The sequence below is a fragment of the Chamaea fasciata genome, unplaced genomic scaffold, assembly GCF_029207755.1.
Source record: "Chamaea fasciata isolate MVZ Bird 193981 ecotype frontalis unplaced genomic scaffold, bChaFas1.0.hap1 SCAF_5, whole genome shotgun sequence".
NCBI lineage: Eukaryota > Metazoa > Chordata > Aves > Passeriformes > Sylviidae > Chamaea > Chamaea fasciata.
Genome location: NW_027094090.1, coordinates 47,952,309 through 48,024,242, shown reverse-complemented (window position 1 = coordinate 48,024,242; position 71,934 = coordinate 47,952,309). Strand labels below are relative to the sequence as shown.

The 71,934-nt window shown below is 45.1% G+C and overlaps 1 protein-coding gene across 1 annotated transcript; it reads right to left on the bottom strand.

Moving 5' to 3' along the window:
• Window positions 1-56,705: 56,705 nt before the first annotated feature.
• Window positions 56,706-71,462, bottom strand: EMP1 (epithelial membrane protein 1). Its single transcript, XM_066183532.1, has 5 exons — window positions 71,305-71,462; window positions 60,089-60,206; window positions 59,255-59,357; window positions 59,010-59,150; window positions 56,706-58,405 (listed from the first exon to the last, which is right to left on the bottom strand). The coding sequence occupies exons 2-5, from the start codon at window positions 60,164-60,166 to the stop codon at window positions 58,242-58,244; spliced, it is 486 nt and encodes a 161-aa protein (XP_066039629.1). The 5' UTR covers window positions 60,167-60,206; window positions 71,305-71,462; the 3' UTR covers window positions 56,706-58,241.
• Between the last annotated feature and the right edge of the window lie 472 nt (window positions 71,463-71,934).

The following is a 71,934-nucleotide window of genomic DNA, read 5'->3' as shown; positions in this document are numbered from 1 at the left end:
ATAATTATCCAAGCTGAAGATAGGAGAAGGATTCATGAGATAGAAACCAAAGATGATGTATCTTTTAGCAAATCGATAGATTTCTGAAGAGTTGAGTAGCACAGTGGGAGCTTTTGAAGGATTGACAGAGAGGATTAACAACAGGAATCTATCCAGCACGAGGCACAGCCACTTGCATTGACTCAGTCTCCTGGCTGCTGCTAAAAGTCAGAACAAGATGAGATAAAAAGACATTCCAAAGCTGTATCGCTGTGGAAGGTCATACATGGTGCCTGAAAATCTGCACTCCACAGACTGCACTGTAGACCAGGTTTTTACTGTTTTCTGACCTCAGTGAACCATGGCTGCCTCAGGGGAAAGGGGAATGTAAGCAGCATAAAGAGGAAGCACTCCCAGGGAAATTGTGAAACAACAGTCATGAGGAAGAAGCAGCTGTCCTGTGCTGCTGAACAGGGGATCATACTGCATTAACTCATTTTCTGCTTTTGGATCACCTGGATGAGCTCACTTTGCCAATATGAAGCAATCTGGGACTTCCTTCCTAGATCCTCCCACCTCTTCTCTCTGGTTATGTCACATTTTAGTGATTTCTCTTTGTGATCTGTAGCATCTTGTCTCAGTCTAATGGCCTAGTGGGAGATGCTAAAAAATCTTTTCTTTCTCCATAAACTGGAGAGAAGTGGCAACACTTTGATCCTCAGTCTTGGATCTCCACCAAGCCTTGGTAGCAGAGGGACTGATCCCAGCAGGCTCAGTGCCATACCTGGCAGCTCTAGCAGTGATGCTCAGGCTCCACTGAGGTGTCTGCTGCGACACTCTCTGCTTTTGCAAATAGGCTAAAAACACTACCCCTAGACTGAGACTGGTTTTTAGATTTTCTCTCAGCATCCCTTTGGTGGCTGTAGCATCAGCATCCCTGTGTGTTAGGCAATTCCCCACTGGAGGGGCGCTAAGTCCTCAGGAGACAGCACTTAATGGTCTGCTCCACTGTCAACACTTGCTTGCTTCAACTCTTGCCAGAGCTTATCAGTGCCCTGAAACCATAACTGCTCTTACTCCTTCCCCCCAACACTGGCTTGCATGCTGGGAATGTCTCTGCTCCATCTAGCAGCCTTTTCCGTGCTCCCAGTCTCCTTGTCAGGCTGGGCACATAGGGTTCTGCTCCTCAGGTAGTTTTGTTCCTTGCCCACCTGAGTGCTGATGCTATGATGCTAAAATAATTCTGCAAGGAAATGAGAGCACTGATTGGGATTTAAATAAAATTTACATAAAACTCTGCCTTGAGTACTAATTAACTAGGTGTTAAAAGCCCCTGAAAAAGCAGAAAGGGGGAGAAGCTATTAGGAATCAAAGAAAATTCCAATCTAAACATCCTCTGTCACAACTTAAGGGTCTCTCCTCTTGCCCTATTGCTTGTTACTTGGGAGAAAAACTGACCCCCCACCTGGCTACAACGTCCTTTCAGAGAGTTGAAGAGTATGATGTCTTCCCTGACCTTACTTTTCTTCAGGCTAAACATCCTCAGTTTTTCTTACCTGAAACATCCTCAGTTTTTCTTACCTGAAACTCACTGGCAGCCACAGCTGAGGCTGTGGTCACCAACACTGTGAGTAGCCCAGATGAGCAAGGTGGGGAGGGAGCAGTGTTAGTTGCAGTGCTGTGCTCCCTTTGGCTTGTCTTTTGCTGGAGCAGTGTCCCTGGAGCTCTAGGCTTTATGGCTCTTAGAACCGTACCTGTGGCCCAAAACGGAATTGCAGCCTTCAGCCGTGCCAGACGAGCCCAGCACCATGGCTGACTCAGATGAGGAAGGTAGGGAGAGAGAAATGCTGGGCTAGGGCTGTGCTCCCCTTGGCATGCTCTTTGCAGCACCAGTGTTCCTACTGCTGTGATGGGGCAGTGCTTCCAGCCTCATTTGGTGATGTCTCCAGGCCTCCTCCTTGTGTGGGCTGTGCTCACAGAAGAGGCCTTCTGCTCATTGTCTTGTCCACTGACCAGGCAAGTGCAACATCAGGAGGGAGAGGGGCTAGAACTTCTTGGAGCCCTTTGAGGCAACTTTTCCCATCTATTATAATTATTGTAATGGGTAAGATCTGCCACATGTCATGACTGACTGGTTAATTAAGCAATGAGATGTACCAGCCTGGGTCATACCAACAATTAAATTGTTCTTCATACTATCTAATTTAATCTATCTAGGATTTTACAGAATGCTCACGGCCATGGAGAGGCTGAGGGAAGGGAGGCCTTTAAATTTTACTGCAGTTTATAGTGCTGCCAGAACCCCTTGGCCACCATTAGAAAATGGGTCATGTAAATGGACAACCAGGAATGCTCAGTTGCTTAAGCCATTTGAAATGAGATTGAACCAGCTTGTGTCAGAGAGAACATTTGATTTTTCCTAGACACAGATTGAACTTCTCATGCCCCAGCCAGTCCTCAGAAAATTTCAGTGGGCTGGGTTATGGGCTTCCTCACTCAGTAGGTCCTTACTACTCAAAAAAGTCCTGCTGTGTCAGATTGGTTTCTCTGCTTTCACAATCTTTCAGTTTGGAGGACCATGGAACAGTTTTGATCTTAATGGGTGTCCTCATGGAGGCTGCCTGCCAGGTTGGGTGTACAGTTCATCTGGTTCCTCGCCTCTCTGGGAGATATTTCTTTCTCTTCTTGCACCCACCTGAGTGGCAAATCACCTTTCACTTGTAGAGAGATAGGTTTTCTTGGTCTATTGGCAGCTAAGAAGCCCTATCTTCCTGTGAAAATTGAGGGTTTGTTCCAAACTGGACATCCTGCCTCCAATAGAATTACAAGTATTTAAATCATCTCCAGAACAGAATTTTCTCTTATTGTCTAGTGGTACTCTCAAGGAGTGCAACAGGCTGCTGTGCAAATTTGGAATTAATACTTCATGTGAGGCAAAAACCTCTCCCTGTTCAGCTCTGATAGCCAATCTCTTTCAGCTTTTTTCTTTTCATTTTTCAGAGAGGTTTGAAGCTTACAAAATCCACAGAGAATCCCCTTGTTGTGCCATTAATTTTTCTCCACAGCTGATCATTAAGTATACATGGGAGCTGCAATATGCCTCACTCTTTCCTGACCTTGGCATACACTACATACCTTGAGATGACAACAAATCCCCATAAGGGAGTCCCTTTTCATCCTTTCCACCACCCAAAACCAATCATACAGACTCTGCAAACATTTTGCTCAAATTCTCTTTCCCAGTATTTCTACCTGTACATATCTGTGCCCCCTAATATTTTGAAACTTCCAGTGTCCCTGGCACAGAGGTGTGCAATTCTGACTTGTTATTGTGTCTGTAACAGAGGGACATCTGTCCTAATCAATGCATGGATAAGGATCTTTCGAGTAAAATTAAGTGGGCAGCCACCACATGGTGGGCACATAGTGGATCACCTGAGCTTGGGTCACTGCAGTTCTGGAAGAGGAGTGAACAGAGACCCTCATGGGTTTTTTTTCAGTGCTATAGAGGTTAATTGTGATTCCTCTGACAAATTCCAGGTGACATTACATGCTGCTTATTTAACCTTTTCTTTGCAGTAGCACTTGGCTATTGCTGTGTTGTTTGTGATTTTTACTAGAATGGTAATGGTCAAAGGCCTGGGGAACAAAGTCTAACAATCCAGATTGGAGTCCTACAGTGCTGGGTGCTGTCCAAAGATGGGAAAAACCAGCTGGGGACTGATTTCCTTGTTTCTTTCCTTGTCCCAATTCTTAGCCCGTTTCAACATACTTAAATTGCAAGTTCAAGCTGAGCAAGTGCAGAGTTAGCATAGCAGCCTACAAATAGTTTTGAAAAATATCATTCTTCCTGGAATCTCAGATGCTTTCAGCTTCCATTTTCAGGATATGTATTCTGCCTTCCAAGTCAAGTGTAAAAGCAGAGCTGCTCTGTTCTGAGTGGATATTGAAGAGCCCATGGTGTCTGTTGTTCCAGAAAAAGTTTGTCCCTTTCTAAAGTCCAGAATCTCTTTGTCTTACAATGCACAACACCCTAACAGTCTCTGTAGTGCTGCTGCCATTCTACTGATCATTGCTTCAGGGTTGAAGACACCATTTGCAACATGAATTTGGGATTAATTTGTGTGGATATGAAGTTATGCCAGAAAAGTAACATCTCTCCACAACTGGGTGACATGTTCTGTAACCAAGGTGGGATCTGTAACCAAGGTGGGGTGACTGAAAGAAGCTTTGTCTGCATGCAATATTCTGATTTTAAAGTGTTGAAATCATGTCTAGCCTTCTGGATCTTTGGCAAGGTATCCAGTCAAGATCCAGGGATCATTTTATCTCTAGTCTTACCTTCACGACTAAAATGTTTGAACCCTGCTCAGTAGTATATTATGTTAGAAGCTTGATAAGAATATCTGTAACTGAATAGGTGCATTTCTGAAGAGAGGATATAGCTTTGAAATATGAGTACCTAAGTATATATTCTATTGTCTCATCAAATGGGAGTGAACTCAGTCTCTGTTTCTGTTATATTTATCTTGTGTCAGGCTTATATTCAATGTTTCTGCAGTTGTCAGGACTTAGGCTTTAGTCCTCCTGTCTTCTGAATTTTCTTCCTTTTCCATCTTTCTGTACATCTCTGGAGACAGTCATGGCTCAACATAGGATGCAGATCACAAAGTTGCAGAACTTCAGGTACCTTTGATGTGCTCTGCTTACATGCTCAAGATATTTGCTGAGCTTATTCATTTTCTGTCAGATGTCTGAACCCTTTTTAGGCCTTCTCTGAGGAAGCAAGGATGCTGCCTCCTAGGATCACCTGGGAATTTTATTTTAAAAAAAATTACAATTTAATGCAGAAATCCACAACAATGACAGCACTTACGCTCTGTCTAACTTCTTCTAATGCCACACTACAAAAGTGGCATAATATGGGTGGTAAGTTTGTAACAGTTTTGGTGAAACATCCTGCAGACCCTAAACTGAGCAATGCTTTTGTGACTGACCATGACGACCAGGCAGTAACCTCAGTGTCACAGCTGCTCTGATTTATTCCTATACAGAGCAGGACACCTGCCCAAAGCTCCTCATTGACAGAGGTTAGGATAGTCAGAATAAGATCAGTTCTGCACTGCCATACTTCCCAGGACATCTTAGCTGTAAATGTAGTTATTTCAACCTTTTTATTCATATCCTCTGTTTCCTAATGTTACCCCTTCTCCTTATCTAGAGAAAATCCATATATTTCCTCTCAGTGATGGTGAACAGAGAGAGTAGGTGGAATGATAAAAGCTCACTGCCTACAAAAGAGCTGTATTGTATTTGATCCATTTCAGCCATCTCCTATCATTCTAGTGATTACAAGGGAGCTAACTTGTTCTCAACTCTATAAAAAGCCTCAAAACTGCTTTAAGTTCCTGTGTGCTGCTGGTTTTGACTTATTTTTGTTTGTGAATCTAAGCTCTTTTTTCATGTGTGTTCCCCTACATGTCTTCCAGGGTAAACGTTATTTTGAGTAAGATGCTTTAAATTTTTTTAGGGATTGCTACTGCAAAGAAAGAAAGAAATAAATCACTCTCTCATACTTGTGATAAATTCAGTATCCAGAAAGTAATTATTTTAAAACTGAAAACAGCCACTATGCTTTGGGGGTAATCCTGTAGATTCTGGCTGGAAGAAACTCAGGGGGTCATTTAGATATTGCCCAGGCAGAGTCAGTGACCTAACTTACTTCACCTCACTGTCTTACAGACACTGTAGCCTTAACTGTACTGCCATCTGAAAAAAACCAGAAATAATAATAATAAACTAAACATAAATACATCAATATTATATGCAATTTTAAAGTATTGCCACAAACACTGACTTCTTTCTCTCCTAAAACACAAGCAATATCATCTGAAAGTGGTAAATTGTCATGTTCTCATTTCATAGCATATGTTTCTAAAAATCTCTTACATACAACCACCACCAGTTTCAGTCCAGATCTGGTTCTATATTTAAAATTGTTGGAAAGTGCTGGGGGTGGAGCACAGAGAGCTCTGTGTTCAGGGAGAGGAGCTGTGTGCAGCACATGGCAGCTCTGGGAAGGTGGTGCTGACATCAATGTGAGACTCTACTTAAGCACTCAAATCCAATACAAGTAAATTTGTCCTAAATATCCTGGTCTGTTAGGCACCTGTCCTAAGGAGTGGAGGAATAAAATCATCTTTCCTGAAATCAGTGGTCTCACCTCCGCACTGCTAGGGCTACCAGCTATTGAATAGGGTCCAGGGATGGAAAGAAGCTGTGGTGATCTCATTCCTGTTCTCAGCCTCTACTGTGTGTGGGGTAAGTCCTTGGGAGAAGATTTACAGCAGTATGTAGGTGCCTGCCAAGGTCATACTGATATCTTCAGAAACTCCCAGGCACCCAAGTATGTCAGTAAATATGCACCTTGTTTAGTACCTCAGAGCACGATCCTGAATTTATCTGTAATGAGAAGCTACTGGATGCCTGCTGGGACACCACTCTGGGGAACGGAGTTCTGATTAAGCCCAGGGGACCTGAGTGGCAAATGACAAAAATGACGCAGTTCTGGGAAAATGAACTCACCAGAAACCTTTCCCAGCCTCAGTAGTAAGATGTCTCACTCAGCCAGGGCTCAGCCCAGCTGTCCAAACAGAAAAAAAATCAACCTGTCAGATTTTTTTTTACTTGCTCAAATATGGATTTACCCTTTCCCCCCTTCCCCCATCCCCCTCTTCCTAATTACTCTGGCCTACAGTCCAGATTTGACGCTGGCCAGCCAAGGGACAGGTTTTCTACACATCCACATATCTCTTGGTAACTGAAGTCATGCTGATGAACTCTGTAGCAGGTTACTGTGCAGTCAGAACATACGTCTTACGGACACAAGAATCACCAATGAGTGAAGTAGCTTTACTTCAGCAAAATATGCCAAACATTTAAAATAGCTGTCTTCTATGATAGGATCTTCCAGGCATAGTGATGGAAGGTGTGTGGGCTGTGACTATGCCTCACCCAGAGATACTGTAGAGATCCAACAGAAACATTGGGAGTTGAATGCATTGGCATGAACAGCAGCAGAGGACATTGCAGAAGAACAGGAATGACAGCTGGTCATCACACCTAATGTAGAAGATCATCAAGATCACATCACATCTTTCAGCTTCTCAAAACACTCAGACTGGGAATGATGCAGAAGACAAACTGAAGCCATTAACAGGTAAGATAAAGGACAAGCCTCGAACAATTAAAGATAGCCAGGTAAGGCAACTAAAGAGAATCTTTCCTAATAATTCTGAAAGGTGGAATCACGTGAGGAGACAAGAGATTACAATCACTGTGAATCCTTAAAGTGAACAAAAGACAGATCCAAACCCAGCATGGCCACCTGTCTGAGACGAACTCTAGAGATGTGGGGGCACATTATATCATGTCCCCTGCCCCCCATCTTTGGAAGGAGTCCTAGCTGGAGCACACTGGCACACACCTGTTGGTGCCTGAGAAGATGTGGACATGACAGAATGAGTGTGAATAAAATCAGGAGTTTAGAATAAAATCATCTCCCCTGATATGGTCTCTCATTCAACTGCATTAGTTGAGATCTATGCAACAGCAGAGCAGTTCCCAGCAAAGGAGCCACTGTGAGCTAAACTCTAAAAAGATGTTCTGCAAGAGAAATATGGAATATACACACTCAGCTTTGTGAAGGTAGGTGTGTGTGCTCCAAAGCCTGTGGTTAAATTAATTCTTAAAGCTCCTCAATTTGACACTGCTTTCCTCTCCATAAAGAATGTAACTGAAGGAGGGATAATTTTCTCTCCTCCTCTGCTTCTTTCTTTCTCTACCACCTGTTCCCACATATGATGTCTTCTGCCATCAAAGACTACACATACTATGTTGAATGAACAAGTACTATGCAGGGCTATAGTCCTGAGGCAAAGGTGTGCAGGGAATATTAAGAAGGCAGGCTATGAATGGAGAGAAACCCTACAGATTATATAAATCCTTCTTTCTCTTCATTTCCCTGTAAACTCTGGCTCTAACTCATGTGTGAGCTGCAAGACATCTGTCAGACTGAGCACTGCTTACTGAATATATTTAGTGAGGAAGGAAGGGTTGGGCTAGTGCAGTAACGACAAGCAGAGCCTTCATCTCAGTTGACAGGTGGCTTGTGGCTACTGGCTAGACCCAGAAGCACATCTTTCCACGGACAGTGGAAGCGACTGCAATTTCATGCTTCCTTCTGTCCTTAAGCACCTCAGGGTGCCTGGGTAACAACAGTATCTGAAATCTCTATGCACCTTCCTCCCCACCTGATTTTCACAGGGAGAGTGGGCACACCACTTGAATGTGAAATGGCTTCTATATTCCTCCTGCTCAGCAACAGACCTGTTGGCTTCAAGCACAAATCCTGCTGTGTGAGGCTACTGTGACAGCTACAGCTGATCTGTAAGCTGCACAGATAAACTGGCCATAAGAGACACCAACTCGACCAGCCTAAGCTCGGTAGAGAATAGTAGTAAACAAGTCCCTGGGTATGATAATGATAGCTCAGATTCAAATTCAAACAGGGGACCCTGGCCAATCCCATTGAATCATGAATGCATAAATATCATTGGCCAGTGAGCTGGGCAGAGCTAAGAACCCAACCAATCACATATGTAAGTGCGGGAAATTTGAAGCCCCTATAAAAGGGGGTGCCCAACAATAAATGTTGGTTGTTGCTGCATGAACCTTGGTGTGTTCTGTCGTTTGCCTGTCTCCAACATCAGCGACAATTGGTGACCCCGATGCGATATAACAAGCTGCCCTGGGTATTGAGGGGAGACAGAGGGCAGCAGAGATTGCTGGCTGCAGCCTGTAGGGCTGCAGAGAGCGGCGGGGAAAGCCATGGGACAGCAGAAATTGGTGTGGTAGCCCCGGCGGAGCAGGGGGTATAGCTGCAGGCTGCAGAGAGTGCTGTGGAGGCGGAGACTGCCGCATGAGTCCGGACCCCTCTGTGTATAGAAGACATCACTGGGAGAACTGGGAGCTTGGGCTTTGGTAGAGGAAGACCCCATTACCAAGGTATGGACTCTTTTTTTAAAGAAAAGAGGAATAAAATGTGATCAGTGGGCTTTGCTAGCCTTGCTGGCACGGTGCAAGAGCCACGGATTGCGTGTGACTGAAGGAGCCATCCTGGATTTAAAAACATGGGAGCGGGCTGGCCGATTCATACTTGCAGCAGCCTTCATAGGTGATGAGACTACCACTAATGTGATAAAGCCCTGGAGGCTCATTGTGAACCTGCTAAAACAGTTAAAGATTGAGTGGGACACAAGGACAGCAGAGGGGACATGTGGTGAGAACAGGGCACCGGGCAAGGTGGCAGGAAGCGTGGATGCTGTACCAGGCACGCGAGGGAGGAGGATGGGCGAAGCAGCTGTGTCATGCTGCGAAACCATGCGGAGTCACGCTGCTGACCTGTGCCAGGACGATTCGCCTGCTGAACATTCAGAAGCCTCACAAGACCATGCCGCCACCCCGCGCCAGGACCCCTCACCTGAAAAAAGGCCTGTGGCTGTGTGGAGCTGCAAAGCCATCCCATACTGGGACACCTCACCCAATGAATGTCCAACAGCCGTGCGAGACTACGCCACTGCCCTGTGCTGGGACGACTTGCCAGCGGAATGTCCTGCAGCTGTGCGGAACTGTGCTGCTGGCCTGTGTCGGGACCCATCACTGGCAGAGCATGCCACAGCCAAGCCAAGCCACTGCGATGTCACACCAAGCGGCAGAGAAACGCCATGCTGCTGCGCTGTGCTGAACAAGCACCCTGCAGCTCCACTGTGCCCTGCTGTGCTGGCCAAGACCCCTGAAGTGGTGCCTGGCTGCAGCCAAGCTGTGCCTGGCCACTGTGAAGCGGCACCTGGCTGCTATGAAACAGTGTCTGCCACTGAGCCGTGCTGTACTGCTGTGACAGGTAGGCATTCTGTAACCGTGGCAGACTGCACTGGCCCTACTGCCATGCTGCAGCGGCACGTGGCTCTCACAGAAGTGGAGTGCCCTGTAGTTGCATTGAGTACACCTGAACAGCCATTCGAACCATGCACACCAGAGCCACACGTGTCCTTCACCACCACACATGCTCTTGGACCGCCTCCTCCTGGAGCTGAGTGGCCTGGCTCCAAGACTGCGCCTATGACTCAGCCAGTGTTGGGTGTGCCCACTCATTGCTGTGACTCATGGGAGGACCCTGGAAATGCGTCATCATGGGTACGCAGATGCCATATGAACATCATGCCTGGGAAGTAGCAGTGGATCGGAGGATCCTAGAGCTGCTGCCACTGCCACACATGTGTCTCTGCTACCAGGGCAGGAGCTGCCCCTGGAATATATACCAGCTTGTCTTGGTTTAGATAGACAGGTATCTGCCAGGGAAGATTGGACTCTCCCTTGGAATGTAAGCCCCCCCCTTCCCATTTCCAAATTATTATAAATTTGCAATTAAAAGGCTGTCAGGCAAAGATTTTGGGAATAGGTATAGCAGTACTTTACTAGGAATATTAAAAATACAAATGTTGAAGTACAAAAAAATAAGCAAACAAACAAGAAATCCTAGGAAACCCTGACAGAGTCAGAAATACAATCTGACACACTGTTGGTCAGGGTGTTGGAAACAGTCCAAAAGTAAGCCCTCCTGGAATGACAGATGTGGTCCTGTTGGAAGCAGAGATGGTCCCGTAGAGAAAAAAAGAAGGGTCGAGAGATGGGTCCAGTCTTCTTTTGGGAGTCCCGTGGGAACACTGGATGTATGGTGACACTTGTGGCTCCTTTTTATCTAGGTGGAAACCGTTTGGCTCCTCCTCCCTGGGTAGAGCATCTCACAATGGGATGATGTAATGTGTCATGTCATTGGTGAGCTTTAATGGCCCATTAACAAAAGATATCCCTATGGGGGTAGTGGAAGACTGAACAGAGATAAGAAACAATGACCCACCCAGTTTTAACAGCTGGCTTGTTATCAGAGAAGGCAGTCCCCCGCTCCCTTCTGGAGTTCCAACAGATAAAGAGAAAAACCCATTTCCCCAACTGGGTTTCAACAGATGGAATAGAATAAACTTTTTTTTTTTTTTTTTTTTTTTTTTTTTTTTTTTTTTTTTTTTTTTTGGTTTGGTTTGGTTTGGTTTGGTTTGGTTTGGTTTTTTTGGTTACAAAACCTGAGACACAGCTAGGGACTCAAAAGACACCAACACAGAGAGCCAGAGCCATTGTCCCTCTATGGAACCCCAAGATAACACAGCCGTTGCTGTGCTTCTGACAGCCATGCCCAATCTGGTGAGTGTCTGGCAACAGGTAAAGTGGGAAGCTGTCACAAGTGGTGATTTTGAAGGAGGAGAAAAAATTGATGTGCTCATGTGGGGAGGTTGGGAGCCTGAGGCTGGGACAATTGAAGTATACCTAGTACTAAGAGGCAATGAAATTGCACCTGATAAATACACACCTTTCCAGTGGCCAGTTCTTTCTGAACTACGCCAGCTTGTTGCCAAGCATGGACTGGATTCTCCTGCTGTTGCTAATATGCTGCGATTTTTAACAACAGAGGAAGTAACAGCCTTTGATATAAAGCAGCTAGCCAAATTGATCTATATTCCAGTTCAATGTATGTTTTTTGAATCAACTTGGCAATGCAGCACAGAACAACATGAGTTAAGAAAACTAAGGGTTCCACAACAAGACTCACATTATGAGGCAGGGGTTCCTCAGATCCTAAGACTGCCACCGTTGGGGGACTCACAGCTTCAAGCCAGGTTGCATCCATTGGTGCTGGCACAGGTAAAAGACTTGGGGATGCAGGCATTATTTCAGGTAGCAAATGTGGCTAACCTGACCCAAACAGATTCAAAGATCAGACAAGGGGTCAGAAAACCATGCCTACAATTATTAGAGAGACTACAGGATGCTATGGAAAAACAAATTGTGAATATTGAGGCCAGAAACCATTTAATTTTGAAATTGGCAAGAGACAATTCTAATGGAGATTGCTGAAAGATCATAGAAGTGCTGCAAAATGAAAATCCATCTTTAGATGAGATGATAAATGCCTGTTCTAAGGTTGGGTCTAATTCCCACAATGTGTCCTTACTAGCAGATTCCATAGCAGCTGCTGTAAAGGGCATCCCAGTGCTACAGGTGTGGACAAGGCCACCTGAGAGCAAACTGTCCCCGCAAGCCCCCTCTAATGGGGACATTTCAAAGACAGAGGAATATAAACATTAAATGTAACTGGTGTGGCAAACCTGGTCATATGGCCAGACAATGCAAATACAAGGTCTATACTAACAGACAACCTTTTAAGGACCAGGGAAACAAAGACCTAGTGTGAGGGGGAGACGCATGATGACACAAATATCTTCCCACCTTCCTGTGCAAGTCTAAGCTCACAGAGGAAGGACCAGGGGATCAGCTGGAATGGATGTTTTCATCTCTAGCTCAGCAACCATAAGTACTTTGAAGGTACATAAGGTCCCTCTTGAGGCCCAGGGGCCCATCAGAAGAGGATTGAGTGCACTGTTGATCAGAAGATCCAGTGCTACTTTGCAAGGTATTTTTTTACACCCAGGTGTTACAGTCACTGATTTTACTGGACAAATACACGCCATGGTATCAACCCCTACTCCAGCCATGACTATCCCTGAAAAAACCTGAATTGCCCCACTCATGTCTTTTAAGTCTTTTTTTCCAAGAACAGATTCTAAGGTGCAAGGAAACCAAGGCTTCAGATCGACAGGAGAACCCCAGATATACTGGACTCAGGTTGTGTGTGATCAGTGACCTAACATGGTATGTTACCATCACAATGCCTCGGGCAAGCCCCTTGCAAATAAAGTTCAGTGGGATGATTGACATAGGGCAGAAGTCACCATCATCTCTGCCAACATTTGGCCTTCATCGTGGCCTACTATGCCTGCAGGATCTGGCATTGCTGGCCTCAGAGGAACCACACTGACCTGCTTGAGTAGCGGACTGGTGTTGGTCAAAAATTTGAGGGTCAGACCACCATGATTTGGCCATATATCACTGCTGCACCACTTAACCTGTGGGGGAGGGATGTTTTATCGGCATGGGGAGTCCAGGTACAGATGGATTTTTAACATACGCCACTGTATTAAAGGGTGTAAAATATCCCACATTAGCCCATAAATGGCTTACTACTCAACCTGTATGGGTACCACAGTGTCCCTAGAGAAAGAGAAGATACACACCCTTAAATCTTTAGCACAGGAACAACTGGTTCAGGGTCACATAAAACTATCCACAAGCCCTTGGAACACTCCGGTATTTGTTATAAAAAAGAAGTCTGGGAAATGGAGTTTGCTCCATGACTTGAGAAAAATCAATGCAGCCATGGAAAGCATGGGTGCTTTACAACCTTGCATGCCATCTCCTACGATGATACCTGCCACCTGGGATATTCTGATTGTGGATCTAAAAGATTGGCTTTTTACTATTCCAGATGATACCCCAAAGTTTGCTTTCATGGTGCCATCCATTAATAATGCTGCACCAGCTGAGTGTTATCAATGGAAAGTTTTACTGCAAGGGATGAAAAACAACCCCATGATTTGTCGATGGTATGTTGCTCAGGCATTATCATCAGTGAGAAAACTATGTCCGGGGGCATACTGTTTCCATTACATGGATGACATCTTAATAGCAACCCTAACCAAAAGTGGCCTTTCACAGACTCAGCCAAGCCTGACGCAAGCATTAAAATCATTTCGGCTGCAAGTAGTGCTGGAAAAGGTGCAGCAGCAACCACCCTGGAAACACCTTGGACTCATAATTGTGGATCAGACTATACAGCAACAAACAATTAAACTCTCAACAAAATTTCAAAATTTAAATGATGCACAGAAACTTTTGGGTACCATAAACTGGCTCAGACCCTATCTAGGATTGACCACTCCACAACTGGCACCCTTATTTAACCTCCTAAAGGGTGATCCTGATCTAAATTCTCCCAGAAAATTAACCCCAGAGGCAAAAGCCACTGTGGAAATAGTAGAGCAGGCTATCACAAACAGACAAGTCCACCAAATATGCCCAGAAATGTGTATTACTGTGTTTCATTGTTGATTTTCATTCTACTGGTATTATAGGACAATGGGACACTTAGTTGTCTGACCCTTTGCATGTTGGAGAGTGAATATTCCTACCTCAACAACCTAAAAAAATGGCTCCTACCATTTGTGAGTTAATTGCCCAGTTAATCACTAAATGCTGTCAAAGATGTTTATAGTTGAGTGCAACAGATCCTTCCAAAGTTATTATACCTGTGACAGAAGAACAATTTAAATGGTGCTATGCCAACAGCACAGCTTTACAAAGTGCCTTGCGAAATTTCTCAGGGCAAATTAGTTACCATATACCAAGTCATACATTACTGCAATTGAGTAAAACCACTGCACTATCCCTAAAACCTCAAAATAGTCACACACCTCTAAAAGGTATTACAGTACTGACTGTAATGATTTACTGATGGTTCTGGGAAGATGGGAAAGGCCATTGTGACATAGAAAGATGAAAGTGAATGGCAAATATTGGAAGGTTGTGAGAGTGGATCACCTCAGTTAGTGGAGCTACATGCTTTAGCTATGGCTTTTCAGTGTTTTTCCCATATTCCTTTAAATATTGTTACTGACTCTACTGACATCACACAGAGATTAGAATGAGCCCTGTTAAAAGAAATCAACAATTTCTTTTGGCCTACTAAAAACTTTGTGGCATACCATCCATGCCTTTACTACATTGTACACATTAGAAGTCATACAAATCTACCAGATTTTATTGAAGAGGGCAACACACAAGCAGATCACCTAGCTAGCCCTGCTGGGACAGCACCACTACCAGACATGCTTGCACAAGCAAAAGCATCATGCACCTTCTTCCATCAAGGTGTTCGAGCCCTACAGAGGCAATTTCTTCTGCTGAACACAGAGGCTCGTTATATGGTCAATACCTGTGCTGACTGCCAAGGCCACACTGCATCCCTGCAGATGGGAGTTAATCCCCATGGCTTAAGAGCCTTACAAATCTGGCAGACTGATGTCACACACATTCTGGAATTTGGACATCTAAAATATGCGCATGTGTCAATTGATATTTTTCCTCAGCTATATGGGCATCAGTACATACAGGGAAAAGGAGCTGGGATACCATCGCACATTGGCGATCAGTCTTTTCTGCTTTGGGCATCGCATCCCCTGTATGATCAAAACAGACAACGGTCCTGGGTATACTTCACAACATATGAGACACTTCCTACAGCTCTGCTGTGTGTCACACCACACTGGTATTCCCCACTCAGCAATAGCACAGGCCATCATAGAATGTGTATGTCACACTTTAAAACCTATCCTTACTAAAGGGGGAATGTGTGGTGAGACCCCACAGAGCAGAGTGGCAAAAGCTGTTTATACCTTGAACCACCTAACAGTACCAGAACACTCTCAGAGTCCAGTAATTTTAAATCACTTTATATCACTGCAGTCATCTAGTGGTGTCCAGTCGCCTAAACCCAAAGTAATGGTAAAAGATATTATCACTAATAAATGGGAAGGTGTAACAGTGTGTCCTTTCAGAGTGCAGCTACAGCCTTTCTAAATCCCAGACAGCCTCTCCGTAGAGAAACTGCTTGAGAAGGATTCAGGCAGCAATCAAGCTCACACAATCACACACATTACCAGGCTAGTTCAGCAGAGAGGCAGAAGGCTCTCAGCCCCAAATCAATTTCCAGCAAGCGTTTATTCCAGTGTGCCGAAGGTGAATCTGGAGCCAAAGAGAGGGAACGTGGTTTTTCTTTGTTATATAGGGTCTCAAGTTTGTGGGCAGTACAAGGGGCAGGGCAGGGGGCAAGTGACCATAGGGAAGAGAGGAACAGGACACCAAGCCCCATAGCCAATGGGGAAATAGGGAAAAGGGATACCATGGGAGGAGGGATGGACTTGCGAAACCCAGAGAGAAGATTGCACAATGTCTGCAAGGATCCATGGGGAAAAGCCTTTTTTTTACACCTGGGATATTTCTAATCTTCACTTTTCCAGGGAAGGCCAGTTGGAAATTCCTTTAATGGCATGAGGGACTCCACAGGAAGGTCCATGGGATCTTATTACACAGAGACGTGGGTACGGTTGTGTCTCCATGGACACTTGAATGCAATAGGTACCTGCCAGCTGTGTACGTCCTGGTCTGCGCCCTGCTCAGGGCCAGAAACAATGCCCTCCTCATGATCCTCCAGCAGACATCATGGAGCAGTGATTTAAAAAGCTTGTAGACCTGCTAAACTGAGATCTGGGACTTTTAAGGTGACAATTTTATTTGAGGATTTTTTTCTATTTAAGGACATGAAGATATTATATATTTAAAATATGAGGACTTGAGGATTTTATCTATTTATGGACCTGAATCACAAACCTGAACTAAGACAGATTGTATTCCCTGTTTGTTGGTTTGCCCAGGGTTCTAAAGTTGAAATGTTTTCTGTTTGTAGAGTTAAGTTGCAAGACTGTGACTTCCAAGTAATGACCTGAATGAAGCATGCCAATTTGAAAACTTGTATTGTTGGTTTGAGCCATTTGACAGCCCCTGGGTACGAACGTTCCGTCTTCAATGACATATGGGATACATCACAGGCTGGGAGGGGCTAGACTTGTCGAGTTTGGTGGAATCATATGTCATCATGCTGTCTTGTCATTCTCTCTGCAAAGGGCCCTTGCAGAAGGATGACAAAGAACGCTTTGCATTTTTTAAACAGAAAGGGGGAACTGTGACAGCTACAGCTGATCTGTAAGCTGCACAGATAAACTGGCCATAAGAGACACCAACTCAACCAGCCTAAGCTCAATAGAGAATAGTAGTAAACAAGTCCCTGGGTATGATAATGATAGCTCAGATTCAAATTCAAACCGGGAACCCTGGCCAATCCCATTGAATCATGAATGCATAAATATCATTGGCCAGTGAGCTGGGCAGAGCTAAGAACCCAACCAATCACATATGTAAGTGTGGAAAATTTGAAGCCCCTATAAAAGGGGGTGCCCAACAATAAACGTTGGCTGTTGCTGCATGTTGTTGCAGAACACATTGGTGTGTTCTGTCGCATGCCTGTCTCCAACATCAGCGACAGCTACGACTGTAGCTAACACTGGAGCAGTTTGGTGACTGTATAAAGTAGTCAGTGCCTTGAAGGGTGCCTGGATCTTGCCTGTTCTGCTGCCTGCCCGCTGTGTACACTGAGGTTTGACTGGGTTGGAGGTGGCAGGTGGTTTACCTGGACTGGACACCTGCAGGTTTTCATTTGTGTGGTACGTCTCCATATTGGCTGGGTTTGGTGTGAAAGCACAACCACTGCACATGATATAGGTGTGACAGAAAATGTAATGACCCACTGAGTCAGAACAGTGGTCCCCATAACAGCTCTCAGCGTCTGTAGTGGCAGTAGGAGATGGTATTTTGGAATAGCACGGGAGCCTGACTGATCTCAGTGGTGCCTTCACTGTGTGCCCCACCAGCACTGTGGCATTTGGTGAGCAGCAGTTCTATTGTCACCTTACCTACCAGACTTTTGGAGTCTCTAAAGATTCCTAATATTTTCCTCTCAAAGCAACAACAGAGACATTTTGCTCTCTCCTTCCACAGTGGTTGCCGCAACCCTTGACCATTTTAGTTGCTCTTCTCCATGCCTTCTCTGACTCCACGCTGCCCTCCTGAGAAGCAGGGACCAAAACTACCTACCATACGCCAGAGCTGCATGCATCTGGAATTTATATGGTAGCAAAATTGTACAAAGGAAGAGGACTGTACAGAGGCATCCTGTTCCACTCAGGAATCAACACCTTCAGCCAGCGCTACCCTTGACCCCTTTTCCCACCCATTCCTTGCATTGGCGAAGGTATTTTCACCAATCACTTTAACAATGATATTTTCCCAACCTTTCTGTCCTTATAAATGCAACACTAATTAGGGAAACTTTCACAGGGTGTGTGTAAGAGAGACACCTTAACTTCTTGTCCTGCAAATATGGGGACAGCTCAGCTCAAAACTCAGGCTGCCCTCCAAGCAATGCAATGGAAGGAAGCATGAGTGGATGCATCCTCAAGGAATATGCAGCCACCTCTGGGCAGGAAGCTACAGCAGCAGGGTGTGGTGAACCAGAGAAGTGTAAGGTGAGGGCTACTGCTAATAGAAGTGGTTTGTGGGAATTTTGAGACAAACTAATTGCATGAGTTAGCAGTTGCTTCATTGGGAACCTCTCCTAAAACAATCTTGCAGAGTGTCCATCAGACAGTATTTCTGATGACCTTGCTGAAAGGTCTGCTATGAGGCAGAGGAAGAAGGAGAGGACTTCCCTGACTTTTCCTGAATGTGAAATGCTAATTCTAGGTAACTTTAGATTTTAGTGGAGAAGAACAAAATATCTAAAAATAAAATGTCCCTTCACAAAAGCCATACTCTGTTTAGAAAGAATTGCAGCATTTAGAAACTGCATTTATTCTCCAGCATTTGCTAACTGGACCATGTCAGGACTTCAGAGCATTATTTTCCACTCATAATACAGCTTCTAGCACTGTCAATGCAGTCTTTTGCCATTTCATTCAACAACCTTCAGGTGGGGAAATGGGAGAAAGGGGAAATCTCTGCTGTACTGCGCTGCCTGCCTATGGCTTTGGGAAACCTCCTTGGGCCCTGGTCATTGCATTGGGTCATTGCATTTGCCAGTTGGGTGCTCTAGGGGAGATGGCAACACACAAGGGCCCCACCAGACAGGGGAGGGGCTCTCAGCTGGTTAAGCATAGTACACGTGTTTGTGGGGGGACTTGTGGCATGGCAGGACTGAAACATCCTGTGCTCAGCTCCTGAGGTATATCTGGGTCAAATGCATGCTGTCTGAGAGGCCAGAATACCCCTCAGAATGGTGAAACAGCCTGGAAAACACATTTGCCCATTTTTATCAGGGTGCTTTAGCCAAACTTACCTCTATAGCAGAAACAAGTAACTTGAGCCTTCTGAGTCTTATTGTCATCAGCTATAAAAATGGGGTTAATATCAAGCTTACCTACTTTCCAGTGAGTTGTAGCTAATTAGAGTTAGCGTTAGTTAATGTTTGCACAGCCCTGGGATGTGAAAATGGTAATATCATGCTAAGTATTACTCCTTGTGCCTAGACACTATGATTCTTCATAACCAGAGCAGTCAATTCAATTAGCTGGAAGTGGAGAGATACAGCAGCGAGGAAGGCAGAGGAGATACAAACTTAATACTGTATGCATGATGGACTGCAGCTGCAGAGGGCAGGGAAAGCTCTGTTCCTGCTACTATGGGGGCCAGAGAGACAGCTCTGTTTGTGTAGGAGTGCAGATGTTCCCCAACAGCTTTGGGCTCACTGCAGCAGTCTGCTGGCTGAGGAAGGGATGGGTCAGTTCCTGACAGATTTATAGGATAGAGGGCTCTGTTTAATCCTCACATGGCTCTTGCTCTTAATGTGTCAAGGATGCTGATTTCCTGTAAGGTCTTCTGGGCAAAGCAGAGCAGCACTTTCCAGACAGTGAAGACCAACCCTGTCTCATGTCAGTCAGCTAGCAGCACTCCTGGCAGGGAGTAAGGAAGACTCATCACAGTGGGCAGTACAGGGCAGTGTTTCACCAGCCACAGTGCAGAACAGCACTGGGCACAACAGCCTGATAGGTACACTGTCTTGAACAGGGGATCTATTTCACCCATAGCAGCTGTGGGCATGGAGCAGGCACTCAGAGGCTGTGGGAGAAATACAGTGGAACAGAGCCATCTCTGTTCCCAGCAAGGCATTGCTCTGAAGGGAAAAGACATTGGACTTGCTTGAAGTCCAAAAGGGGGAATGTAGAAGTGTGTGATGCCATTTCGGAAACCTGGATTTTGTCCAAGACACTTAGATTAATACCATTTTTTTGGTCATTGATCAGGACTGATTACCCATGTCAGGACCATGGCTTGCAGCTTTCCAAGAGCCATCCCCAGCCACACAGAGGTCTGACCACTTGCAGAGGCATGACCCACCAGGAAGGCAGAGGAAGGATTGCCACACTCTGCACCACTAGTGTTGTTTCTTACAGCTCCCTGGTGCTAACCTACGTATTAGCTGAGGATTTGGCTAGAGCTCCTGGCCAGCTTCCATACTCTGCAATTGCATTCTGCTGCCTTGAAATCCCCCTCCTCACACACATGCACATGCACACCCCATGGTTTAAGAGGGACACAGAAGCTGTCAATGCTTTCTGTCCAAAACTCCCACACAGTGGTGGAGGTGGGTCATCCTTCTCAGGAACATACTCTATTTCAGTGCCACAAGACATGAATTATGTTACTGAAAAGGTTATAAAAACACTTTGGGACCACTTGGAAGGAAGAGTCAATCTTGAGATGAAAAGTGATATTAAAATGTCACCTGGTTTGACTTCTGGCATGATCAGGGCCTGAGGCTTGGACTAGGAAGAGGTGTCCTCATGATGCTGGGAAAGATTGCTGATGCTAAGTATATTCCATTTATGAAGTCATAAAGATGTCTGTACTGGGTAACTGATTTAGTATTTTGTTCCTCCTTTCTCCTCCTTTCTCTGTCCTGTAGTTTTTCTTCAGCCTCCTCCTCACACTCTGTTCTCCTCCCAAAGAAGCCAAGTATCTCCTGCTGTCAGAATGATTATTCTCCCCTGTATTAGAATGAATGATTAGTCTTTGTCTAGTTGCCTCCATAATTAAGTGCTGCATGAAAGAATATTTTTATAAGTAACCAAGGCAGTTGCTCCCTCTGGAGCTGTTGGGAGCATGGTACAGCTCTCCACTGGCTTACAGGCAGAGAAGTGGGTGTCCTGCACAGAAATGCATTCACACCCAACCTCTGACCCAGGTGCTGCATGCCCAAGCTGTGCTTGTAGCTGGGGCTAATACCTCCCCAACCATGCTGTGCGCATATGATGATCCCTTTGGATTAATTTGTGGGCTGCTACAGATACCCCACCTGAAGTGTATGTGCACAGGGGCACAGACTCAACTCCCTGGTCCAGGTACCCTGTCCTTTGTAGGTTTGTACACTCCTGACCCAGGACTGAGCCTCTGCATACCTCCAGCTTGTCTTTCTCAATTCCCTGACTCAAAACCATCAGATTAGTCCTTTCCTGTCTTTGTGTATGACCTGGTTAAGCTCCATATTAAGAGAAGGCTTTTAAGGGAGAGCTGGGGTAAGGGAAGAGATCATGAATGGAGAAGGGATATTAGATAGCAATAAAACCTAAAGTACACCCCACCCTTCCTATAAATATCCCAACAGCTCCTCTGCTTCCTAGCAGCACTAATGAGGCTCAACAGGAGTGATGGAGGGCAACAAAGGAATCACTGATGAACAATCAGAAATAGTGCTTGGCTGCTAATCGGACTAATGAGCTGCTTTGCATAAAATGAGAGGGAGGGAGGAAGATGAGCAGATGGGCTCTTGGAGGGAAGGCCAGTGGCAGCAGGAGCACCACGAGGAGTGCCCTGCAGCATGGCAGCACTGGCTGCTGTCTCTTCACTCCTTCCTGGCAGGAGACACTGACCATGAGAGGGCCAGCACTGGGCAGCACTGCCAGAGTGGCTCAGGCACAACTGAAAGCCTGATGTGAACCATGACTTACCACAACATGTCTCAAACCCACATGGCAGTTCTTGTATCATCCTTGTGCATCAGAGACGTTAATCCAATCATTTGCTGAGGAAAGGGGGGGACACATCTTCTATAACTCCAGTGGCCAAGACACAGACATGGGGAACTCCAAAGTACAATTCCTGCTACTCTTATATCCAAGTCAGAGCAGAGGTGTCAGACTCTGAAAGTGTGTTTACTGTGGAGGGCTGGATTGATTCTCCACTTTCCTATCTTTTGAGAGATACCAGCTGACCAGCTCATCAGACACATACCCTGGCGGTTATTATCCCTATGAAGGGGATTAACACCCTGTCCTCTACCTTTTTCCAGTTGCAAAAAGGGTCCAGTTGTAGGTGAGAAACTCAGGTTTCACAGTGAGTTAGCTGCTGTGTTACTGGAGAGGAGGGTGCAGGAGAAAGAACAAGAGACACATATACTGCCAAGGAGATACGCTAGTCTGTGCCTCCATCAGCCATGTATAGGCAAGCCATAGCCTAATCCCAGCCTACATCAAAATATTGACAAAGATTTTGTGATTTAAGGGACTTTATTGCCTGGTGCATTCTGGCAATGCATGGCAGGTACACAAAGAGGATTTCCCAGCTTAAGGTTATGACACAGGCAAAACACATTTGAGTCACTTTTCCTTGGCACATTAGTACCATTTCTACTATGCTTGCTAATGGGAGACCAGAGAGACTATGGTTTCCTGTTTTGCTTCCTACACCTGACTGCTGATCCTTCAGCGCTGCTAGGTAAGAGCTGATATACCATCTCTGTCATCTTATTTCAGACCTTAACTATTTTTTTGAGGCTGTGGGCAACCACACAAGCCATGATCTCTACTGCAATCCAGACAAGCATCTGCTAATAGCTGTCTGAGGTCTGTTAATGTGTTTTCCTTTCACAGAAGCTCCCAGAACAGCCAGAAAACGGTGACAACCATGCAGCTAGAGCAGTATGTTAGAAAGGCTGCAACTTTGCTCTTGTTTGAATTCAGAAGCAGATGCTATAATTTATCTTGCAAATGGAACTGTAGGAATGATCTTCTGCCTCGCCTCCATAATTCATTGGCACTTTACATAGGTGCACAGGTGTGGACAGGGTGTCCTCACAGCAGGGAGAAGGCACTGAGCTCTCTGCCTACTTACCAGCTTGTACTGGGAAAGATGATTACGGGCAGGGTGCAGCTCCTCTAGCAAAGAGGAGCTCATGAAAACCCTATTTCCCTCCCCTAGGGCAGGCTGTGTGCAAGGCTGTACACTGACTCCCACTCCTAATGCTTCTCCAGTGCAAGGGGCCTCTCTAGCATGAGATGGACCTAGAGAACCAGTTCTGTATTCTGAGAAGCCTATGAGCTACATAAAGCCACCAGACATTCAGATGGTCCTTATGTTTCTCGAAGTTTTGTAATGGAAAGGGGTAATTTAGTACTGGATGAGAATTACAGTGCCATGTTGTCTTGAAGCCAGCCAGTTGGGATACCTTCAGTGCTGGGCTGGGAGAGACTCCATGCTGTGCAGCTGTTCACAGGGGAGCTGTGCTGCATCTCTCCTCAGGCCTTTTCCAGCTGCTACTTTGCCCCTCTGGAGTCCTACATGTTGGACTCCAACCTGTGAACTCCCTAATTTGAGCCCAGGAGGATGTGATACCTATACCTAAGCATGAAGATCTGAGCTGTGAGGCTGATCACTTACACTATTTGTGGTGCTTGTGGGATTTTCAATTCTGCCACCCTTATCAAGTCTGCATACCTAGAGACCTGAACTCTGACTTCCTGTGAGTGTCCCTCTGTCACTGTAGCCCTCCTGTAGCCTTCCAAGGGTTGCTGAAAATGCTTCTCCAGGACCACCTGGCAGCTCTGCAGAGCTGCATAGGAGTCCTGTAGAAAAACCCTGAAGATTTTCCCTGTATGAAGAGTACTGCAAGGAAGAGAAGTAAATAAAAGACATCATGGCTCAAAATCCAATTCCCTTCTTCTAAAATGGCCACCCTGCTTTTCTGAAGCTTGATCAAAGAAAAAAAAAATCTACTTTGTTAATCTGGTGTTCTCCTTAATGACTGTAGTGGCATGAAGCTAGAGGAGACCAGAGCCTCATGGATGGACAGATGTAGATACATAAATCCTATGTGTCCCAAGAGTGTACAAGAAAAAATCCATGGTCGATGACTGGAGCAGAACATGAAAACACAATGGACAAAATGCAGCATGAGTTTAGCAGTTATGGTTGTCACTGCCATTGGCATTGGATTAGGTGGGATGGTTAAAAGGGCTGGAGGTCAGTCTGTAGCATTGAGGAAGGAAAGCATTGGAAGGCAAAACTGCAGAGAGTGATGGGAGGATGTTGCCTATGGCCATTGGTCTCTGTCTGGCCTGCTTTCTGTAATGGCTTTGCCAGCTTCAGGCTATGATTGCCATTTACTGCCAGCTCCTTCCCTGGAATGAAGAAAGGATACTGCTGTCCAGGCCTAACAATTATGTACATTTTTCCCTTCAGGATCCAGAGGTGCTAAGATTGCTCACTCAGAGCACAGTTTTGTAACCTGTTCCCCTGCTGCTGATCCTGGCATCAGAATCTGAAAGCACTGGTATTTATTTTCTCTAGCTATTGGCACACTTCAGTCTCCACTCCCTATTTCTTTTCCCAAAAGTAAGTCAAAATGAGGAGGAAGGACACCAGACAGACCCACCCAATACAAATTTTCCCCAGCATGTCCTTTCATAGTCTGGTCCTTAAAATACAGAACAGGGTGGTTTTTGCTGCCCTATGTGAGTTCAGTAGAGCTGATCATTGTAGCTATATCTTCCTTCCAGCTAGTAAATGCCCTCCTGCTTCTTCTGTGTAATAGGCTATTATGGCTGAAGGATGCTGGGCTGGGTTTGGGGGTTTCTGTTTGTTTGTTTTAAAAATTTCTTTATTAATGCTGTTTCTAGCTGGAGAAGAAAAGGTGTTTGCTGAAACTATGGTGGGCAGAGGACTGTCTGTCATGTTCCCATGACCATGAAGCTGTTGTGCAGACTATATTTATTCCATCTGTACGATTATGCTGGGTCTTAGCAGCTGAGCTGCATCTGCAGAATTCTCAACTGAACACCTGGAGATATTACTCTGGAGATAGTTATATCATTAGACATCTGGATGGAGGTCAGGAGCTATAGGTTCAACCACTTCTATCACAAACTTTCACTGCAACTTTAGACAATGTATTTTAACATTTTGCAATTCGTTCTTGCCTCCCCTCTGCAAAAAACAGATACCTAAATATTTCTCTTACCCACTTGGATTACAAAATGCATAACTGCCTCTCATTGTGTTCCTGAGCATCACCATACCACAGACAGTTTTAGTATTACAGCTCATAATTTTTAGTAAGTGATGAACCAGTGATACTCTTTGGAAGAGGGTGAAAGCTATGTTTGAAGTCCTGTTCTAGTTCTTCTCATATCAGTATTTTCTGTATCTCTCCAGTTCCCTCTCCTGTTTCATATTCCTTTTTTTTTTTTTTCCTCTTCAATTCTTTCATGCCATGCTGCTGTGGTAGAACAGCTGCCATGGAGCACTTCAGCTTTGACATACATGTATGTGAGAAATAAAAGGTGACAGTTGGAAACAAAGTCCTCTTGTCTTGGATGAAAAACTGCAACTTCTTATTCCAAAATCTGCAGTCAAGAAAAATTTTAACCCTTAAGTTTCTATTGACACCTTGGGCCACATTCATACAGCAAAGCAGCATTGTGGAAGGGCAAAAAATCACAATGCACTCAAACCTTCACAGACATCTGGTCTGCAACAGGTACCTACACTTTCCTCAGAACTCATTCTGTCATCTATGGAGACATCCATTTCCAGGAGCTCTGTAACATCTGAGCACTTTACGCACATCAAGTAGAAAATTTACAAATGCATCCAGTTGAGGAAAGGGGTCTCTGTAATTATCTTTCACTTCACTGGCATACCTAACAGGGAAAGTAATCTCTCTCTGGTAGATTGCTCCAGCAGAAGCACCATAGGATATGTTGTCATGGAAACAAACCCTTTTCCTTCTCGTATTTCAATAACGTGTTGAAGGTTTTCAGGGCCTTTTCCTTTTTTTTTTTTTTTTTTTTTTCTCTGCTTGGCTCTTCAGCATTTACTGTGCATCACATGCTGGAAGTGCAGTGCTCTTATTCTTCAAAACCCAAACCAAAAACAACTCACAAAATTTTTCTTCCATCTAAACTGACTCTTTGCCATCCTTCCCTCTTATTTGTTGTCTCTCTCTCTCATTAAATGGCTTTCTGTGAAAATCTAACTCCAAATCAGCAACTTGGTTTGTGTGATAAAAAGTTCCCTTGCCTGTGCCCAAAAGCTCTCCCCAAGGGCAAGGGAGAACTCATGCTGCCATGGACCTGTCTTGCAGATGAAGTTTTTTCCTTTTACACAGTGCAGTTGAATGTCTTTTGGGGTATTGGGGGTGAGAAAGAAAGAGGTGTAAGCTTTTCCATTCATGGTAATAAAGTGATGAAATGTGCTTTTACAGCAATGATTTTCATCTGCAGATTCAATGCCTTGCAGTATCTGCTTTGAAACCTACAACCACAGCCTGGTTGTTTCATTGCATAGCACTGGGTTGCAGTTGTGTATTGGAATCTTGGTTGTTGAATTGCATAACAGATGAAAGAAGAGATCTAGGAGCAGTCAAGCTCTGAGGAAATGGTCCTCACTATGCTGTGCAGATGCCTGTTTCCTTTCACGTCCTACGGTTCACTCTAAACAATGTAAGTCCCACTGCAGCTCCTCCCTCGCAGTCCACAGGTGACTCGCAGCTTGAGAAAACCTTTTGAAAAGCCTAGCAAAAGGTCTTATGTTGGTGGTCATCATGTTACATTGCCTCAGAATTTGTGGGATGCATTTCAGATAAAATTATTATGAGCATGTTCCTCAGTCAGAGCTTCCCTCCATTCCTTCCCTCAAGAAGGACAGCTTTGTGTACCTCTGCCCCTATGTGCTAAAGCTGACTACAAAGAATGTAGTCTGTGTTTTGTTGCTCCTGAGTGTGTTGGAATAACTGTCAGTCCTAGAAGGCAAACAGTGTTTTCTAGATGACAAAAGAGGGAAAAAAAAAAAAGGCAATTTATTTGAATGCAGACGGGGTTTGGACAGCACTGAAGGCATCCTCTGACCCTCCAAAAGGATAAGCTAGGACACACAAAAGCATGAGAGAGTGCCCAGGTTTGCTGCATTTGACTGCCAGGCTTAAGAAGAGGAGCTGCATTTCATAGTTGAGATACTGAGGTGAGATGACAAGAGTGCAGATAATCAACAAGCAATCTCAATGAGTATTGGGCCTGCTGCAGAAAGAGAAAAGTAAAAGGAGGAATTTCGTATGAATCAAATTGTTCCTCTTTGGTAGTTTGGGAACACATGCTCTAAAATCAGGCATCAACCACCATCACTAACTTCCCATAATCTACTGTAATTGCCCCACTCCAGGAGAAGGGTCAGAGGGGAAGATTATGACATCCCAGTGTGTGCACTGCTGGAAGGCTTAAGTTTGCAAAAAAACCCCCAAAGATGTGTGGCTTCCTCCCAGGGAGATTAGTCTCTTCTGTTTCCCTGTCTGTGCTCTCAAATAGGAGTCAGGTTGAACTGTCTCTTTATTTGTATAGGATACCCCTAACTTGTGCAAGAAAAAGATTCCAATGGATTCAGAGTTTGTGGAATTCCCCCAGAATCCATGGAAAACGTCGTTCAAAAGGCAAGGGCATGCTTTGGGAAGTGCCTTCTTTCTGGAAAGCAGAACCACAACATTGTGCACTCAAAGTAGTGGAAGACTTTGCTCTCCAGGTCCAAATGAGACATTGTGCTAATACACTCTGAGTTCACAGTATAACAACAGAACTGTCTACCACCAAGGAAAGTGCTTGAGATTAAACCATTATGCAATTGCCCTCTAAACTCATAATTACTTCTAGCATTTGCTTCCAAAGATGCAGGGCTGAACAGTGCCTCTTATTTTGTAGCAATTACTGATAACAAATGGTTTAGTTCAAGCATAGTTAAGATACTTTTAGTTGAAGCCTCTTTTTTTCCACTGTGGACTGGGACTTAATATTTTTGGCCACAGCCCAAAGAGGTGACATTTCGAAGTATGAATAAAACTAGCATAAGAACTTGCAATTGCATGAAGGCAACTAAGATCTACAATTCCTCTAATTCTTTCTGTTGTCAGCTGTTTTTTCTCATGGTCTGTACTACCTCCATTTGCTTAAACAGCCAAATAAAGAGGCAAGAGCCATCTTTCTGTTACAGTTTTATCTAGTGCCTTGCACAGGAGCTGTTGGGGACTATTGATGGGGGATGAGGAGTGGGGCCCTACAAGCAGAGAAGAGACTACTGCTGTGATGAGCAGAGATGGACTGCACAAAACTGGGAGGGTGGTCCAATGGGAAATATAATCATCATACTGGTGCCAGTCACAGTTAGTAGCACTGGGGCTTAAATCCCCATCATCATGGTTATCAGAGCTGGCAGGAAAAGGGAGCAATTCAAGCAGATGGAATATCTCTAATCTTCCTAGTAGTTGTATTTGTGCATTGCTGCCATAAGGGCAAATAATCTGGGCATCTAAATCCCTTGTCTACACTTGGAGTGTATCCAAATGGATGTCAAGGTAAACAATCACAAATCCTGGCTTGGACTGTCTACTCTTGAGGCCTCCAGCGATGCCACCAGGCTGGCTGGTTGTGGATTATGATCCCTGCCAAATGTACACAGGGCTTACTCTGAATGTGTCCTTTGGAGCAGAGGTCTCTTCCTAACACAGCTTTTAGGAGCCAACCCCTGTGATGGCACCCCAGCCAGTCTGCAGCTTCGTCTTGCAGTGGAAAGGGACTACAGGACTGATAAAGAGCAAGAATTTAGGACAGATGGGAGAGCATGGATGACAACCTCTCCTATGAGATTTTTTATACACACCATTTTCCACAGGGGAGGGTCTGGGCTCTTCAGACAGCAGCAATGTGAGGCCATGGGGGCTTGGCTGGGCTCCTCTGAGGTACTGACATGCTGTGCCGCTGCTCTCTGTGGCTGCCTGGCTTATAGGATATAAATCAGAATAACCACATGGCACGGGGTAGGAAGCCAGGCTGCTCTCTGGGCAAGAGGGCAGCTGCCTCTGGGTGCAGTTTGACTGTAATAGCAATAGTTTGACTATAAGAGCCGAGAGTGGATGCCCACTGAGCTAGAGTTCAACTTAGGGGTGTGTCCTCCAGCCACTGAGCCCAACTCAGCATTCTGGCCCCTTTCATTCCAGAACCCATAGCTCTCGCACTGCTGTATCAGAGATTAACTGGTTTCTGCTTCCCTACCTGTCCAGAGGCTGTCTCCTATCCCTTCCACACACCAGCCTCAGCCCACCTTGCTTCTGTATATCCCTCCTAACTCCTTCAGAGCTGCCAACTGATACATGAAGTTTGCACAGGAGTCTCCTGTCCTCCCTGCTGCCTTTTTTTAAAATGTGTCCCTTTTTCCTTCATTTTCATGAGTGACAATTCCTGCTGCTTAGTGTGGCTGCTCCACCCACCCCTCACCTGCCTCCACAAGGGAACAATTGCTCCAGTGCATCATGCTGGTGTGCAAACAGCTGGATCCTGGAAGTACTTGCCAATATTTCTCTTCGGAATGAATCGAAGACCACAAGAAGAGATGTGTCAAGGGAAAAGATGACTTATGCTCGTCTTATTGCTGTTGACTTCTGCTAGGGGTACTGTAATTTTGTTTTGCTATTTTTTTATAACTCTGTCATGCATTTGTTTAAAAAATGAAGGGTTTTTGGTAGAGGAGACCAAACCAATTGGGCCAAATTTGAAAGAAGATACTGGTATTTTGAAAGTTAATTTTGGACACAGATAAATTTTGATTTGGGTGATTTTGGAATAGGACTTTAAAGTACCAAAAAAATACTAACATTGCTAAAAAAGGTGACCCTGCTGAAAACAAGAAAAATGGGAACATCTTTTCAGAGTGATTAAATAACTCGAAACTGTAAGATAGGTCAGTTTGGAAAGAATGAAAAGGGTCAGGCTGGATCCAGAATAAACTACTTTGCTTAAAATCTGCTTAAAAATATTGCTCTAGGTTGAATCTTATTGAAGGTTATATAAAAATAAATAAATGTCTCCCCAGCTCTATTTTACACAACAGTGAGAAACGCTAGAGGTGGACTTGCAGACTTTTGTATAGAGACAACCCTATTTTTGTACAGTACAGAAACAAAGAGACAGTCATGGCACAGCAGAATGTGCAACCTCTAAAGAAAAGAACAGACGGAAAAAGCACTAGAGTGAGAAAGTATATGTCTTGTCAGCAAAAAGGAAGCCTTCAAAAATATATTTGTTTTATAGTGGTATGTTTTATTAACAACATTTTAACCACTGTTTGGGCTCGTTTAAACACCAGTTTTATACAGATTTAACTAAATCAGTTTACAAAACAATTGAATTAAGTCAGGCAATATCTGAGAGCACAGGCACCTGTATCATAAGTGTTTATATTGGCTTAGTTTGTGTCAGTAAATCATCCTTCCTTTGCTGTCTGGCTTCTTCCCACAGCAGTTGCTTAATTGCATTGCAGGTAGCTTTGCCTCCATCTCTCCCTCTGGAATTTGACCCTATCCCCCTGTAGCAGAACAGCCGAAAGCTGGAAGGACAGGTGCAATGAAGGCCTGTTGCCCTGGTGGTCTTTTTGGGAGGTGGTTCCCTAGGAGGGGAAACAGGCAGAGGGGATGGCTAGCAGCTTTGCAGATGCAATACTTGCATCACCTCAGAGATGCAGCTTGCAGCTGACTACAGTGGAGTCCCGGCTCACCCAACAACCAATTTAGCTGCAGGAGCTCAGACCCAAGCAAAAAAAGTTGTAGGGTTTGGGGTTTTTTTTCAGAAAGTGAACAGTGCATGTGAGAATGCCTTTTCTTTTTGTTTTGCCCCTGTGCTGGCTCATTCCCCCCTGACCTAGACATGTGAAAATGTCTCTTTCCCTAAGTCACAGTGATACTATCGTTGGACAGTTTCCTTTGCCTCTTCACTGACTGCTGAAGCACATGCCACAGAGATGTGCGGAGCAGTAAGCATCCCTTGCAAACCAACCCCTGTTGGTCAACATATCTGACATTTTTGTACCTACCTTTACTTGTTGCTGGACCCACATGTCAGCAGGTGACATGTCAGCCTTTACCTATGGCTGATGCATAGAGGGGAGGAGAGTGGCCAGGGTCTGTGGTGGAGGCATGCGACTCCCAGTACTTGTCATGGAGGATCAGCTGCCTGGCACTCAGCATGTGTTCTTGTGCATCAGTGAGGGTGCTGCCCATGTCCAGGTGTTAACAGCTGATGTTGCTGTGTGGAAAAAACGGGAGTGGAGCTTTCCTGCAGGATGACAAGCACACACCTGTTAAAAAACACTAGTGGAAGCCTTCAGTGGGGATGGAGGAGCATGTGAGCCCCAACATGTTGTGACCCTGACCAGTGTCTGGGTAACATTATTTTTGCAGTGTCAATTCTGTGGTGACCAGTTGCAAATAACCCCTGCAGTGCAGGACTGGTGCCCCAGGGATGGGGCAACCATGTTGGTATGGTACATACAGATTGGTGAATGAGATGGTGGAAAGCAGTGCCATGGAAAGGGACCAGCTGGATGGCACGTTGAACATGAGCCGGCAGTGCCCTGGCAGCCAGGGATGGGGCCAGCCCTGTCCTGGGGTGCATCAGGAACAGCCTCACCAGCTGGGTAAGGGAGGGGATTGTCCCCTCTGCTGTGCTCTGGTTGGCCTCAGCGCAAGAGCTGTGTGCAGTTTTGAGCACCACAACAAAAATATACTGAGACCATCCAAACAAGGGCAACAAAGATGGTGATGGGTCTTGAGAGGAAGGCTTATCAGGGAGGAGTGGCTGAGGCCACTTGTTCTGCTCAGCCTGGAGGAGTTTGAGGAAAGACCTCATTGCAGTTACAACTTCTTGTGAGGAGGAGGGGCAAACACTGATCTATTCTCTGTGGTGACCAACAGGACATAAGGGAATGGCCTGAAGTTGTGTCAGGGGAGGTTTAGGTTGGATATTAGAAAAAGGGATCTTCACCCAGGGGGTGATCGGGCACTGGCACAGGCTCCCCAGGGCCGCGGTCACAGCAGCAGCCTGACAAAGCTCAGGGTGCATTTGGACAATGCTCTCAGGCACAGGGTGTGACTCTTGGGGATAGTGCTGTGCAGGCCAGGAGTTGGACTCGATGACCCTGTCCCTTCCAACCCGGTGTATTTTGTGACTCTGCGGTCCAACTGCGCCAGCCGGCTCGGGCACCCCGCGGGGCTCTGCGGGCCCCGGTGTGGCCGGGGCAGACGGCGGGCCCGGGGCAGGGCCCAGCGCGGGCCGCGGGGCGGGGCGGGAGCGGGCCCACGCTGCCCCCTGCCGGGCGGAGCTGCGCGCAGCCCTGCGAGGCCCCGCGCGGCCGTGCCGCTCCCGTCCCTTCGGTCATTCCTGCTTCGCGCTGCCCCTGCCCGCGTCTCGGTGCTGCGGCCGGCCAAGGTGCCTCTGTCACTAGGCCATCCTTCTCAATCCGGTACCTATCAGGCTAAATGAGGCATAATTAGGAATAATTATGACATGACATGGTCTGGGATGAGAAGCAGATGGGGCTTCCCCCAGGATGCACCAGGTTGGATTTCAGGGATGAGAGAATGGGGACAGAGCGGGGATGTGGCAGTCTGTCATGGTTGCCTACCTGTTGTCACCTCTGCTGGCAAGGGCTGGAGACACTGTCCCAACCAGCAGGGTGCTGTAGCAAGACCAGTGATATGGGGACTGTGCTGTGAGACACCTGTCTTGGCTACACTGGCTGTGCTGCGGTGGTGGCTTTATTCATTCTCTGTTAGAAGACTGAAGCAGCACCTGAGTTTGGCCATGTGTGCTGTCCCTCTGACTCTTCTTTCTGTGCAATATCAGTCCAAACTTTGCAGTAGCATATGGAGTTTTTCTCTAGGAAGTAGGTGGAAGAGAAGTGAGGAGTGCTCTTTGGTACAGGCAAAAACCTCTGGTGCCAAACGGTTGAAGGAAGGTGTTTTCACATATCCTTTGTGTCCCTTCTGAAGGGCACTCAGCTGCTCTGTGTTGTAGGGTGGACTGGGCAATGACACAGGAGAGGTGCTGGGCGCTGTTAGGAAGAGGGTTTTTTAAGGGAAACAGCCTTTGGCTCTTCAGATGCTCCTTTGAAAAGGCGTAAGGAGGAGGCCCCATGTTTCTGGCATATTTATTTGCCTTGATGCCTGTGCAGGGGCAGAAGGGACCGTAAGTTTAGACTGGAGAAGTGTGACACAGTGGATTCACATGAATGTGTTGTAGAAGGGTGTTATATATTATATGATTGACTTTTCGCAAATATTGAAATGAATACTATGTGTGTTATATTAGAAAGTTATGTTGTATTAGTATAGTATCCCTACTGTCTGTTTGGCTGGGATAACATCCAGTGAACATGTAAAGAAGACCCTGCTATTGATATACCAACCATCAGCATCTACTATCTGGAGAAAGTACGGACCAAGGCCCAAGCTTGAGGTGGTAATGAAGACACAGCCAAGAAACACGCATGCTCTAAAAAGGTGGACCCAAGGAAGAACCATGCAAAACAGTTCCTGGAATATGGAAACTAGTTTATGAAAAAATACGAATATTCAACAGACTAATGCAATAGAAAGGGTATTTAAAGAAGGCCTCTGAATGAAGGCTGAATGCAAGTCACGTGGCCGGCTGTACTTCCTTTTGCTTAATCTGTTTCCTAATTGTCTTATTTTTTAATATTAAACCTATGTCTTAAAACTTACCAGGAAAGTGAACTCCGTTCTTCACAAGGGTAAGAGTATGAATTGTCACGCAAGCATCCATTTCTCATTAAAAACCAGTGTCATCCACAAGAAAATCCAGAACTAACTAAAGGAAGCTATAACCACTCTCTTTTCCCCTTACACTAATATGAGTTTGGTTTTTTTCCCCCAGCATTTTATGCATTTTATTACGCTCATAACAAAAATCTGGGTACATGCCCCTGAGGAGAGAGCCAAACCTTAGCACACAGGAAGGAGGTGGTACTGTCAGGGGGTGGTGTTCAACACCAACTGAAGCACACTGCCTCTAGGTGCCTCTTTGGCTGCCTCGTTGTCAGCAGCATGAGGGCAGCCTAGCCCAGATCTCAGATCTCGTTGTTGGGAGTCAGGACACGTGGCGATAGAGGAGCACTGAGCTGCTGTCCCCTTAACCTGTCCTCTGCTCTCCAGCTCCCAGCCATGCCCTTGAGGCAGTACCTGACACACTGAACAACTGGTTTTCTTTAACCCCTTTCTGTGCAACCTTGGCTGCAGGGATAGCATGCAGAGGGACAGGTTTCTTCCTTCCAAGGTAAATCTTGCTGGTTGCTGAGAGGCATTTTTCACTTAGTCTTTCAAGTAGCCATTCTTTAAGCTCTCCCTGCTTCTAGCTACCATAATTGCAGATCCGCTGTTTCCAGCAAGAAACCTTTTTTATTCTACAAAATAAAGGCAAAACAAGAATTTCCAAAGAGTTTTATGAGTAGGCGCACCCAGGAGTACTCAGGAGCTGCAGACTGGTTCTGCTTGGACACCTGATCATCCTATGTCTGCTTCTGTTCCGCTTGTGTTCCTTGTGGCATCTCCAGTACCTGAAGATTTCCTGGAGATCTCCATGGTTGAATTAAGCCTTCTGACCACTACTCTCACCTCCTTAGGGTAAATTAGTTAGCATTGCCTCTTCCTGCTTTTACAAGATGTGTCTGCCATGTCTCATATAAAAAAAGCAGTCCAGTTCAACAGTGGATTTGCAAAATAATTCCTCCTAAGGAGTTGCCTTTGTGCTGTGGTAGTTGATGGCTGTAGGATTTTAGTTTTCTGGGGCTTGGAAGGTCTGGCTTTACCAAAGTTGATGGGCTTCTTGACATCTTTCCTGGTGAGTGGGAATGAAAAGCAGTATTTCTGATTTTTCCTCTACAGGGAATCTTCAAAATGAAACTGAAGAATTACTTTTGGAAAATCAGTCTTGTCATCTCAGAGTTCTTTTAAAGTGCCATACTGTTAACACCTTTTCATGCCAGAACAGTTGAAATAGCTATTATTCTCATTTCATTTTCAAAACCACTAAAGGGAGGATTTTTCTTAGAAACTCTTGAAACCTCTTTTCTAGAATAGCTGCTTCTGTTTCTTTTACAGTGAAATATTTGAACACACTGATAGAAAGGGAAGGTGGATTAATCTTGTTCAACTTTACTCATGGAAAAGTTAAGCATTTAAGCACCGTTTGTCATTTGGGGTCCTTTTGCAGTCAGGAAGAGAAACATAAATCAACAGCATGATCTAGTGAGGTCATGCTGTAACATGAAGTACCTCCATCTCACAGAGCACTGAGTGAGTAGTACTGCCCTCTTCTTGTTTGTTTCATGATCAGGCCCAATGAATTGCCCTCTGGATGCTTCTGTTTCTTCCTTTATGCTATAGAGGGAATCCAAATGTGTAGTTTTGCCCAGATGCCTAATTATTAGAGACCTAATATTAATGTCATGAATGTTACCTCACAGATCTTGTTCAAATTTGAAAAATTGCATGAAGTATTTATGTCATTTTGACATTTTCAAAAATGTCCTCACTGGTAAATGCAGTCAATCAGCATGCTCCTTACCCCTCAAGTCTCCATGCTCCTTGAGTGTGCATAACTTAAGCTTGGCTACTTCAGGAGATATTGGTCGGCTTCTCAGTGAGATATTGCTTATGAGCATAATGCTTTGCTTATACACTGTGACACATGCTGTGTTTACACACACTGATTGTGCTCCCTTTGGGCATCCTAGATAGTGCTTTTTCTGTGATGGCATCTTTCATCATGTCCATTTTTAAGAACCATCTTTATCAGCAAGACAAATTGGGAAACATTTTATTCTAGAATCATTCTAAGAATAGAAATCTGCTGGCTAGCTATGCAAGATGCCTCCTGGGTTTATCATCTTGTGGGGTCTTCAGTCCTTTCTTGGAAGTATAGGTAGACACTTGCTTTGAAGCAGGTCAAACTGGAAGACTCCTCTGTGCTGCTGGTTCATGTTATAGACAGGTTATAGACTTGTAGCAGTGTATGTACCTTAACCTTGTCCAGTGCTGGGTTCTGACAAGATTTCTAGATGAGTGTACTACAGTTTGCAGTAAATGAGGCAGAGTGGAGTCAACTCATGTGAATGATGGTTATGAAATGGAAACCAGTCTCACCTTCTCTGGACTGCTGGGCATCTAAGGGTCAGCAACTGTAATTTAGATACAAATCAGATTCAGAAAAGATATGTGTGCCTAAGGTAATCTGATAATGCAAACTACTCCCCTTTCTCTGTGTCTTCTCCACATTTTGGCACCTACCAGCTGATACAGGAGCATGTCTCTAGCTGGAAAAGTTGAAAGGAAGCACAGCATTAAGCATTCACTAAGCAGATAATGTAGAGGCACCTGGTTGCTGGACATTCCCACAGTGGTTTTGTTCTCTTTTCACGATCCTCAGTCATAGCGACTGGTAGCATGTGCACCAGTAAGGATATTTACTGTTCAGCATGTGATTGAGGTTCACCCTGAGACCTCAGTTGTCAGCAGTTTAAAGATTAGATGCCACGTCTCTAAGTGAGTGTCAGAATCACCACAAAAATCACTGAGAGGTAAAAGATATAATCCCTTAGGAGCATCTCATTGATCCTCTCATGATTCTCAAGCAGCATATAGTACTGCATGACTCTCTTCATATTAGTTGATTTAGTTACACCTCCCTTGGGCTTTTCAGGGAGTAAATTTGTATCCTTGGAAGATGCAAGAGTCAAGTAAAAGCTACTCCAAACCAGACCAAACAACATTACTCGCTTCAGCAAAGTGCAGGTGTCCCCTGGGTCTGGAAAAGAGCTATTTCTGTTGGTATTGTTGAAACCATACCCAGTCCATTGTTTCCATTCTAGCTGTATGCTATGCATGGAGATTATTGTTGCTGGCATCCAGCATGGGATTGAAATTCTGCTCTGCTGGCGAAAGATCTTGAGTTTTTTTCCAACCTAAATGATTCCATGATTCTATGACTTATGTCTTCTTCCAGATTCAGAATGTCTATGGTCACAATCTCCCCCCACCCAGCTGGTGAATGGGTGTGTCTGCATACAGCACCCTTGAGAATTATTGACAAATGCTGTGCATATTGCATGACTGATGTTCTCCCAAGGAAGCATTCTCTTTTCTCTTTATTTGCTTTCTTTCCCCCCTGCTCTACCCTCTACCCCTTCATGTTTTCTAAAATGTCTCTTGTTTTCTGATATTCTGTTGCTGATGATGGAGACAGAAATGTGACAAGAAAACACCTAGATCATGCAGCAACAGCCGAAGTTTACAGTTGGGCACCTCCTTTTATGGGGGCTTCAAATTTCCTACTCTTACACACATGATTGGTTAAGGGTCTTAACTCTGCCCAGCTTATTGGCCAATGATATGGGTGCATGTATGGTTCAAAGGGATTGGCTGGGGTTGCCTGTTTGCGTTTGAATCTGACCTATCACTAACATGCCTTGGGACTTGTTTACTTCTATCTTTCTAATGAGGTAGCCTGGTCGAGTTGGTGTCTGTTAAGCCAAATTTTCCGTGGAGCTATAGACCAGCTACAGCTGTCACAATATTCAGTCTTTGAAGATGAGGTAGCTTGTCCTGACTGTGAAGGCATGGAGACAGCAGCCATACTACCAGGACATGTTCATGGGCATTTTCTCCAAGGAAAATCACTGAGAACAGGGTTTTTTTCCATCTTTTTATTGTTTGTTTGTTTAGTTGCACAGGAGGAAATGCAATGAATGGGGAGACTTGCCTGGTATTCAGCATACACAGTCATTTTGGTATGAATTAAGGAGTCAATTTCAGCCAGTCATTTCTCACATATATGCAAAGCCCTCTGGTGGTCACTAAACATTTTGTTTTAATTTTCTGAATTTTATCCAATTGTATATGGTCATTTGTAAGACTCATTTTGTGTGCATGTGTTTTTAAAGAGGAATTTTGCAAATGTTGGAGTAACACGTTTTCATTGGTTCTTTGTGTGAAGAGTAGTATTGTTCAGTTGCTCAGTAGCGTTCACTTGGAAAATTGGCTTGGCCTGAGAAGTGCTGTATTTACTCTGCAGGCAGTGGACACTGATGGAAGCTGTTGATGTACAGTTAAAGAAAATCCAGGGAGTGTTTTTGAGTTAGAATTGATTTCAAATTATTTAGTACTAAAACTTCGACTTTGCCAAAATCCTTCCTTTTAAATCTCCATTTTGGAACCAAATTTTTAACAGCTCTCTAAAGGTGGCTGAGTCTCTAGAGTAGAACAGGGGAAGTGGTGAAAGAAGGGGAGAGGAAGGATAAATGAAATGCAATGCAGTTCTGCTGCATTCTCTAGATGTCACCTTTCCTTCAGCCTTCTCTTCTTAAGCACTTTAGCTGTAGCAGCACCACTGGCTGGTTTCCCCAGACTCTTTAAAACAAAAGATTGTCTGTGCTTGGTTAGACCAGAGGGAAATCTCTTCTGGTGTCATGCCTCCATAAGCTGTCACAATCAGAAGTCAGTTCCCCTAGGTTAGCCTCACATCTTACTCTCCTGGTGTGCCGATCCCTGTAATATCAAGCTATGGAGCACCTCTCTTTTTGCCTCTGAAAACCAAACTGTCTTCATGCTATTGTGAGACTTTGACACAACCACAGCCTAAAAGACACAATGGAGATCATCTCTGCTGATCCATCTGGAGAACAGAAGCTGCTCTACTTTAAGAAATCATAGAATACAAACAGCTTTGGTATAGACACTCCCCTCAAAATGTCTGTCATGCAGGATCTCTCATCCCTGTGTTCCTGGCACATCCCAGAAACCTCTGGAAGAAGCTATCTTCTTCTGAATGAGTGGGGCTGTGATTTGTGTGCTGGACTGGATGGTGAAAGACAGCAAGCAGTGGAAATCCAGAAGGAAACAATGAGTTCCCTTTTTCCTAGCTGAGGAAGGAGGCAGTTGCCCCTTGTGAGGAAGTGGCAAGAGTCAGCTGAAAGGAAAGAAAGTCTGACTTACAAGAGGAGAAGAGCAAATACTGCTTGAGAGGGCATATGTGATCTTTTTTGGTACTGGACATGCAGTAAGCTTTAGTGTGTGTGTTCGTGTGCATACACACCTGGGGATCTTAAAACCTGTTCCCAGGAGGTTCAGATTAACTTATACCTTCTTATTTTTGGGAGCAAGGTGGCCATGCAGCCTCTTTGGGGTGCTGGCAGTGAGCTCCTTGATAGGTGGTTGAAGAACGGAATATGAATGATGCTGTGTGTCCAAGGCCATCCAAAGGAGCAGCTAGAGATGAGAACTTGCTGCAGATTTGGGGTCACCCTGATGCTCATCATGTTGAGAACTGCAGCAGATTTAGATTGCTTGTTTTCTGGACAGGCACCACCCCAATCTGATTACTGATTTGCTGTCAGTTTGCACATAAATCAGTAAAAGAATTATTGTGGTCATTTATGAAATTTCACTCTGGCAGATAGTTTGTATAAATTTCCTTATGACATGGGTTGAGTCTTCATCTTGTTGCTAAGTGAAAGCTGTAGGGGTTAGGAGGACACCTGGGAGCCAGGCTGTTCTCAGATCACTGTCTTGATTGTAAGGTAAGGGATTTCTCAGCCACAATTTCTCTCCTGCATTGAATAGCAATAATGGTCATTACCTGCCCTGCCAGGCTGCTGAGACAATAGAATTGTTAATCAATTTGATGATGGTATAATACTGCGAGGCAAGCAGATCTGGGCCTGATCTAGCTTTGGTGGAAAGGTACGGGTGGTACTGTAGATGGTAGTAGGATCCTGTCTGTGACGCAGTGCAAAGTTGATGGACTTGATGGCCCTTTTGTGATCCAATAATTTATATAAAGCAAGAGAATTCCCTCCTTATCACAGGCTTGTTAGCATTTGCAAAATGATATGGCTTGGTTTGAACTCATGAGCTTGCATTTTTTAATCTCCTAAGCCAGCCACTGATACATGCTAAGAAAAGGGTTTTTTTCTTTTCCAAACTCAAAGTAAAAATAAAATCCCTGCAGAACAAAGAACTTAGAAGCACTGCAGAGCCATAGGTAGCCAAGTCAAGCCATTGGTAGGAGGACCCTAGATTGAATTGCGTACTTGTTGAACAACCCTCCTGAAGAGATGTCACTTTTCACTCAGAGGTGGAAACCTGTCTTGCTCAGTGTGAGCATGCACATGTGAGAGAGGCAGGCAAGGAGGGGGAGGAACAAGTCTAGTGAAACACTGCAGACTCCTGTCAGAAGCTGAGTGCACCGAGTTAAGCAATTTGCAGCCACTGAGATGATCTATGCTGACTTATGAGATGCAGAAGAGGCTTGTGCAAGTCCTCTAGCACAATTATCTGGAATTAGGTTCTAGGGTGCCACTGAGTTTTTCTAGTGGAGTCTGCAGAAGTAATCTGTAAATTGCATCCTAAAGGCAAATTGCCTTATATTTGGAGATAGTTGCCTCATCCCAAGAATGTATGTTCCTTTCCCATGAATTAAAACTTCAGGGTCCAACTGATGAAAAAACTCCATTCTCTCTCTTTCTTCCCCCATAGCCAGACATGAGCTTGTTTTCTCACACTGATGAGAAAAGCCTGATACCTCTCTTCAAAGTGATCTGTCACCCTTAGCTCTTCTCTCCCAGCTGCTGGGGGGCCAAGGGCTGCTGGAACAACTGTAGTGCTGCTAGCCTGTCTCCCACCAGGCAGGCAGAGCCTCTCTGTGTTCAATAAACTGTGCAATAGCCTTAAGCCATTATGCTGTGACTGCTACTCTTATTGTGTGACATTGAGGTCAACACTTGACTGCATTCACATATGTGTCTCTGTAGGCCAATGCAAATCAGCCCAGAAGGAAGTTTTCAACTAACAATACCTGGAACTGGGGGAAAGTGCTAATTTCGCATGGGGTACTGCAAGGAATTGCTCTTTGTAATCTGCTTCCCTCCTTCTGCGTCGTGGAACTGGGGCAGGGATGGGGGGAGGGCCCTCTTCCAGCTGAACAACAAGGAGAATTTGGCCTGTGTGTGTTTTAGGGCAGTCACACTTCTGATGGTTTTCTGAAAAAGCTTTTAATTCCTTTTCTTGGTGTAATAATTGATCTCCTAACAGTGCCTGAGATGCTGCCAGGCAATTCCAATGGGCTTGGATTAAATAGCACGCAATTTCTCCATTCAGCTGTGATAACACTTCTCTGGAATTATCCTGTAGATGAGATCAGGGTGAGGTAGGCTACCTCTGGCTTGTGTGTAGCAATTCAGGGGAAATGGGAGCATCCCAAATGACATTGTTCAAGGATAACCTTCCTGGAGGGATATTTCTGCTTAATCCCTGCCACTTAGAATCTGGTTTTTATACCCTGCAATATACATAATGCTCCTAAAAATTCCCATCCATTACAACACGCATGAATCCTGCTCTATATTTTGCTAAATTCTTAGCCTGAATGACATCTTCTAACAAGAAGTTCCACAAATTATTTAGATGCCATGCCAACATTTCACTCTACCTGCCTGTATCATAATTGAATCCCCTTCCATTTCCTGTACAAGACAATAGTTTTGCCTTCAACTTCCTTTTATATTTATCTATTGCTGCCCTCACTTATTTGTTGCCTTTGAAATTAAACAAAGACAATTGTTATAATTTCTCTTTATGCCACAGTCTCTTTACTCCCCTAGGTTTTTTCACCTCTGTTTCTAGTTCAGTTTCTCTTATGTCTTTCTTGACATCCTGGTCTGACTAAAATGTGAGGCAAAATAAGTGGATGGCTTTATTAGTGCCCGGGTTTCACATTAAAAGCTTGAAGGTAGAGTGCTATTTCAAGTGGAGGTGCATCACAGTTTTGTCTTCTGAGAGTACTTGCCCTCTTTGCAAGTTACTGATGCTACCACATATTTGGGTTATTTCTTACTCTTAGAGGAAAAAATGCCTAAGAGATGTGATAACTTTAATTGCTTGTCAAGACATTTGCAAAAATTTAATAGTAGCTGCTGTTTGGCATCCAGAAAGTACATTCAGTTTCTCTAGGATGAATTATGCTGGAAGAAGTGACTTTGTCATCCTTACCAAAATTATCAGCTTGCATTACTTTCCATAAAGATAATGATTTCAACTCACTTAAGTGATTTCTATTTTTCAGACCTGAAGTCCCTCATACTCTCCAGTTAAATCCACCACATGCTTCGCGTTGGCCTCAGAGATGTTTCAAGGATGAAAACTTGCATTTACTGTGGTTAGCTCTTTTGTAAAGGATAGCAGACATTGCCGTGGGTGCCTAGGTTTCTATTTAATTGAGGGAAACAATGCTTTAAATGGTACAGTTGGCTTCATCTCTGTGATGTCTGAGACACAGAAGAATGAGTCACCAGGGTGGAAGAATTGCTTGCGTTTTTTTTCCCCCTGATAAGTCCCAGCATGGTGTCAGGCTGGAACCTGAAAATTTATAGCTTCATACCAGCTGTGGATGTGTTAGATGCCACGTGGATTCCCTATTCACTTGCAGGTCAGACCAAACTGCTGGCATGCCATGTTTGGGCTGCTGTGGATACAGGAGCATAGCTATTTAGGAATTCCAAGCTGGTTTTCTGACCTCTCCCTCGGTTCATATACAAAACTTCCTTCCTCTTGCCTGATGAGCCTTTGGAAAATTGGTTCTTTACAAATTTGGAGTAAATACATAGTAAAAATGCTGATGAGGAAAAAGTCAAGGAATTAAATTCTCTTAGAAATAGTAAAATAGTCGGAAGGACAAAGGTTGATGTGTCTATGAATAGATATGGGTGGGTAGGAGGCTGCTGAGTTCACAACCTGTCAGACCAACCAGAATTGCCTCATTGTCTCTTCTTATTCCTCTCCTGGTTGGTATCCATCTGTTGTGTCTTGTCTTAGGATATTAATTTTGGCATGTAATTGAATCCTGTCATCAAAAGAAAATTAAAAGGCTTTAAAAATAAATGAATGTTGGAATTTAACCCCATCCATAAAGGACTCTAGTCCTCTTACCATTCCTCAGCTCTGGTCTCTTATTCTGGTCAGACTTATTCTTGGCTTTGCTGCTCTGAGATACCTCTTGGTATTTCTCACTTCACTTGTCCAAGATCCTAACATTCTGCTCCTATCTTCTAGGCCAACATGTCTCATGTCACTGGCTGTGCACTGCCTCTGGTACTCCTGAGCAGAGCTGGGACCTCAGGGGTTTGTGATACGTTTTTTGCTCACGGAGGTCTCCTCGAGCTGTCATTGTGCTCCTGTTGAATAAAAGTTGGCAGACAACAGTTTTCTTTTGCAGAGTGAGCGGCTGAACATCTACTGTTTTCCTGGCCTTTTCTCTCTTTGTAGGCTTCTCCCTATTCATCCCTCAGCTTTGAGACCCTTGGAAATCCTTACTTTTCATTGCTTCCAGTTGGGAATCCTCAGAGTAGGCTCTTCAGTCCAATGAAAGTTCATGGTGTTGAGGTTTGGCCTCAAAAATCCTTCTGAGGGTTGTGTTGTGGCAGATTAGACCCATTCTCAGACACCAGTTCTCTGAAAAGCTTATATTTGTACTTAGCTCTGTCATTGCACTGCAGGATACTCTAGACTGTGATTTGTGAAAACCCTTAAAGCTGTGTTTGAGCACTGGTTTGGGATCGAGAGGTGAATTATTGTCCTAGGGTGACCTTATGATGCTTGTATCCCCAATCATCTGTTCTGTTTATATTGGATATTATGTATTGGAGTTTATATTGGAGTAAGCATTTGGTTGTGGATTGCTTTGTGTCTTTCATTGCTGTTGGTCACAGGGGATTATCTCTGCATTGCAAGAAGGCACCAAAAATAAAGGGCTTGAAGGAGTACTTAAAGCACTGACAACAACAGATATGAAGGTGTGCCACTAATATGTAAGCATTAGTTAGAACAACGCAAAATTAGTGCATCTTGAGGAAAGAAATGTAGAGCTGAAAAGTCAGGATAACCCTAAAATAACAGGTAAGTACCTTATCAGTCTGTGGTCCTGTATGGTCACCATCAACCTCATTAGTACATCATAATTTTGAATTAGCCTACCATTTGCAGAAACAGTTCTAACTTAAGAAACTGAGATTGTATGGGGGAGATAAAAAATTAAATTAAACTTAAGGATGTACAAATTGTTTTAAAATTGCTGGGTATGAATTTCCTATCATGTACAAAGTTTTATCTTATTTGCCTCTTCCTCCTTCTACCCGTCTGACAACTACTGATCTGACAACTACATTGTTTTTTGAAAAAAAGATAGAGGAGAAGCAAGTGCTGTGGGCAAGACACAGAGCCATGTGGTTTGCTGATGAATCTGAAGCATGTGTGTGATCTGACATACATGCAGGTGGGCTGGCTGCAGGCAGGGGCAGAGCAGGAAATTTCCTTGGGAATCAGGCTGCCCATAGTAGCAGAAGAGCAGGATCTGTCACTCCGAGAAGAGAGTGGTACCATCCACTTAAAGCAGTAGGCACTGTGAGTCTGTGCCTCCTTGCATGGCAGATGGAGCAGGTCAGCCTGGCTGGTGTGCCTGGCAGAAGAGGGTTTGGTTGTATTTGGTCCTTCTGTCTCCCTCGTTGAGGTTTGTCCCAGTACCAACTGTGGCCACTCTGCCCCAACAGAGTGGCAGATGCTGCATGGTCAGCGTATCATGTTTGTACTTTCACTGCTGCAGTGTGGATCTGATTTCCTGCCAGGGAAGAAACCTTTTGTTCTGGTTGTCAACACCAAATTTTGCCTATGCTGCTAGGAATTTTTGAACTATCTCTGAACCTGTCTTAACAGGCACACACATGCATACTTGTACTTACACAACACCCATTAACAGGAAAGAATACACAGTATGAACACATAAAAACACAGAGCCATATGGACACATGCTTATTTATTGAAATCATGCCCATGTACTGAATCTCTTTGTTAGCATCCAAATCCTGGCCAATGTGCCATTACTTAGGAGATGCAAGACTGGATCACTTCCATTGTCTGTCACTTAAAAGATGACAATTATTTCACTGGCCCCTGGCCTTTGCTCCCATGTTCTTTAAGAAATACCATTGACATTTTGTTTGAATGCACATGTGGATAAATTTATATTTTGTGAAGTATACTACATATAAGCTGTACCTGATGCTTACGCCCATGCAGATGGTGAGCTTTTGGCATACAAATAATTTAACTTGTGAGATCCAGTTTAAGTGGCCAGAAACACAGTGAACTCCAGAGCAGGGAATTTCTTCTTAAAAGTCTACTTTACACCCTGGAAAATGGTCTTTTGATGATAAAAAGACCTTGGTTACCCAGGAAATGTCACAATAAAGTTGGTGTGAAACTGAATTATTGCTTTGGCATCCCAAACAATTCACTGGGATGAATACAAGAGCATATAGTGCTTCAACAGAGAACCTCACTGATCAGGCAGAGTGAAAGCAGCTTTAGGAGAGGTCAGAGCTCAGTGGCATTGAGTACTGCAAAGCACAAAGCCTTATATTAGTCCCTGCAGATACTGAAAAGTTTGAATAGAATGAGGTGGAGGTCCCCAGGCTGGACACAGAGCTATCTCAACATTAAGAGTGTTTAATACTGTCAGGACAATTCAGAGGAATGCCTGCCTCTGCCACAACTTTCTGTGTGATGGTGTGGGGGGCAGTCAGGTAGCTGTGGCCATTTGCTGAGATTATGCTTGTGTGTGCCACTTTTCCCTCTCATCAAACAAGAAAAGCTTTTTATGAAGCCACAAATAATATCTTAAGATCTCTCTCTGGTGTTTAAGGTCTGGTCCTGTAAACAGATACATGTGTCTTGTGCTGTGCTCTGTAGGCAGAAGAAACATCTGGGTCTCATGTCATGAGCTCATACATCTCCTGGTCATGACTTGGGTGTGTAAAATTCTGCCCTGAAAGCCAGGTCTCCAGCAGTCTCTGGTGAGCAGTGGAGAGCAGTGCCCAAACTTCAAAAGACCAAACTCTAGCTTTTCTTCTTGAGATTGTTCAAAAGTTTTGGTCTGAGGATTGTTGCTAAAAGCTCATTTCTTTGAAGTAGGCAGGGATCTGTGGTGATCAAGAGTGAAGCAAGCAAGCCAAATCTGGCAAAATCTTTGCCTGGTGGAGTAGAAAGTACAGGGCATAGGGATTTGAGAAGGGTGGACTGGCAGGGAAAGTTTAGTTGCAGACATTTTAAGTCGTCCAGTTGAATCCATGCTCTGTACCAATGTTGCAGACCGTAATTTTCCTGTGGACTTGGTATTTTGAAACTCGCTATTTGTGCTTGATCCGTTTTTCCTCTAAAACACCATCAGGAAGATTTGCCAGTGATTTATTGTGCTCATACCGGGGGAAGGGAAAGCAGATCATTAAGCCTTGAATATACCCTTGTGCTGGTTTTGCATTGATTGACATTTAGTGAGCGGGGTAGAAGCCAACCATGGAAGTGATTTTTTTAAGAGAAGCTGCTAACAGTTTCCTCTGTGCCTGACAAAACCAATCAGTGGCTAGTTTTGAATACTGACATCTTGTTAAACCACTAGGAAGCTGAATATGCCTCTGTGAACACACATGTTAAAAATCGAACAAACCCCGGGAAAGCTCTCTTTTTTCTTCTGGCCTGGGAACAGGTAATAGGCCGGCCTGGGCCCCTTCCCAGGGAGTCTGCCAGGCCCTGTCCTGGCTGGTCCAGGCTCCAGCAGCTGCCAGGCAGGGGGAGGGGAGGCTGAGTGGCCCCGTCCCGGTCAGGCTGGGCCTCAGTGACTGTTAACATTGGGCCACTGGGCCAGCTCTCCCCACCGTCCGCCAGCGCGGGCCTGGCGGGGCCAGGCTGGCCTGGACCCTGCCTCTGCTGCAGCGCTGGCCAGGCCCAGCCCCGAGATCCTGGCACAGCCCCACTGCGGCCTGAAGACTATCAATGTGACTGCTTTGGCCGCTGCCCAACAGAAACCATCATGACCACTGCAGGGTGAGATATTAACTCCTTTATTGCACAGATCAAACTTGCAAAACATTGATCCTCTCTCTAGTGGGAGAAAAGGACAGTGAAGACATGTAGAGAGACAACATGAAGACACTAAGGTCAGTGAAGAAGGAGTTAAGTCCCAGATGGGAGGCGAATGAGGAGATGCCGTAGTCTTAGGCTGAAATTCTTTTGCAAGGTCATGGAGATGGACAGTTGATAGATTAGAATATCCCTTTATGAAAACAGGATGGGGAGATGGAGTGTTCAAATTGTAGATATGAGCAAAGGCATTTGTGCTGAAGCAAGTAAATGCTGAAGTAGCTGTGATCTCATAAGAAGCTTGAACAGAGAGAGGAAGATGAGAGTGATGAAGACCTTCTGCCCCCAGGGAAGAAGATGACCTCTGTTCCTAGAGATGAAGATGATCTCAGAGATAGATGAAGAGAATCTTTGCTTTTGAACAGCTCATCTTTAAAACAGTACCCCATGAGTTTGATATGGCCCATGAACACAGTTGTGGGAAGGCTGCATGAGATAGAGGGACTTCATGATTGCAGATTTCTGGGTGGCTGCTATTCGTGAGAATTGAAGTCACAAGAGAACTGTTTCTTGTGAAGAAGTGTCCATGACATGGCAAAAGAGACTCCTCTCCCTAAGAGAACTGATGAAAGACTATTTTAGAGGTGGTGAGCTAACCTAAGTTCTAAGGTTTTGTCTCTGTACATTGTCAGTGGAAAAAAAAAAGGTTGTGGGGGGAGGAGAAGTGGGAGAAGTATTTTGAAAGTTGTATTTTGTTTCTTATTAGTTTTTTTCTTTTTCTTGTAGTTTTGTCATGAAGTTTTCTTTATACCCCTTAAAGTTTGAGCCTGCTTTGCTCTTCTCCTAATCCTGTCTCACAGCAGAAAAAGAGTAAATAATTCTAGTGGGTGCATTGGCATTTAGACAACATAGGACCCACCACAACCCTACCATCTGGATGGGCTCAATGTGCAAAAAAGGTATAAAGTTGGGATGCAAATGTGCAGCACTTGGTCCTTAGCCAAGACAGAGCTTGTGCTCAATTGTTTCAAAGTAGATCTATGCAGTCATGACTTATTGCAGTGAAGGAAGGGGGCTGAAGGCAGCCCTTGGGTCCTGCTTTGCAGAACTCACTGCAGCTGAAACCTGTGACAGCTGTGCTTTGAGCGCATAGAGATTTTTATACATGGGCCATTGATGTCATGACAGAGGTACCTAAGATTAACTGATCATTTGGACATTTGTCTTTGTATTCTTGTGTCACCCATCCAGAGGGTTTACACTGGTGAGTGGTTTCCTGGTGTTCTCCAGATCAGGAATCCTTACCTGAGTTGACTGGTGGCTTAAGGAGAAGCATGCAATCTTCCTTCAACCTCTTTATGTGGGCAAGAAGATGAATACAGCTTGCTGTACTGAGAACATTATAGTAGGTTCTAGAAATACACTCTTCCCTCTCTGCCTTTACCAAAGACTCTGAATGTGATGCTGAGTGCATCACGCCCCTCCCCCTCCCCAACTTTTCAGCAGTGGCCACAAGATGTTTTGTAAGTAGAGGCCACTGTGGTGGCCACAATTAATGGCCAGCATTGCAGATTTTTAGCTGTGATCTGCCTATGAATCAATTCCCCTGTTACTAAAATATCTGTGATATTGGTTTGGTTTTGTAGGAATGACTGGAAGACAAAAGTCCTTTTGAGTTTGGGAATGGCTTGATGGTGATAATAATGAGGCGAATTTAAAAGCTCAGAAAGGAAGCAGAGTTCTGTATGCTGTGCAGTGTGCTGCTGGCGTGCAGATAAATATGGCCACAAGAGCAAATAATGAGGATAGCCTCATCCACAGAGCACTTCTGTAGGCTGAGTGAGGCAGGGGGTCCAGCAGAAAAGGGAAGAATATAGTATCAGTTAATTAAAACTGTACCTCTATTATTATTTCTGTTTCTAAAATTTGGTCCCTTTCCACAGTCCATTTGGTATCAAATCAAGGATGGGTAGGAACAAAATGTTTATTTTTAGAGACTCTTGAGGGGTTGAAACTTTGATATCAAAAGTCATTTCCTGTCCATGTTTGAAGTTGGTATCAAGCTATTCTGCTGCAGTTGCTAGTGGAAACTATGTGTTGGTACACTTCCATTATCCATTGCTCTGCTCTGCAGTTCAGGAACTAGAAGGCATGCAGGTGGCTTCATTTTAATGTCTATTTAAAGTGTAAATGGCTGTTTGCAGTGCTCTTTGAAAAGGCAAGGGCTGTTGGAAGCTTTCAACACTGGTGCGAGCTGAGAGTGCACATGTGACAAGAGAAAAGTGGCACACATGATGCAAGATAATTGCTGATGGCTTTGAGGATTAAAGCCAGACTTCTGCTCTTTGAATACCAGTGGGAGCTCTGGAAGGTGGCAGCACTGGGAAGCAAGAGGAATGCAGTCCCCAGGGTAGGAGTGTGGTGGGGGTGTGTCTTGATTTGAGAAGACAGGTATCTGCCAGGAAAACCTGGAGTTTCCCTTGGAATGGAGAATGTAAACCACCACCCATCCCACCCTTTTCCAATTATAAATTTGCAGTTAGAGGCCTTCAGGCAAAGATTTGGGGATAGGAATAGCACTTCTTTACTAGTACATATAACAAAGCAAACAAAAACAACAACTACAGTATTAATAACAAAACAGTACCAAGAACCTTGAGGGCTTTGCTTCACAAAAAACCAGGGCAGTTTGGTCTCAGTGCCCGTGCAGGATCCTCAGAGCACTAAGCTGGAAACAGTGGAGAGTCCCGGGCTGGTAGCTGGGACAGCAGGATGTCCCGGCAGGGCAGGGGGATGCAGGGTCACACTGTAGCAAAAAGAGCAGCGCCGAAGAAGCTGCGACGGCGGGGCAGGGCTGGCCCAGCTCCAGCAGGGCAGGCGGAGAAGCTCAGAATTCCAGGGCACGCGAGCAGATGATGGCAGATTCCCCAGGACCGGACTTTCTGGTGACAGTGAACTCCTCCCTCAGCAAGCAGCAGCCTGGCCGTTCTTTCTCCGAATGCTGCGAGAGCAAGAGCGCGAAGCTGCTTCCAGCTCTGTCCTTTACCTGCCCCAAAACTCGCGTTATCTCCTCCTCTGAGAGAAACTTGCAGAGACAAAAGGAGAGTAGCCAGGTGCTATGCTACAACCATCTCCTTTAGCCCCTTTGTTCTGCCTGAGTACCTGTAATCACCCAGTAGTTAGTTTCCTAGCAACCTTACGGGGAAAAATTCTATAAGTTGAAAAGAGAAGAGAAGAAAAAAGAAAAGAAAAGAAAAGAAAAGAAAAGAAAAGAAAAGAAAAGAAAAGAAAAGAAAAGAAAAGAAAAGAAAAGAAAAGAAAAGAAAAGAAAAGAAAAGAAAAGAAAAGAAAAGAAAAGAAAAGAAAAGAAACAAATCTAACCCCCAACAGGGTGTGACAAGGCATGTATGAGTCAGCCTACCCCTGGAAGGGCTCGGGATCAGACTGGGAGAAGGGTACTTTTGGTCAAATAATGTCAAGTGGTGCCTATTTCGTGCCTATTTCTGGCTGTGTTGAAAGTAGAAATCTTCATAGTGGCCTTGTTTTGCTAGTCAGAAACTATCAGACATAAGGTTTTCATAGAACCAGAAAGTGGAGGTAGTATGATTTATCTCTCATACTAGAAATCTGTCTTTCCAGACCTGCTTGAGGTGACCTTGCAGCCATGTTTTCGATTTTTGTGAAGTAGGTGATGCAGAACTATGAAAGTTGAGGTAAATCCATGCATATGAAGAATGCTGATATAAATTGAAATTCCAGACAGTGAAAGAGAGGAGAAATAGAGGCTCAGGGTCTGTGGCTTCCCATCCATTGCACCTTCTCATAGAGAGAGCTCCCTGATGGAAGAAGAGCTCCATTTTACTTGAATCCCACTCAGTTCAGTGATTCTGGGGAAAAGAGTAAGTTTACAATACAGGGACATGGATTTATTCTCTTAGATCCATCTGTCATGACACAAGCAGGGCTGCGTAATGTTTCCCACTTGAATTCCAAATAAATCTGACTCTACTGTGGCACAAAAGCTTTGCTGATATTTGGATACATGTGCAACACAGTTGAAATTGGCAAAAGGTTAAGAATGGGCTCATTTTCCTGATTGTGGATTCTCTGAGCAAGTAGTAGTTTTATCTATAGCATATGTGTTGGCCTAAGTGAGCTTGTGATATATATTATAATCATGCATCTCTTCAGGCTAGCAACTGTACAACAGGGACCACTAGATTTACTGCCCTGCAAATACAAACTTTGCCCTTACTGCATCGAGGTCATTGCAAATCTTTTGGTGGACACATACATGGAAAAAAAAAAAAAAAAAAAAAAAAAAAAAAAAAAAAAAAAAAAAGACTTCTCTTTGTCTTCCTGTTGCAGTGTTTCAAGGTCTCTACTGCATGCCTGTGTGCAATTTTTCTGTCTTGAGTGTTTGAAATGAGATACTTAAACTGATGACCCTTACCAAACCTCTGCAGCTTCCACAGATTTCATTAGCAAATCATCAGGATTAAAACCACACCCCTGAAATCTGGTTGCCTTAATACAGTTTATTACTGATGTGCTGCAATCAGTCTTTAGGGACCTAAGGCTTGCTCTTTGTGAAACTGAGAAAGACCCTGTTTTCTTAAGATCCACTGGAAGTGGAGTTATCTAGAAATGGTGCTCCTGCTGAAGCAGGAACAGTTGAGGTCCTAAAGCTCTGAAGACTTTCCATCTTCAGGCCATCCCATCACCTCCTCCATTCTCTGCTTCCAGTCTGCTTCCCCCAGGTCAATGTTATTTCTTTGCCTCAGTTTCTCTGTCTGTACATTGCAGAAGGGTTAGCATTAACTACAGGAGAAAAGGGCAAACCCATTTACCTCCCTGAGCCCAAAACTGCTCCAAATAGTCCAAGGGAACTGAGCCATGGTCATCTGTTCCGGAGTGATGATTCCAAAGTTTTTGGTAATTCCCCTGTACAGTTTCTTCCTCCATTTCCATTTGCACTGTCGGTTTCTTACTAGCAAGAAACACTCCCATGATGTCACCTCTTACATGGGTCAAGATGCTGCTTTTCTTTTTTTTTTTTTTTTTTTTTTTAAATGACATGCCACAGGCCAGCAGGGAGCTCATCCGAGGCCTGCCGAATGGGGCTGGGGCATGCTTCTATTTCTGGATTATACTGTGATAAATCAGCACTGTCCTTGGCTGGGGATGGCCGCGCCACATAGTAACATAAATTCAGCAGAGGCATTTGCTGGGCTTGCACTGACCTCTAGTGACAACAGAGGGGACCAGGGCCTTCAGCCACCAATGGGCTGAGGGCATGTCTGGGTCCGTCCACTGGTGCTGGGTGGTTTACTGCAGTTCACCACAGTTTTTGACAGAATCGTGAATGTGAGCCTACCGTACTGGGAAGCAAGCCCACTGACTGATGAGGGTCTCACTGCTTGGCAGATGACTGCAGTGGGTCTCAAGTGTCCCAAATTCCATACACCTCCCTGCTAAACTGCTTGTCCTCCCCAGCCCACCAGTGCGGTGATGGTTTTCTTCTTCTGCAGTATTTGTTCTTCCTGTCCGTCTCATTCTCCCTCCTGTCCCTAAATTTGATAACCCGCTTCTTTCTACTGCCCCATTCCTTCATGGCATCTGATCACTGCCAGTCTACCCAGGGGTGATCCTGAGTACTAAATCTCTGTGACCTCTGCATTACCTGCTCACCCCTGGCTCTCCAGCAGAGCCTGCGAGTCCTTTCCAGAACTGGGATGCAAAGGGCCGGGGTTCTGCTTTCTTTGCCACAAAGCTTCTTGCTGTACCACATGGTGGATCATCCTCTGTGTGATGCACATGAAGCATCTTCTGCTTCTAATGCCATTTAGAAACAGAACCCTCTAAAAAATACGCATAAGCTGTGCTGAGGTTATCTTTTACTTCTCCAGATCTGTAAATGAAAATGGTGAGAACTTTGGATGCAGTTTAGCTCCCAGCTACTACATGTACCTAAAAAATATTTAGCAGACTCAGCTTTTAGGGACACCACTAGGACTCATGGGCTGTCAGCAGCTCCCAGGGAGCCCTGCATTCCCCAGGAGTGTGGGGGAAACCTGTCATGGCTGCAGTGTAAGAAGCACATGGAAGCCTCTTTCATAGCCCCCCTCTGCGGCATGCTGACCCCACCCCTCACAGGCCATGCCCACAGCAGCACCCTTTGCTGTCTTGGCTAAGCAGCCCTGGCGTGTGCATTTATGGTTTCTGGGCTCTCATAACAAGACAGTGCCTCGTTTGGTTGATACTCCTATCTCACAGAACCATCCATTGCCCCATTCTCCCAAAGCCCTAGGAAGTGCTCTTACTCACCAAATTACAGCTCAGCTACTCCAGCTCCATATTATCATCAGAGCAAGGCCCAAAATGTTCTGCAGTGAGCACATCAATGAAACAAACCTTTTATTCTGGTAGCTGCTTCCAGAGACAGAAATAATCTATGATGCCCCATAAACTCTGCATAAAAAGTCCCATCCATCTGTGAACTCCAGAAGTCTTCTGTCCACCTATACAGTTATCTGGAAGGTTGACAGAGGCAGGATCATCCCCAAAACCCCCTTCTTTAGCATCTCTGGCTATATTATGTTCTCTGGGTCATCTGTGTGAGAGTTACCATATTCACAGGACAGAGCTCCACAGCACTGCCTCTTCTCTTAGATACATCCAGTTCTGTCAGCCAAACCCTATACTGAAATTAGCCTGAGAGATCAGCTGAAACATCTTGGCTTCTCATAAATCTCTGCTGAGGAGCATGCTTTCTGTATTCGCCTTGAGGCAAATGCTATGGCTTAACCCCTCTGGTCTCTGGCTAACCTGGTTCACATGAGAAGCCTGAGAGGGGGTGGAATGTAGGAAGGCTGCCAGATACAGCCTTCCATGCTAGGCTGAGCAGAAAGGCAATCAGGTTTCCTGAGCACTGTAACAGATGACAAGGTGTATATTTATACCAGATACCCACATACTTTGAGTGAATTGTGCAACATGAGATTTGTCATCATGCATCAGATCATAGTGTATCTAATTCAATACTATGGTGCTGACGATACTGGGAGAGCTGAGCTGCCTGCAGTGATGCACCTCACCAACTGTGCAATGTGGGAACAGAGGGTCTGCGATTAACATTCCTCCCCAGTTCCTCCAACAATCACCTGGTACCCTCACTGCTCTTATTATCTGAGCAGGCAGAGCTGCAAATATAAATAATCACAAGTTTAGGCAGCCTTCTAATTACAGCTAGTACAACCACAGCATACATTTCTAGGCTGCCCCCTGGACTGGATATATTTTGAGTGGGATAATATGTCATGCTGATTTTGCCTTACTTTCCTCTGTTTAAAGATTCCTGGGCTAGTTGCACCCAGGATGCCAGCAGTGTAGAGTTATTCCAGTGCTGGAAGCAACCTGTAGTTTTTTACATCACTCCTGGTGTCATCTTTGATACCTCCCATGAGCTTCTCATTCCTTGCACACTTGGTTTTTATTTGGTTTAGTTTGGTTTGGGGGTTTTTGTATTTTGTTATTGGTGGTGGTGGTTTGGTTTTTCTCTGTTGTCTTTGCTGCAAGGGAATCAAGCCTTCATTCTGTTTTGGGTGTGCTGGCAGTCAGCCACATTCTGTAAATGCAGCAGGTGCTGCTGCCTTTGTGTTCACAGTGCTGTCATCACCCTTTGATCAGACCAGGAGTCACTTACTTTGCCTGGTTTGGGTTTCTGCAGGGCTATCCCCTAAGGCGCCTGCAGTGGCTTTTGCAACACACCCATGAATATATAGAGATAATTTCAAACCCCTTAATGTGACCAGTTATTGGACTACTACTTCTAAGCCTACATAGTGTGACTTTCTGGTCAGACCAAGAATGTCTCTTATCCAAAAGAGTTTTGCCCCCTTGGCTGTCCCTCATTCTTAGTGCTTTCTGCAGCTGATTTAGTGTAGTCAAATGCCCTGAGTTAGTCAGCTGTTTGTCTGCGTCAAACACCTATCTCCTTGCAATGACGTGCAGAAAATAACCAAGGAAGGGGAATCGTTTTGCTTTGTAGTTGAACCTCAGGCATGGGAATTTCTCCTCTCTGTTTCTCCTCTTTCAAAGGCTTCTCTTCCAAGTCCAAGGACTCTGCTGTGAACTGCTAGAGTTAGCTGTGGTCCTGGCTTTGTGAAGCTTGGTCCCTGAAATCCCTCTAATGGCTTTTGCAGGAGTGACATTATTTTGTGTCTCACAGTCCACGTGGCAATGGGTCAGTGTCACTTCAGGCTCTGTTGAAGATGATTTTTGAGCAAACATCTGTCATATGACACAACCAATAGTGCTATTTGCTCCTATCCTTTTCTGCTTCCTTATGTTTTGCAACTGATCCATATTTGTTGGAATCTGCTTTTCTATTTGATGTGTTCTGTCTTGGTGGTGCCAAATGTAATTTTGTGCATGTGAACCCCTAATGTAACAGGATTCAGAAGATACTCGGTGTGGAGCAAAGACTGTCTCATTTAGAATGAATTATACTTCAGGGACCAGATAATAAGGTTTGTCAGAGGCCAGGGGACCCAGTGACTTTTTCCACCTGTAAATTAGGGTACTGATCCTTTAGTAGCCCAAGTGATTTTTTTCAGGCAAACCAAGCTACCCAGAGTCTCCAGTAGCCTTCATATCCTTTCTAAGCTATCAGTGACAACTGTCTGTGGTGACACAAATGCTGTTGGAGACCACTGTTCAAAAATTGAGACCTCCCAAATATTGCCTATGACCAGTTCTGGTCATGCCAACTAGGCATTACCTTGTCATCCTATGAGGTGTCATATGTCACATCTGTACCATGCTAGGAACAGGACACAGATACCAGCCTAGCAGTGGGTGTGCTCCTGCAAGGCTCACTGGCTAGCTTCCCTCAGTACTGCCACCTCAGTGGGTGGCTCATGTCTCACCTGTCAGTGTTAGCCTTGTCCACAGTGGCCAGATGGTCTTTGGTTACTATACACTTCTAGGAGTGCCAGGAGAATGAGGAACAGCAGGACTCAGTGGCCACAGCACTAAGCAGTGTTCACAGCACCAAGCCTGGCAGAGTTCAAGAAGCATTTGGACTATGCTCTCAGGCACATGGTGTAACTCTTGGAATGGCCTGTGCAGGGCCAGGAATTGGACTTGAAGATCCTGATTGCTTCCTTCCAACTCAGCATATTCTATAATTCTGTGACTCCTGGAACCTCCTGAGAACAAGACAGGTATCCACCCATGACACTGTGAGCCCTTCCCACATCCTGATGTAAGAGGTCCCGCTCTGGTAAAACTTCAGCTCCTAAAGATTCATGTCACCATTCTACCGTCAATTAGCATGTCTTAGCTCTCCCTGTGGTAGATTAATGAATAAAGAAAAATTTCCTACACAGCTGATTCTTGCTAGATCTTACCTCACCTCACAGCTCACAGAATTGTACCTCAAGTTTTCTGAGATCTGCCAGTGTCCTGGGCTTTGGACTCTATGCTCAAGCTCTAGGACTGCAGAGGTGTTTGGCCAGACAACGCTAGAGAGGCAACAGCTATACCAACTTGTGAGACCCAGACAAACACCTTGGTGATTTTGCTTCAGGACAGACGAGATTCTGCTAGAGTGAGAAAGTATGTTTCCAGCTTTCCTGAGTGTGAAGCAAAGCCTGGCACCGAGACTGAGTGATACCACTGCTCACACTGTCTGCCTGAGCTTGCAGGCAGCCTGAAAACAGAAGCTCTGAGAGTTGTTCTGCTTCCTCCTTCCCTTCAGAACAGGAAATTGCATATGCTGGCATGCAAGACAACATGGTAGTTCTGCATTGTCTTAAAGGGGTGGGCTGTGATTCAGCAAGAACGGCAAATACTTCTGCTCACAAATATGTGGAACGCTGATGGAAAAAACCCCAACCAAACAGAGCAAAACTCTTCATTATAAAGGGAATCAGCTTTTATTTTTATACCCACAACATTAAAAATATGCATTTCAAAATATTTACAATGACTATATATGAAATAACCTCTGTTAATGAAACACCAACATACAGTACTAGAATATATCCACCAAATTGATAAAGTCTATGTAAGAAGAAAATGTAACAGAAAGAGAGAGAGAGAGGTAAATAGCATCCATGCACAATCTGCACTAACATGGTTTTTTATACTCTCTACCTTTTAGCTGTGAATAGAGTCACAGGAAATTTTGACCTCGTCTCTTCCAAATGCCTCTTGTGACCGAGATTCTTCAAACTAACAAAAATCTGTGGGTTGCAGTAGTACCGATGTCTAATTTTCCTATGCCAGCCTTTCACATCGGGACTTTGTGGTACAGAGTAGACTCAGAATCTCTCAGCAACCCTGGGAGGTAGCTAGTTCTGTGGAAGATTTTGGCAGATGAAAAGCATGGGGTTAAGTGGCTGGCCTAAGGTTGTGCAGCAAGGAGAAAAACTCACAAACCCTGCTTCATCTCCCCTAATCTGTCAGGGAATAAATTTCCTCTGATAACCATTATCTGCTTTTGAGATGAATTTTGTCACAAGGTGGGCACTCAATATCATATACCAAGTGACGATGTGGGAAAAAAGCCCTACCTACAGATAAGAACTTGTCTCAGTAAGGATCTGCGATGTAGCAGTGCTGTTACCATTTTCTGGAGTTGAACAGAAGATTATTTTAGTGTAGACACACATCCAGATGGTTCCCTCCCTGCATGTGTACCACTGCGCAACTGCATCTTTTGTAATTAAGAAGCCCTGTATATCTTTACCCCTACACTTTCTCTCTCTCTCTCTCTCTCTCTCTCTCTCTCTCGCTCCACCATCCATGCCTGTATATTTGCCATTCCTACTTGTATCTGATTCAATCATGGGAATATCAAATAGAAAACAGAACAGCAAAAAAATTTACTGCCTTATTTTTGTAGATGTTTTAATACAAAATTAATCCAATTTCTATTTTTTACTCAATTTAATATCTTGAACATTCACTTATGTGCATATATATATAAATATATAAAAATGTAACAAAAGGCCCATCCCATGTATATCAATGGACAAATAAAGGGGTCATAACCCTCACTGCCCAACCCACAAGGCACATTCAAATATAAGTGAGAAGGGCTCTAGGAAGGGAAAAAGATATAGCCCTTGTTTTTGTGGTGCCCTTTAATCATCACTGCTGAGCTTGAAGCTTTGTGAAGGTATGGCACAGCTTGGCAGAAAAGGAGAAGAGCTGTCTGGGTCACTTGCGGATTTCTAGCCCCAGAAGTGCTAGATCAGTAGAAGTTGTTTCTCCCGATCTTTGGTGAAGGAGTTTCTGAGGATTCTAGCTTTGTTATTGATTTTTCTGTGGTGGCAGTGGTGATGATAGTGGCTGGTTTTGTCTATTGGCCCAACAGTTCTCTCAGCAGAGTAATTCTTCCCCACTCCCAGTAGCCAACCCTCTCCCCTGGACACAGGGGCCATCAGCCTTATTTTTTTCTAAGAACAAGGTAAAGGATGCCAATGATGAAACTGAAGCAAAAGCAGATCCAGGCCAATATAAAGCAGTATCCATGGTGAGGATTTGTGGAGTACACCATTTTGCCTGTGAACCGAGCTGTGTAAATGGAGACTGCAATCAGAATGCACATCCCTGTAGGAAGGAAGAGGAAAAATAGAGTTGGAAAAGGCACAGAAACTAGCACTGCCGCAAGACTTCTGAAGTACTGCTGTCCCCTGAGATTGTAATGCATGTCTTGTGCCGTATGAGAGAGGAGCTGCTGCCCATTAAGCTTATTTGTGGAGGATTTCTTTTGCAGCTGTGATGACATAAGACACTTGGGGCTTGTTTAGTGGGTGCCATGAGCAATAAACCTTTGTTAGGAGGAAATCAGTAATAAGATGTGACGACAGTTTGGTGCTACGTGTTGAATCCCATGGGCAGTAGCTGTCTAACTGTTTATTCCCCTGCTCCCCCAAAACACTTGAATCCTTTTTGTTGTCTTTCAAAGGTATTTTGCAAAACCCACTGGGATTTCCTAATGAAAATCTGGAAATACTTTCATTTTATAAATGAAAAAAATCTCAACCCAACACTTTCCAATTCCCCAGTGCTTTGTTTTGTAACAAAAATTGGGCCACTGGAAACATTTAGCTGGCTGACAACCTCCCCTGGTGACCATATATGACTACTTGTGTTCACAGAGGCAATGGGATGCACACGGAGCCATAGCAGGGTGTGCAGGTGCAATACTCACAGCAAACCAGCATGACGGCTCCGGTCATGTAGAAACGTTTGCCTTTTTCCAGGGTGAACAGCTGGACAATGAACAGGACGAGTGCCACAACGGAGAAAATGATCGAGAGGATCATAAAGGCTTGCACGACTTTGAGGGAAGCTGTCAAAACACAGAGAATAGATTGGAGAAGGTCAGGACTCGGTCTTGGCAGTGCTCATCAACGTCCTGTGATTCACCACAACAAAAATGTAGATGTAGCTTACCCTCATCTTGACTGCTAACTGGCAGCTGAGTGCAGGTTCCGTTGCACAGCAGCCAGAGTCCTGTTGAGATCGTTCCAATGTTGGAAGAACCCACCATCCAAACCTGAAATAAGATAGAACAGTTGTGTCAAGAGGCAGGAAAGCTTCTTTGCTCTTCTGTCAGACTAAACCATAAAGTGAGCACGAGTAGCCCAACTGCCTGAAAATATTGGCATGCATCAGTCGCAGTGAGCACCCGGACAGGTGAGATATGGCACTGGCTTCCAGTGCCAGAGTCATTTGGTCTGGGCAAAACACCGTGAAGTCTGTTCCAATCATCATGGAAAAATCTCCCAGGTCATCCTAACCCTTTTCCTGTGCGAGGTGGTGGGGAGTCACGGCTGGCCAGGTGGGTGTGAGGGGACCCCAATATCTGCTCCGACGGCGGGCGGGGGCGCGGGGACCCCGGCAGTGCCACCAGGGGTCCCCCTCGGCCCAGATTTCCCCAGCGGCTCCGCCGCACCCCGTGGCGCCCTGGTGGGACCAGCCTGGCCCCGGCTGGGGGGAACAGTGCCGCTCCAGGGCTGGTACTGCTGACCTCCCCGGACCCGACCTGCACTCTCCCTGATTAAGGGTGTTAAGGTCCTGCTGGCTCTGGGGTCCGGGGAGGTGACAGACAGAGGCTTCCAGCTCCCTGAGCGCACCCATCACTGTTACATCTCTCCCGATGACCGTGAGTGGATGTTCCTCACCCTCACCTGAGCGCCCACCCCTGGTCTGTCTGCCAGCTGTATCTAAGGCTGGCTGCTGCTGCGGGAGGTGACAGCCATGTCTTGTCAAAGGCAGTCTACTTACGTTGGCAATGGTGGAGACAAAGAGCATGATGACAGTGGCGATGTGAACCACAAAGATACCAGCTAGTAGCACCAACATCTTGGGTCTCTTCAAGGTGGTGTCACCAATATAGAGAGCTCTGAGGGAGAACAAGAGCAGAGGGAGGATATGAAGGGAAGGGCTGAGTCAAAGAACAGCATTACCATTTACCATAGGTTTCGTTTACGTGCAAAAAGCCAGGCTGATCTTAGGTTCACTCTGGAAATGTGGAATCATCAAAAAAAAGCCACTAAAATCTTTGTCAAAATCTGCTCAAGAGGTTATATAGAGCCCGAAGATTAAGGAACCAATATGGGAGGGGATGTAGAACATGCGTGGATAACTTGGGGACATTTTAAAAAGAACCTGAATATATACACGGGTTGCTTAAATTGATGTGTGTTAACATAAAGTAAAAATACCACACTCCAGGCCTGCATTCTAGGAAGAGGAGTTTTTGCCCATGGGACTCACAGAGGTCAGGAAAGATTTTTCTCTTCCTGTTCTCCTCTGGTGTCTCAGCCTCCTCCAACTGGTCTAGGTCACAAACATGTGGTATGGAATGGGGGACTGCAGGCTCCTTGATGCCTCAGCTGTTGAGTGGTGGAGAGTGAGCCAGAGGAGTGGCCACTAGTCAATAGACCACTCCTTTAAGTGAAGAGGAGAGTAACCAGAACAGAAATGCCATGAGGTTTTCTGGAGCTGGGGAAGATACCCAGGTTTGCAACAAAAATTGCCCATTTACCTTTTAAAACTTGAGGCATGCAGGTCAATTTATTAATGCAATACGATTCTCTTGTAATACAAATATCTCTTTGGTTTGTTTTGGGTATTTTTGCCTCTGTACTCTGCAAACTTTTATGGGTTTTTTTTTAAGATTTCCTGTCATTGATGAAGATAGAATTGGAAAGAGAGGGAAATGTCCCTTAGAAAGCTTGCATGACATGGTTTGTCAAAACTGATGGCTTCTCACCTGAAAATGTGAAATGCAAGGAACAAATCTAAGCTGTGAGAATGAATGCAGACAATTCACACAAATCAGGTGAGTATATTTCAGGCAAAAGCATTTACTGAGTCCACTCTGTGGCCAGTAAACTTCCTAGAAAGTTTGACAGGGCTGTGTTGCTCTTTCCCTCAGTAGTGCTGGTGCTGAAGAGCAGTATTAAGCATGTGACTAATGTTAGCTGTCAAGTTATTTTGGTCCAGGTGACTCAGGTAAGGTCTGATGCTGTCACCATTTGTACCGGGTGTGGTAACACTATTATGAAACAACACACTTATACTTTGTGATGTCTTTCACACAAACTGTGACAAAAGGCTTTGTGAAGTCCAATTCACGTGTCTTTTTTACTTGATGACTCCACCTACTCCACTACTGTCTTTCCTCTTATTGTGGCCATGAGTGGGAGTGTATTCCTGTAAAGTGCTGCAGCTTTTTCTGGCACTGCTTTGTATACAGTTTCCCAAACCACAGTGGGTAGGCAGGCTTCCCCATCAATGGCACTTTGTCCAATCCAGCAATAGCTGGTGACCAGGAAGAATTCCTTGAGTTTCGGATCTCAAGGAACCAGTTCTGTTAGGTCACTGCTCCCACCCAAACAAGGCTACTCTTTAGTAAAACAGATTAGGTTTGGTGACTAGTCCCATCTCCTCAGCAAATCTTGTCTACTGTGAGGTTTCCTTCACCAGGAGAACTCTCTCGAGATGTTAAGCCCTGACTTGCTGAATGTGAAGCCAGGCTTGCTTGTCTGCTTTGGGGTGTCCTAGCCAACTCATGCTTGATTTGGCAGGATGGCCTGGTCCCTGTAACCTCTCTTGTCACAGTAACTCCCTTAGTGATGACCTTGGAGAAAGCACAGCCTTCTTAGGACTTTCACTGTAGTGACAGTCACTTATGATTTCAGCGCTGCCGAACTCCAGGTTCTCAACAGTAAATGCAGGCTACCACATGAACATACCTGACCTAAGAGTTAAACCCCTTCTTTCTGTTGTCTGTAAATGGAATGAGGGTTTCTAAATGCTGGATGGCAATTGATACTGATATCACCACTGCAACAAACTGAGAAACCATTGCTGTTGCCATGACTAAGTGACATATCTGCAGCAAACTCTTGAGTCAAATCTTCCTGTCCCTTTGACTACTTCTCATTCTTTCTCTTTGTTGTTGCCTTGGTTCTTACACAAACTGTAACAAGGGCTCTTGACACCATAGGGTACTGGCAAGCATAAACCAAACTGACAAATTTGCCTGCTGTGAAACTTGCCTTTACTGAACAGTGGCTAAACTTTCTTCTTTTTTAGATGGATATATTTTTCCATGGCCTCTTTAAAATCTCATTCAGCACTTTTTTTTTTCCTTATTATTTTTTAGGACCTTCAAACAAAGCTTTCTGCTTGAAAGATTAAAAACCTACTTTCATGACATCCTAAGAAGTAGAACAGTCCTTTTAAATGCATCTTTTGTTTGCATTCAGAATTGAAAATGAGGTATAAATATTACTTTACAGTGTAAAAAAAAAAAACCCCAACAGAATCATGACCTCACGCCCAGGACTTTGACCAATACTCTAAGAAAAACTGAAATCCTTTATTCCCTTTGCTTTTTCTGCCTGTTCTAGCACTGCAGGAGAGCAGTGTTAGCTCAGGTGCTTTCAGTGCACCTACTTCCTGAGAACGTCAGCACCTCTCCCTGAATATACACACTATCAAATGCAAACTCCCCCAGGGGATATGTGCTCACAGCTTAGTTTTGATTCTTTGTGAGTTAAAGCACAAGCCTCCCTCTGTATTCATTCGCTTTCCCCTTTCTTCATCTCTGTCTGTTAAATAAAACACGAGAGAAAAATCCCAGAGGAGCTGTGGGTGAAGGAATGGCACTGAAATAGATTCACTTCTGTCTCTGATGCTATGGCGTGGACTTTTCCTCCCATTAGACAGAGAAACTGGCAGAGCATTGGGGACTGACAGGATACCGTTTCCATTTGTTAAGTGTGAGACATCTTTCTCCACTACAGGGTGGGGTTACATTGCTAGAGCAATAGGACAAATTTGCATGGAAATGCCTTTTCTTCCATTCTCCTACCTAAACTGCAGCTGCGTTTGGAGTTCCTCAGGCTCTTCTTGGGCTATGAGTCAGCCTTAGCCTTCCTAGAGCTGCCAGTTTTTTCCACTGACTCACCCCAAAGCTCTCAAACCCCACAATAATTTAACCCTGAAAGATTATGTGCTCAGAACACTGTCAGTTTTAGGACTGTTTCTCAAGAACCAGTTAAACAAACAATTTATGAGTCTTCCTCAACCATCTTTCAGAGGAGAGACCCCAACTAAGCCAAGAAAAAAAGGAATGAGACATAACAGTAGAAGGACCTACTGAGTTAGGGCAGGCTGGTGGGGAATTGAAGGTCATGCACTGCTGAACAGCCCACATGAGTCCAGAAGATCTTGTGCTGATAAGAGTAGACTGACTTTCCTTTTCATGGGGTGATGGATGAAGAGAAATAATAAGCCACACCAACACTGAGCACAAATAAGAATCACCATAGAAGCCTTCAGTACAAAATAACCTGCAGATAAGCATGACAGACTCTTAGCTGTGTAGAGTTATTTCTCTGACTGTGCAGGAGTACACATACTGGAGAATAACACACAGCTCTAGTGCACCCCAGTTCAAGTTTAAGCAGGCTGGTACTATCTATTAAAAACTAAGACAAAGTCTTCTCATGCAGGCAGATTGTTGCCACCATATCACCTCTCTGTCTATTTAAGTGTTCTGGATCCTTCTCTCTGAGGGCAATACAAAGAAGTGAGTCCTTGCCCCTGGTTTGCTTCTTAGCAAAGGATCAGGATGGAATGTGAAGTGCCACTTGGAGATATGATAAAGCCCAATGGTATAGCTTCTCAAATACAGGGAGTGAGTTGCTCAAGAGGGTAAGCCAGATTAGGTAGAGGTCCTTTGCTTCTGACAGAAAGTGCATTGCAGTGAAAGGACTAGAGGGTGAGTAAACAGGATATTTCTGCAGGAACAGTGGGGTTGTTTCAGGTGAAAAAACAGGGCACTCTCAACTAAATTTGAAATATTTCAGATCTTAAGTATTCCTTAATGGATGTACTTCATCTGACTTCCACTTCCATCTTCCTCTCTGAACTGAGATCTCTGCTTGGGACTGCCTCTCCTAGGCTGAGTTGGTGAGGTGTACTGTGAGGGACACTGGCTGAAGTGAAAACCCAGCCAACAACATCCTGTAGCTCCCTAGAATGTCCAGGGATCAGAGGACATCTAAATCATACTGCCTGTGCCCACTGGTGATCTCTGGCTCCTTTCAAAGTGAGTTTCTCAGCTGAAGACCTTTTAGTTTGATACGTTAGATTTCTCAAAAATGGAAAGATGGCCTTTTGGGGGAAAAATTATTTTGGTTAGAATGTCAACAAAAATCTCCATAGATTGAAAACAACTAACACAAAAGAAATTCTGCCTTTCCCAGCTCTGCTACAGAATATAAGGAAGACAGCAGTAAGTCAGATCGTCAGACCAGTGGTCTGACTCTCCCAATCTCTGATGGGAACAATAGGAGGTCCAATATTTAGAGAAAGCATGTGAACTTGGCCACTGTCTGAGGGGCACAGAGTCACAGCAGGAATACTGGTGGTTCAAATCAGGGCCAAGGCCACTTGGAAAGGAAGGAGAAAACTGGAGAGTAATGGACAGAAAGTGAAAACCGTTTGGTATTGTTTGAGACGGCCACAAACTTCCACCTCTGTTATCAGCACATTCCTTAGTGCAAAGTCAACCCACAAATAGCAGTGCTGCCATGTTGCTGCCAGTAAGGGGAATCTCAGTGTAGGATAAAACCTTCTGCAGAATTTGTACACATGCCTTCTGACTGAGCTGAGGCCATCACTGCATCTTAGACCTGCTAAAACTGCACACTTCGTTCTTGTGTGGGCTATGAGCATCACTCCTTATTGTGCCCAGAGTCATTTGGGAGGATGCAAAGATGTGAATATCTTTCTGATATTTTGGGGGCATGATGACTTTGGATCTGTCACATTGTTACTAGAAAGCTCATGACAACTTTAAACAACAGGGAAGAACCCTTTTGCTTTCACCCTTTTCTCTGTCTCTTGCTTCAGATCCTGATGAATCCAGAGTCCTTGCTGACTCCAGACTTTTACAAACTACTGTTGCTCTTGACAGCCTGGTTTTGACAGACCAACATGACTCAATTTACAAGTCAGATGCTTTTTATAGACATGTGTATGAATAGGCTGGTGCCTCTGGAAAGAAATTTCACATGTGTGGGAGAAGGGTTGGGCAAGAGGTATGCATGGGCACATGGAGACCTTTGGAGCCTCTGGTTTATGGCAGCGAGATTTCACGTACATGGGTAGTGGCTGTGATGACCACATGGGGTACAGCAAGGTTGTAAAACCAGCAGATTAATGTCACCCAAAAGGAAAGTGTAGACCAGCCTGAGTGGCTACAGCTGAAAATAAGTTAAAGTAAATGGAAGATTATTTCTGGTTCTTGTGAAGGGTTTCCTGGTGGAATGGACTCCAAGGGATCAGTGGAATTGCCTTCCCAAGAGAGTGGTAAAACACCAGCATGTGAAAAATTTCTTATGGGATCTGACAAATTCCTCAAGAATCCACTCTTGGTGATGAACCTCCACTCACTGAGAGATGCAGAGGGGAGTCACAAAAGATGACACATAAGGGTTTTCCAGTTCTCATGCTCATGATTCATACGAGAGTGGGGAAATATCAGAACTCCTAGGGCAGACAGTGAGAAATTGGCATTTTCTCCAGAAGAAACCACCCTCAAGCGCTCAGCCTTGTCACAACATCAACTGAAACTCCAATGCACACTTGGTAGTCAGAAAGGGAAGAGACAGCTGCCTGGGGCCTGGCAGGCAGCCAGCAGCCGCTGCTGGAGGAAAACAGTCACTCCTCACACTAGGCACACCAAGGAAGGGCTGGGACTGATGGACAGCGAGTAAGAGGGAGAGGTGGGGAAAGGAACCCCCACCCTGTGCAATGGAGGCACAGAAATGTTCCTCTGCACCTCCAGAGGTGTGATGCAGAGCACTCTCACCCCTTAGAAAGCTGGGTGGTCCCTGGGTGGGTTAATTAGACACTGGAGTTGCTGGCAGGAGTTCCAACAAGATTCTGAGATACACGAGAAACATTTGTGGGAGGACTGACAGTCTGGGCGTTGACATGTTGCGTGTAGGGGTGTGCATTCGCAGCTCTGTGTGGCTTGCTCTATGAATGGGAGCGTGCATCTGTGGGTTCCCTGTGAACTCTCTGTGAGTGTCTGTGTGTGTGCACAGCTTCTTTATGGGTGCACGGATCTACCGGTACACTGGCAGTGCCCACGTGGGAGAAACTGACAGCTCTGACTGGAAAGCTCAGGTTACAGGAAAGAGTGGTATGAGCAAAAGTACACAGATCACTTCTGGTGGGACTTCCTGCTTTTCCTCTTTGCAACAGCCCTTAGATAGAGGTTGAAGGACTGTGAAGCCCACATCAGCTGTGCTTTTCGCTGCATTCTTGGATTAACACTGCAGTCCTATGATTTACACAGACAGTTTTGTCTAGATATTCGTTTTTTTCTTTTCCAAAGGAGTGTAACTCTAAAAAAGAAGTTGTATCTTATAGTGTGTCTGTCTCTCAAAACTGCAAAACCTCTGAACGTGCCAGTACAACCTATGAGACACTGAGGTCAGTGTGACTCAGGCATCTAAAGAATCTGAACTTTTGGGTCAGTTTGCTTTCAGAGTGCCTTTGCTCCTGCAAGTCAACTTGGAAAAGACTGTGCAGGATTCAAATGCAAAATCGTATGAAAGCTCCTTCTTTCAACCAAAGTGCATGAGTGATGAACTGGGGGGAACATGTATATAAAGCAGACACGGGAGGACACTGTGCAGCCTGGAGCTGGTCAGTGCTCTGTGCAGGATGGGATAAAGGTGGTCATGATGCAAAATACTTCATCTGGCTTTCAGAGGGCTCCTTACACCTGTGATCAGTACGGTATAAGCTGGTTCATGTTACATGTGGCTGTGGAGACATCAATGAGGGCACACCATGCTGGCCTGGCCAAGTTGCTGGAGCCAGCTATAAGGCAGGTTGGCTCCACTGTCTAAGCTGTCACAGCCAGTGGATGTACCCAACTCTCCAGCAGTGGTCCACATTTCTGGATCTGGTCTTCAGCAATCCTCTGACCACCCTGCTCCAGGCTCTGAGCATTTTGTAGCTCTCCCCTCTTGCCCCCATGGCTCTCACTATCCTTCCCAGAGGCTTGCTGGAGCCAATACAGGGAAGATATCTCTCTGGAATGAGAAGAATGTGGACAATGGACGCAGTCATGGCAGTTGGTTTCACAATTCCCCTCATTCAGCAGACTCTGCCCTGTGAGGGCGAAAGGACAACAAAGGTCCTCACCCTGGATTTCCTCAAATGCAAACATATTTCCAGGTGGCCCCACATCACAAGAGCTAAGCCTTCAGCATGAGTCACTGTTCACCTGTGTCAGCCACTCCAGTGCTCAGAGTTCAGTGTATTTCCTGCAGGACTGGGGATGACCTAGCCCAGATGTGTCCCTGGGCTCTCGTCATGGGTGTCTCCCCATGCCTCTGTTATAGACTGCTTTTCACAGGGTAAAGGGGTTAGATCTTAACTATGATCTTGGCAAACTTGTCACTCCCTTGGGCAATGTGGGCTCTGGAGCTGAGTTGTCCTAACCTGTCCCTCCCTTCTATGACAAAGCATGGGCCTACCTATATTTGGTCTTACCAAAAGAGCAGCTTCCACATACTCTTTGCCCTCTTGAAAACAGTTCAGGGGGAGCAGGGTGCGTGAAGCTGTGAATTTGGCCAGAGTTTCCTTTTTTCACTGTCAAGCTGTTCTAGCTAAGGAGGTACTTTCCAAAACTCTCCCAGCAGGGTTTGAAGAAATCACACTCCAGATGGCAGCCCCGAGATGTGCTGCTTTGCTGCTCTCCCTGCAGTGTAATGGCAGAAAGCAGATTAAGAGGCACTCCAGATTTCCCTCTGGGCAGTTTATTCAGGGAACTGCTGCTACACCCTGTGTCATGCTGTGGGATGATTGGGTGTGGACTGGCCCTGACAGAGGATCAATACAGGTATAATTGAGATGTGCTTCAGCACATTTGTTCACTGCCACTGTTACAGCACTGTGGCTATGAGTTAGTTATCAATCCTGGCAGGGCCATGGAGAAGAAGGGCCATCCTTTTCTGTGAATGCTGCTTCGCCTCAGCAGAAAAGACCAATGAAGTATTAAGCATCCATCTTTAGATGCGAAGATTGAAAATCCCCTTCCTTGCCCTCCCTTTTAGAGTAGTAAAAGAGCAGCTCCAGGCCTCTTACTTCTCCCTGCCTTGAAGGAAGGGTAAATAAATCTCACCTTTTAGTTTTATCTCATTGTTTGTTGGAAAACAGAAGGAAGGAAAAAATTTAGGAGTGCAACCTGCCTTATGTTGTGCTGTGTGACAGTCCTATCACTTCCCTATTGGAAGGCACAGGCACAGGAACCTGTTGAGATCAAAGGGGTCTAGCAGTGCTATTTCTTGCCTTACAGGGCACTTGAGCATCTGAGGGCAAATTCCAGCCCAGCATCAGGTGTCTCCTCCTTTGCCATCCATGCAGCATTTAGCAAAGGGAACACTGAGTGAACTAGGGGATGAGCAAGGGGAAACATGCCCTTGGAGAGGGGGGTGTCCCAGCAGCCAGCTGGGAATTATGGGGCCCGTGAAGCCCCATGGGAGTGGGCAGGGCTAGGGAAGCAGGCTCCCTCCCGCTTTTGCTTGTTCTGAGGAAACAGAAGCAGGAACGGGCTGAGTGCCATGTGTGAACCTTGGGACTGGGACGGTGACGAATAGAGAGAAGGATTAGTGCTTGCAGCAAATCTCCCCAGTCTCATTATAAACAGGGCCTGAGGTGGGTCTTTTACCAAAAACATGCTGGCTATTATCAGCAAACCTCCCAGAACTGTTTCAAAATACAACCTCTGCTCCACCTCAGACTACCGAACAGTAATTCCTGCGTGCAGTTGAATCACTTCCACACTGCAAAATTGAAAGACCATTGGCTAGGCCAGAAGGGCCGGTTTTCCAAGCCCAGGGCTCTCTGTCCTCAGCAGGGTCTCACTGGGGGAGCACTAGCAGTCCTCCAGCTGAGGCAACCGCTCCAAAACTTGGGTGCTTCCCTGCAAGATCCCACTTCACTCCAGCATTAATGTGTCCTTGGGTGTGGCTGGACTCCGTAGCTGTCAGACATCTCCCTCGGGATGGCATGTGCCCAGTGGAGATCCCCGCTCTCACACAGGAGTAGCTGGGATGAATGGCTCAGACCGTGTTTGGGTGGTTAGTCATAGCTGGGGGAGCTTCCACAGAAGCCTACTGACAGGAATTCCTTAGGTGGGTGTGCAGGGCCTCCCGGGAAGGCACTGCATTTCAGGGGGTGCTTCCAGGCACTGCAGTGTGAGTAAGGTTCCTCAGTTCTGATCCTTTTCCGATTCTAATCCCCAAGGGAGCAAATAGAAATAAGCTGCCTTCAAGCCCTCACTCTCTCAGTGCTCACAGTCTCCAGGTGGACTGGGTGGAGGCATTCCGCTGGTTTAAACCCCTCTTATCACAGGAACAGTAACTAAAGGGCTCCAAGTTTTCACTCTCTTCATGCCCACCTCCTACGAGTGTTTGCTCAGAAAAGAATCCCACTACATCCAGAAATGTTAAGTGGGCAGTTCCTGGGCAAATATGCTCTCAGAGGTGCCTTAAGGAATTCAAAGCTTCTGAGTGAAAGTTGTTCTGTGGCCAAAGCATTTTTTTTTTAATATCATTATGATTTAATTGTTAATTGTATTAAATGACAACTTCCAAAAATGCTTTCTTCCCATTCTGGTTTCTGACTGCCCTGGAAACACTTGCTGCCTCACTCAGTTTCCCCACCACTCCAACACATTTATTTCTCCATCAGGAGGCACCACTGCATGGCTGAGCTACAAGCAACAGGACCAGAAGGGACTTAAAAATTCACAAAATCCTTCTATTTCCAAAAAATTACAGTCAGCTCAGCTTCTAGTTCATTCATATAGTAAGTATCCACAGTCCCAGCCTCAGCCCCACCCATTCCTGGCTGTAATGGGCTAAATACTGTTCAGTCTCTTTGAAATGCCTCAAACTGTGCAGGGATGGGCTGAGTTCCTGTGACAGGAACCAGTGTGATGCCAACAAACTGGCTTTGCTGCACTCCCTTTCTCAGACCTCAAAAATAGTTCAGATTTGACCACAGGATGCAAACCATAGCAGACAGATGAAACAAGAGAAATGGTGAAGAGGAGGGAAAGAAGGGGGGGTGGGGCGGTTTTGTGGAAAAAGGCAGGTAAGGAGGAGGGAAAATTGCCTGTCTCTGCAATCCTACACTTCCCATCAGTGTCTCTACCTCCTTGACACACCCTACCGGCAGACTATGGTGCTCCTAGCAATTCCACCAGGTCTCCCACTTCACCTCCCAGGGCTCCCCACTCTAATGTCTGTGCTGCCAAAGAAGGCGTAGCACACATTTCTACCCTTCACACGACTTTGCTCAAGAACTGGGGCTTGGCTTCAGCCTTAGGAGCCCGAACCCCTAGAAAAAGAGAGATTGTCTCCATTGTAACCCCAGAGTCTGTACCTTTGGGACCTCTCAGTCTTCACTTGGAATAATTGCTATTGTTTTAAATTAGAGCTTGACAAACTAATTATGGAGGGGAGAGAGAGACAAGCAGAAATATTTGAGTGCCAGAAAAACGGAGCCTGCAGCCCTAATTTCAAGCAGGCGTTTTTCCACATTTGTCAACAGTGCTACTCCAAAAGCACACAGCAGCTCCTGAGTGTGAACTGGCCCAGGTTGGGCACCCTGTGCCTGCACCCTGGCTGCACATGTCCTGGAGGTGAAAATAACATTGCTTCCGCCAGCACTCTGAGGCTGCGACCAGGGTGCCTTGCAGTGCCCCTTTGCCCCATAACACAGCTGGATTTCAAAACAAAAGATGGAAATTAAGGTGTGTGCCATAGCCAGCTCGAGTGCCAAGCTGAAGAGAAGTGAAGGAACAGAGGAGAAAGGCAGACTGGTGCTGCTAGGAGAGGGGAGCAGCCACTGAGGGAGAAAAGTTGGTGAGGATTTTTAGGAATAGCTCTTACCGTGTGGGCTGGGGCCGGTGCTGGCACCTGTGGAAGAAGGAGCGTGCTGGGCTGCAGTGCCGATGTCCTGGAGCGCAGAGCTGGAGTGAAGGGGAGTGACCTGGTGGTGGTTTAAGTTTCCTCCGGTGGTGTGGGAGGGTGGTGTCTTTCCACTCTGTTTTAAAGGAGTTACTATGAATCAGACTGCCTTTAAAGAGAAAGAAAAAAAAAATTAATGAGCTACGCCCTGTTTTGTTGGCAGGGTGTCAAGAGTCTCTGGGAGGAAACCAGCTATTCAAAGAAATCTGTGCAGGGCTGCCTCTGACTCAGTGTGCAGCACAGAGACCGCAGCCTGGAAAAACAGCTGATGCTGATCCAGCTGAGTAAGAGACCCACAACAGCATCTGTTTATAAAACTGAACTTCTGGTTGTCCAAAGGAAAAAAAAAATAAAACAAAACAAAAAAGCCCCCAGTATAGTTACAAATGTGGCAACAGGGCTTCAACAATAAAATCACTCAAACAAACAGTGGGTTGGCAGGGGGGATCCCGAGGCTGGGTGAGTCACCACATCCCCTCCCTGTGCTGCATGGAGAGAAGTCACTGAGGCTGACAGCATGGGGGTATTCAAATCGGACCTGTGAGGTTGGCA

What these genes read in the sequence shown, in the direction of transcription:
- EMP1 (XM_066183532.1), bottom strand. Translation starts at nt 60,166, where the DNA reads ATGTTGGTGCTACTAGCTGGTATCTTTGTGGTTCACATCGCCACTGTC. An exon ending in TTGTCTCCACCATTGCCAAC is followed by an intron (nt 59,358 to 60,088) that starts GTAAGTAGACTG and finishes ATCTTATTTCAG; the next exon opens with GTTTGGATGGTGGGTTCTTC. An exon ending in AGCCGTCATGCTGGTTTGCT is followed by an intron (nt 58,406 to 59,009) that starts GTGAGTATTGCA and finishes TCCTTCCTACAG; the next exon opens with GGATGTGCATTCTGATTGCA.